The following is a 63,113-nucleotide window of genomic DNA, read 5'->3' on the forward strand; positions in this document are numbered from 1 at the left end:
TCACCCTCACCACTCACCCTCACCACTCACCTCACCACTCACTCTCACCAACACCCTCAGCACTCACCCTCCCCACTCACCCTCACACACACCCTCACCACTTAACCTCACCACTCAACCTCACCACTCACCCTCACCCACTCACCCTCACCATTCACCCTCAACACTCACCCTAACCCTTCTCCCTCACCGTCACCACTCACCTCACCACTCACCCCTCACTATCACCACACCCTCACTACTAACCCTGACCCCTCACCACTGACCACTCACCCTCACCACTCCCATCACCACTCACCCTTACTACTCACCATCAACCTCAACCACTCTTCGTCATCACTCACCCTCACCACTCACCCCTCACCACTCACCTCACCACTCACCCCTCACCATCACCACTCACCCTCACCACTCTCCCTCACCACTCACCTCACCATTCACCTCACCCACTCACCCTCACCACTCTCTCCCACTCTCCCTCACACTCACCGTCACCACTCACCACTCACCCCTCACTATCGCCACTCACCCTCACCACTAACCCTGACCCCTCACCACTGACCACTCACACTCACCCTCACCACTCACCATCACCACCCTTACTACTCACCACTCAACCTCACCACTCTTCGTCATCACTCACCCTCACCACTCACCCCTCACCATCACCTCACCACTCACCCCTCACCATCACCACTCACCCTCACCACTCTCCCTCACCATCACCCTCACATTCACCCTCACCACTCACCCTCACCACTCACCTCACCACTCACCCTCACCAACTCAACCTCACCACTCCACCTCACCCTCACTACTCCACCTCACCCTCACTACTCACCATTCATCCTGACCAATCACCACTCACCACTCTCCACTAACCCTCACCACTCACCCTCAAAACTAACGACTCTCTCACCACTCAACCTCACCACTCACCCTCAGCACTCACCCTCACCACTCACCCTCACCACTCACGCTCACCACTCACCCATCACCAATCACAACTGCCACTCACCCTCACCGCTCACCACTACCCTCACCACTCACCATGACCACTCACCCTCACCACTAACCCTCACCACTCACCCTTACCACTCACCCTCACTAACCCTCACCACTCACCCTTACTACTCACCACTCAACCTCTCCACTATTCGTCAGCACTCACCCTCACCACTCACCCCTCACCCTCACCACTCACCCTCACCACTCACCCCTCACTCACCCTCACCACTCACCCTCACCACTCTCCCTCACCACTCACTCTCACAATTCACCCTCACCATTCAGCCTCACCACTCACCCTCGCCACCACCCTCACCACTCACCGTCACAACCACCTCTCACCCTCAACACTCACCCTCACCACTCAACCTCACCACTCAACCTCACTACTCACCATTCATCCTGACCAATTACCACTGACCAATCACCACTCACCACTCTCCACTAACCCTCACCACTCAACCTTACCACTCACCCTCAAACTAACGACTCTCTCACCACTCACCCTCAGCACTCAGCACTCACCCTCACGACTCACCCTCACCACTCACGCTCACCACTCACCACTCACCCATCACCACTCACAACTGCCACTCACCCTCACAACAACCACTCACCTCACCGCTCACCACTCACCCTCACCACTCACCCTCACCACTCACCCTCACCACTCACCCTCACCACTCACCCTGACCACTCACACCACTAACCCTCACCACTCACCCTTACCACTCACCACTAACCCTCACCATCACCACACCCTTACTACTCACCACTCAACCTCACCCTCACCACTCACCCTCACCATTCACCCTCAACACTCACCCTAACCCCTCTCTCTCACCACTCTCCCTCACCACTCACCGTCACCACTCACCACTCACCCTCACCACTCACCTCATCATCACCACTCACCCTCACCACTAACCCTGACCCCTCACCACTGACCACGCACCCTCACCACTAACCCTCACCATCACCACTCACCCTTACTACTCACCACTCAACCTCACCACTCTTCATCATCACTCACCCTCACCACTCACCCCTCACCCTCACCCTCACGACTCACCCCCCACTCACCCTCACCACTCACCCTCACCACTCAACTTCACCACTCAACCTCACCCTCATACTCACCATTCATCCTGACCAATCACACTGACCAATCACCACTCACCACTCCACTAACCCTTACCACTCAACCTCACCACTCACCTCAACACTCACCCTTAAAACTAACCACTCTCTCACCTCACCACTCAGCACTCACCTCACCACTCACCCTCAGCACTCACGCTCACCACTCACCACTCACCCCTAACCGCTCACCTATCACCACTCACAACTGCCACTCACCCTCACCACTGACCCTCACCACTCACCCTCACAACAACACTCACCCTCACGCTCACCACTCACACTCACCCTCACTACTCACCACTCATCCTCACCAATCACACCCTCACCAATCACCACTCACCCTCACCACTTACCACTCACCCTCCCACTCACTACTCACCCTCACCACTCACCCTCACCATTCACCCTCACCACTCTCCCTCACCACTCTCCCTCACCACTCTCCCTCACCACTCACCCTCACCACTCACCAGTCACGCTCACCACTGATGCTCACCACTCCCTCACTACTCACCCTGCCCACTCACCCTCACCTAATCGCTCACCACTCACCCTCACCCTGACCACTCACCACTCATCCTCACCAATCACACCCTCACCAATCACCAATCAGCACTCACCCTCACCTTCACCACTCACCCTAACCACTCACCCTCACCACCACCACTCACCCTATTCCCGTTTTAAAAAAAACTTGCTTACGTGTCGCCAAGTATGCTTAACATTTCACTAATTTAGATTTTGACATTACACATACAAAACGTCAGCTTGTACTACTGTCATGATAGCAGGTACCACCACCACAGTGATGGTGAGTGGTGAGGGTGAGCGGTGAGGGTGAGTGGTGAGGGAGAGCGGTGAGTGGTGAGGGTGAGTGGTGAATGGTGAGGGTGAGTGCTGAGGGTGAGTTGTGAGAGTGGTGAGTGGTGAGGGTGAGTGGTGAAGGTGAGTGATGAGGGTGAGTGGAGAGGGTGAGTGGTTAAGGTGAGGGTGAGTGGTGAGGGAGAGTGGTGAGGGAGAGTGGTGGTGGTAAGGGTGAGGATGGTTGGTGATTGTCAGTGGTGAGCGTGAGTGGTAAAGGAAAGGGGTGAATGGTGAGGGTGAGTGCTGAGGGTGAGTTGTGAGAGTGGTGAGGGTGAGTGGTGAGGGAGAGTGGTGAGGGCGAGTAGTGGTGGTGAGGGTGAGTAGTGAGTGATGAGGGTGAGGGTGATTAGTGAGTGGTGAGGGTGAGCGTGAGTGGTGAGGAGTGAGGAAGAGGGTGAGGGTGAGTGGTGAGGGTGAGTGAGAGGTGAGGGTGAGTGGTGGTGAGTGGTGGTGGTGAGGGTGAGTGGTGAGGATGAGTGGTGGTGGTGAGGGCGAGGATGATTGGGTGAGGGTGAGCGTGAGTGTTGAGGGAGAAGGGTGAGTGGTGAGTGATGGTGAGTGTGAGTGGTGATAGTAAGTGGTGAGTGGTGAGGGTGAGTGAGGGAGAGTGGTGAGGGAGAGGTGGTGAGGGTGTATATATTTTTGCCTATGATGACAGCAGTACATGCTGACGTTTTGTATGTTAAATGTAAAAGCAAAATGTGTGAATGTGTGTGTCTGCGAGACACAGTTTGTTATAAAGGGAAACAGGGCGATTCGAAATGAATCGACAACCATCGATTCCTTTGCGCGATTCAGAGAATCGATTCTTGGCGCGTCGGGTTTAAAAGTAATTACAGAGTTTTATTTTCATTGGTATGGTATGTTATGTTTGAAAGTTTTCAGGAGTTTTTAATAATATGTTTGCCCCGGTCAACGCCGATATTTCCCATTCGTAGCAGTTTATATCGACTCTATAATCAACTTATTTAAACGGGAACAGGGCGATTCTAAATGAATCTACAACCATCGATTCATTTGCGCGATTCAGAGAATCGATTCTTGGCGCGTCGGGTTTAAAAGTAAATTACAGAGTTTTATTTTCATTGGTATGGTATGTTATGTTTGAAAGTTTTCAGGAGTTTTTAATAATATGTTTGCCCCGGTCAACGCCGGATATTTCCCATTCGTAGCAGTTATATCGACTCTATAATCAACTTATTTTAAACGGGAACAGGGTGATTCTGAATGAATCTACAAGCATCGATTCCTTTGCGAGAATCAGAGAATCGATTCTTGGCGAGTCGGGTTTAAAAGTAATTACAGAGTTTTATTTTCATTGGTATGTAATGTTTTAAAGTTTTCAGAAGATTTTAAATGTATTTTCCCCCCGGGCAACGCTGAGTATATCGAGTTTATACCACAAAGTCGTCGCCTGACACGTATGGGGTGTGGAGGCCTAGTACCGTGCAGAGCCTCCGGCCTCACCTAGATTGCCCACCCGGCCGAGGCTGGGTGCTGTGGCCGTCACCCCCCCCCCCCCCCCCCGCGCTACAATAATACTGTCTAATCGCTATATTTATTATCTACCGACCCTATGATAGTGATTGCACACATTGGGGGGTGGGTGGGGAGTGAAGAGGACGTGAAACTTTGATGAATTTACCTCAGCGTCGCGTGTTAATGCGTGCGCATATTTTAACGGGAATTAAAAATGGCGTCCACCTCGAAGCGGCGTTGCTAACCGTTGCCAGGGCCAACCGCCCGTTGCCAGGGGCAACCGCCTTCACTCATGCGCAACGGCGTGCTTCATTATGTGCTGGTCGGCAATAATAAATAAATAAGAGAAATCGCACTAAATCGATAATCGGTCCGATTTAAAGTTTAGAGACGAAAAATCGGAAATGCCTAAGTTTACCGTGGGGCCGGGGGCGTGCCCACCTGCTAAATTTAATCTCGGCGAACCCCACGGTCCGAGAGCTAAATCCCCCGGAAGGGAACGTACGCAGACGGACAGACAGACAGACGGACGGACAGACAGACAGACGGTCCTGTCCGTCTGTCTGACAGACAGACAAAAGTGACGTTTATAGGTAAGATAAGCACACTGCAGTATTAATCGGGATTACACTGGTCACGAACCGGGATTCTGTGCAACAAGCTGTGAATGCGCTACCGCTCGTCACCGTCATGCACTCACCCAATAAACACGCCAACGTCGAGCCAATGCTGGCATAAGGTTAGAAGCATTGGAGCAAAGTTGGCCCGAAGTAATACTTTCCATGTCGTATTTACTGGGCGCTCTCTCTCGTGGGGCGCTGTGCCAGCAGAGTCCGGTGTGCACAAGGGGGCACTGAACCCCCTTGACGCTGGCGTGGACGGGAGCACGCAGTGGCAGGAAGACTCCTCGATGTACGGCGAGGCCTGGTCACCGTACACAGCCCACGCAAGAGGAGATCTCCTCCTTTGCGTCGTCCCCTGCATCGTGGTGGAGCTACTCAGACGAGGCTCCGCTGCCACTTGGTATGGGGGACTCCATGCATTCGGTTTTCCTGCTGTCCTGGGAAATCTCCAAGGTTTCCTGGACGTTAAAAGTCCACGCTTTTGTCAGCTGTGTAATAACTGAACCTTGCACCCATGAGCACGGCGAAGTAGAGTCATACGACTCCCACGATTTGACACCTTTAACCTAAACCGGACCTTCCGCAGGAGGCATCGCCGAGTACCCGGGGCTCGGGCTACGTGGCGACGCTGGGCGACAGCCTCGAAGACGCCGCCGACGTCATCGCGGGGTCTCCGGCGGATTGTCATGGGTCGACTCTCGCACTGCGGTCGTCTTCGTAGAATTCTGTGTCTTCAATGCGAACCTCAACCTGTTTACCACCGTCACCATGGCTACCCGCTTTGCTTCCGATGGTAAATGGCGCTCGCAAACAACTCGGGTCGCCCAGAGATGGTCAGGCGGCTCAGTAGCCACGTCGTCAGACAATCGCTTACTTTGGTCACAGCCTCAGTCCAGTCGACAACAACCTGCACCTGCAAATTCTCAGTCCAGTCCGAGTCGATGGATTTCGTGGATTCGATCTCTCAAGTCACCTCGAGTCCAGCTGCCAAGCTTTCAGTCAGACACATCTACTGAATGTTGGTGTGAGGGGCATTCAATCCACCACCCCCCCCCCCCCCCCCAACCAATATTATCAACTTGGCGAATTGGTTAAATAATATTCTTATATACAAATATAGCCAATGCCCGTTTCTGGTCTTCCTTAATATACTGCAATCTCTGATAACGCGACTCCAGAGGTGGATAAATTCGGGTTGATTTCGACAAAGACAATCATTCTGCAAGATACTCCCTTCATTCAAGATCTTTCTCCCAAGTTATATTCCAATTAGGTTTACTCAAATAACCCGACACCACCCTCCTGGCATGATAACAAAGCCCCCAATCCAGCAGTGGACTGCCACATAACATGCATTAGGAACTGCTTGTGTTTCCTGTGGAACTGATGTGTTATTGCGCTCTTACATTCAAATTCGATAATAATCACCATCACGGGTTCCTCTTGGTGCAAATCAAGGGTGCACTTTATAAGCAGTCCACATTGTAAAATTGTACAATTGAGGAGGTCCGCTGCAGGCTTACAGTGAGAACTCTGGTCGCACGATTTGCGTCCCTCATTGCACGTGTGCAGATGACGACCTCCCCTCCCACCGAGTCCGCGTCTTCGCCATTCCCCCGGCCTTGTCGTCGTGGCTGCCAGCATGCGTGCTACTGGTGCTGTTGACGCTGGTGAAGGCGGCGCGCCAGCTCTTCCACTCGCTGAACCGCGACGGCCTGGCCGGCCTGCGCTGCCCAGTGCTGTGGCTCGAGGCGGCCGCCTGCGCCCTGCGCCTGCAGCTCGTCGCCGCGCACTTCCAGTGGGTGGACGCCGCCAATCGCGCAATCAGCACCATCGCCACTGGCACTGGTGAGCACGAGGTGGTGGCCGTGGGTGCGATGATGGTGGTGGTGGCAGTGGAGAAGGTGGTGTTGCTTTGTGGGCAGCTGGAGTGTACCGGTTAGGGCACTGTGCTGAGGTGGCCAGAGTTCGATAACCAGTCGCAGTCAACACCGGTGATGAATATTTGAATGGGTCCTGGGGTGTCCTTAAGTGAATTCAGCCTCAAATAACTACCTGGTGCATTGCGAATTAAACATCACCACGGGGGAAACAACGGAGGCCCAGGTGCGGTGCTGGGAACCCACCCCCTCGTGTACCTTGCGGGCCTCCTTAGGGCATTGCTAGCAGCACTTGCCCCAAAAGTATGTTAAGACTCTTAAGGGGATCTTTGTATTTGGTTAACTGAGCCTTAAATGAGTACCTGATGAAATGTGTAAATATCACCATTGGGGAGATAAAGGCGGCCAGGCGTGGTGTTGGCCACCCACCCCCCTTGTGTGCCGTGCCGGCCTTCATTGGCGCTCGCTAACAGCAGTTACCCTAACAGTCTGTTTAAGGCTACGAACGGAAGAAGGAAGAAAGTGTTGGCAATGGTTCCAGTGGAATTATTGGCATATACTTCTTGAAGTACACGAAAAAAACTCTGACATGCCCATATTTCCATATTAATTAAAAATGCAGCTGCAGGTGTCATTCAAGTGCACAAGAGTTACATTTCTATGAAAGGTTCTGGAGCCTAAAAAAAAAGCACAAAATTCGATAAATAATTGCATTCACTAAATACATACTGCCCCTCACCAAATCACCCAAAATGCACTCAATCTCGTCAAACCGTGTTAGCAAAATTACTCGGCGGTTATTGAGTGAAATACGTAATTTATGTTAACTACCTCACTCGTTGGTTCAATCCATATACTGACGCCTGATGTTTATTTGGAGTTTGCATATATCTCTCTCTCCCCGTGGTCACGTAGGTTTTTGTACGGGTCCTCCGGTTTTTCCCTCCACATTTAGAAATATGTGTTTAGAGTATTTGTCTGCTATAAATTTCCACGTGACAAGCCAATTTGTTGAGCTATTATTTGTGGCCAGGTCGCTTCTGAAAAAGAGCTACATAGCTCAGTGGGACTTACCTGGTAAAATACAAAGTTTATTTCATCCTGCGGGTATATTAATGAACCATAATTAGGTTCTCTCTACTGCACAGTGGACATTAAAGATCTCGTGAGGTTGGAACAGAGACAGCTGCCACTATGGGTCTCCTTGACTATACTGCAGCAGGGCACAGGACCGGTTTAGATGAGTTTCTTAGTGAGGCACTTTGAGTCGCCGAGGCATTCAAGCACCACCGTACAAGCACGTAACTTGTGCCACCCTTCAAAGCTCTATTCTCCTCTTCTGGCACCGCATTCCCCAACCAAAAACCCGCAGGAGTCTTTACAAGCTTCCAAGAGGTGGCGTTTTACGTCGAGCTGCTCCGCTTCTCTACGGCAACGCTCGTCTTCCTCGCCCTGCTGCGCGTGCTCACCATCGCCGGCGCCACCGTTACCCTCGCCTGTCTCGGCCGGGCACTAGCAGTTCGTGTGCGCCGGCTCCGGGGCTTCGGCGCCATCTGTGCCTCCGTGGCCTGCGGCTCCTCGTTCTTAATGTGGGCCCTGCTCGGACACCGCCTTTACCAATTCCGGCGGTTCATTGGTAGCGCCGGCGTCGTTGTGGCCGCACCCGCGATCCCAAGCGCGCGGGACCCTCGGCAGAATCGCCGGCGCTCCAATGGAGGCTGCGGCGCGGCTGGCGCTGGCATTCGTCTTTCGCCTCTTGATGCCGATGTGCGCGTTTGTGGTGGCGGGGGGAGGGGTGCCATGGGCGGGCGAGGCAGGCAGCTCCGAAGCTGTTGGCGCAAGTGACGTGCGGGAATACCTGGGGAGCGTCGTCACGTCTGGCAAGGCCGCCGCGGTGAAGTTTGTGACGGCATGCAAAGGGCGCATGGGCAGACGGGGCTTTTCAGATTCAGTACCGTTTCCAACCGGAGGATCCGAGCCGGATAGGTGTGGGCCATCAGGGCACGGGTGGTTTTTCCACTGGATATTTATCATGCTGAGCCTGAACCGAACCACGCTACGCTGGCCTCACGAGATATTTGAATCTGGCCCAGGGGTGCAGGTGTGGGGCCAATGAGTAGTTCATTGCATGCGATGTCAGCACACAACTCAAATATGGCGTCGCCACTTCTCAATGTATGCATTGCATGTGTAATTGTCACCAAAATTTTGTCCCTGATTGAAGTGTTTGCTGACAAGTCAGCATTCATTTGTAGGATCAATCTCCACCGATTGTGTTTATCCCCACCTCGCTGCCCTGTAGCTCCGTCTCATTGAGCAGCCTCATCCAGGCACACGCCCACCACCTGCGGTATTGGCCGACTATAGAGAGCGAGCAGTGCGGAGGCTAAATATTATTTATTTCGTATTGCAGCTTCGTATAAATAAACTGCACTGGCCATACTCTGCAACTCTGCGCAGCCAGACCATTGACGAGAAGGGAGGCAGAACTCAACACAGAGGCATTGCACATCCACGAGAGTAGTAGCAGATCGGTTACACACATGACGTCAGCCAGTAGACTGAGGACATAGCGTCATGTTATCTGTGCCCGACTCGATTTACATGATGTCGGCAGAATGATCTCGGCTTCTTCAGTGGAAAAACAACCTAGCCCCTCCTGGGCCGTGCTGGACTGGTTCAGCAGGCCAAACAACCCTGATGCTTGGACAAAGTGGGTGTCAGACCCATATTTACTTATCATTTAAATTCTTGAATAATTAAGCAAAATCAAATAATTACTTATTTCATGGAAAAACATCTCAAGGATTAAAATCCACTTACAAGAGGTGGCCGGGTTTTCTCAGAGGTCAGAGCACTTAGCTGGCGATGATACGAGTTGAGGTTAGCATTGGATTTTTAACTGAATATATAGTGAGCCAAACAAATTAACTGTGATGCTGCTGCATTTGCAGTGATACACAAGCCCAAATATCAAAACACGTGTCAATAACACTATGGCCTTAAATGAAAAAGTAAACAATACGTATGTTGTGCAATGCCCCTTCTTCATAGCACACAGAGGCCAGAGAGGTCACCTCTCCTGTGAAGAAGGGCCATTGCCCCAAACGTTGCCAATTATAAACTCTTCCGTTGAAAGCAGAGTTATTGACGAATGTTTTTGTTTAATGAATGAGTTGTCACTTTCCCAGGCCACTCTCCTGTGAGAGTGTTTGCCCATAACAATCAAACCAATATTTATGGATATGTCTTAGGTTGATGATATAGGCCCGATCACCAAAACACTCGTTTTGCACTCAATTTGTCTATCTAAGTTCCAGCTCTGAAAATAAAAAAACATAGTTTAGTTGTCATATGATTAACATTACTTTCTGTAGCAGGGCAGGTGGGGAAAGTGCTGCCCCCCAAGTGCAGATAAGAGGTAACTTCCGTGAGCCATTCTCTAACAGGGTATTTCTCTAATCTATCGTTATGTCAACAGGCCAGCCAGGAAAAAATTGGGGGGAAAGGCTAAATAATATTTTTTTGTTTATATTACCAAACGAACGAGATTGCAGTATAACATCTAAACGTGATTTACTTGGGTTAGTCATCATTAGCTAGTCTCCATTTCTAGATGGAGGCACCCCTCATGGTCCAGTACCATCTCTCTCACCCCTGCACATTAACCAATCTCATCACTCTATCTCCACGGTGGTCAAACTCTTGGATGCGTTCTTTCCTCCGGCAGTCGCCTCACAGCAAGCGCCTGATTTCAATTCCCGACCCTGGCTCCTGTCTGTGCAGAGTTCTGCATGGGTTTCCTTATAACTTCTCCAGTATCCTCCTGTAGCGAATAAAAAAACAATACGATGTAACCAGTATTGGCCAATCATCCCGATGTTGTACATATTGTGATTTAAAATTAATAATGATAAAAATGAAATGTATTTTCGGGGTATGTAAAACCAATTGTGATAATATCAATGATTCTCGCTTCAACATTTATGAATCACGCTTTAACATTATGATTCTTGCTTTAACTTTTATAAATGTAATTATATCAGGTCTCGGGATTCAGATCTCACCGCAGGATACAGCTCGTCATTACAATGATGCACGAATTTAGGAAAGGAGCTCTTGGAAACCTGTTTTAAATCTAAGCAACTTAAATCTCAAATATTCAACAACTCTTATCAGAATTCCAACAACAGTGCCCATGGAAATATACGTACTCATCAATCTGTACTGGATGATCATAAAAGCATCAATGGTCAAATCTCAACATCACTGGTTAAACCAGAACAATAGGCAACGCCTCAAAATGGCAATATTCGCACAGAATGCGTTTTCATTAAATGTGTATCAAATAAATTTCGATTTAAAGCTTTCCTGACTGCAGGGATTTATCTTCTTGGTTCTTTCGGTAAAGTCACGTAGAAGGGAAATAATAAAATTAAAACATTACATTTATTTATAATTTTAATTTTTATTATTTTATTTTTTCCCTTCTACGTGACTTTACCGAAAGAACCAAGAAGATGCGTATCAAATAGAAAACGTCAAGGCTGTCTCATGGTAACGCGACTATACACAATTCCCTCATTATGGTGTGTGAGGTATGCAAGCTGAGATTATTCTTGGCCCACAACCTATACAGGTACGGTTAAAAACTGTGCATAAATGTAAAGTTAATGTTTTTATTCTAAACATACCTCAAGTCCCACAACGATTTGCAGAACGGCAGGCTTGGCCCACAGCTATAGTGCGCTCGCAGCCCTGCTGCTCGCTACTGCTTCGCACTTGTCTGTGCATCGTGATCGATCTACACTGGAGTGATCCGAGTCAGCACGCTCGTGGTCAGCCATCAGCTGCTGCCATGATTTTGTGCATGTTATCTGCACGCCAGGCTTGAGCTGCAGTTGGAGTACTCTGTGGCCACTATGCTCCTCATTCCTATTCAGCAGCTGCCTGCTTCGGGCGAGCACCCTTGGTGCCCTGCCCTCACTCGGGAGTTCTTCTGCTCTTTTGCTCACTAACTTTTCCAACCTATAGCTTGGACAACATTTCATGCACACTCTATATTGGTGTATAACTAAAATCTCCACTTCTCACACGTCTTGGCTGATCACATAATTTTTAAAATGCATTCGCACACCTCTTAGCTTCTCACAACTTTTAGCTGAGTACAGTACAATTTCTCGAAGTCCTTGACTCTGCAAGTGAATCAAAACATAAGGGAAAACGTAGATTAAAAACTTTCAGCGATACTCAGAGTCTGTCAGCGAAGAACTCAACACTTAGCAACAAAGAGCCATTGCCTCTGCAAGACTCTTGATACTTATGGTTGATTTCGAGGACCATACCCCGGAGTTTGCCTCAGCAAGACTGACTTGTATGATTTTGGGTGCTGTTTATATAGGATTCTAGCTCATGTGGTTAATTACCGAAGGCACATTATGGTCCAACATCCCCTCATCTTTGCACACGTGGTGCATCCGGCGGGTCAGCCTGAGTTCATTCCTGGTTCTGGCTCCGCAGACCTCCTGGCACTTGATGCTATAACCCCTATAAAACTCCCCTCCCTCTGGAGGCAATCCCAAGATTGTGTGAGCGCAGATGTTCTTCATTTCCCCAGGTGTGGCTTTTTGACCACAGCCTTGTTTATTATGAATTCCTGCTGCAGCATGCAATGACAGCCACTGGGAAGACAAAGGTGGTCGGATGTGACTTGGTTGTATTCCTTGCATTATCATTAAGTTATACATGCTTCATCTTCTTGGTTCTTTCGGTAAAGTCACGTAGAAGTGAAATAATAAAATAATAAAAATAAAAACAATAAAATAATTCTCAACGTTTCGGCTGCAACGCAAGCAGCCGTCCTCAGGTGAAGAATGAAACACCACCAAGCTTGGAGCGTATATTTAAGCTGGGTTGGAGGGGGAAGAGAAGCGCCTTGACAATAATTTGCATATCAAGAGCAATTTAGCATATTTATGGGAAATGCGTAGGAGGTGGGCGGGGGGTTTCACAGTCATATTATGCCCGTGCATTATGCAGGATTAGCAGCATCAAAGGGAGGGGATGGGGGGTAGGATTAACAAAGGGAAGGAATGTTAATAGTATGTAGCTGCAGTTGCTAAACCACCACGTAAAAAACTAAAGTATAAACTATATAGTATCATCAGTATACTAAATATACTCTCCAATAAGCTGAGCTACTAACAGTAAGTAATACATTACAATTCTATGTCGCAAAAAATATAATATGCTTCCAGCTAAACTTTATTCTCTTACATCACACGGGTCTACCCTGTACTATATACTGCCATAGACAAACCCAACATTAAATTATATACTGTATTACTATACACACGCTATACCTTCGACTATAATATTACCAAGTATTATTCTACCCACCCTACTATATACCACACTGCTGTATATTCACTATACAATTACGATACTGTATATTACCTTATACATTGTATTAAACATTACAATTTTATACTATTGTAATGCGAGCGTAAATGGGAAGGCCGGATGTGACGATCCGAGAGGGAGGAGTCAGGGTCACGTGGGAGAGAGGTTATAAGAGGGAGCCCAGAAGAGATCAGGGCCAGTCGATGGAGTGAAGAGGTGGGACCACGTTGGAAACAAGTTAGCTGGAAGCATATTATATTTTTGCGACATAGTAGCTCAGCTTATTGGAGAGTATATTTAGTATACTGATGATACTATGTAGTATACACTTTAGTTTTTTTTACGTGGTGGTTTAGCAACTGCAGCTGCATACTATTAACATTCCTTCCTTTGTTAATGCTACCCCCTATCCCCTCCCTTTGATGCTGCTAATCCTGCATAATGCACGGGCATAATGACTTTGAAACCCCATGCCCACCTCCTACGCATTTCCCATAAATATTCTAAATTCCTCTTGATTTGCAAATTATTTTGTCAAGGCGCTCCTCTTCCCCCTCCAACCCAGCTTAAATATACGCTCCAAGCTTGGTGGTGTTCATTCAGACGCTGTCTTTCCGACAGACCTGTTCTTCACCTGAGGACGGCTGCTTGCGTTGTGGCCGAAACGTCGTGAGAATTATTTTATGATGTTTTATTTTTATTAATTTATTATTTCCCTTCTACGTTACTTTACCAAAAGAACCAAGAAGATGAATCCCTGCAGTCACGAAAGCTTTAAATCGAAATTTATACATGCTTGTCCCAGACCGTATGGTGTAATAGTAATTGTTAATAAAAACATGCAAAATAGTCCAATTAAACCTTTTGACCTGAGCTGCATCATCATGTAACAGTATATTCAATAATTAAGCGTTAATACCATGATATTTAAGAATATTCACATGCAGTGTGTTGTATATATTCGGTCTTGAAAAATAAACAAATAATACAAATGAAATTAAAATGAAAAAAGCGTGATTTATCGAAATTATGCTTATTTATGTAATTACTAGCGGTTAGTACCCGGCGTTGCCCGGGCGAAAAAGGCAGACACATGTAATACACACGCAAATCCATTGATACACACACATAGAGTTACACGCACAAATGGACTCACACATATATATGTAGGACTCGTACTCGGGTTGTCTTTCTCGTTCTGTTTATTTGCTCTTTAAAGTCCACACCTCATCACCGCTCCGTGTCTCCCCATTCGCTCCGTCACGCCATCTGCCATCAACGGCGCTCTATGTCTCTCCGTTCTCTCTCCTGCTCTCCCAGAGTCCGTCACTCCGCTGCTACCCTATTCTGTATCTCTCCGATGCACTTCTAACACTGCTACCACTCACTCTACGTTCTCTTACTACCGAACTCTGTCCTATCTCTCTCCACTGCTACGTTATCGTATCTTCTCCACTTACTCCTGCTCCTCGCTATCCCGGGCACCATCACTCCAACTCCTATCCAGACTCCAGACTTCCATCTCTCTCTTGCGCTGTGCCTTTTATCCTCGTATCAATTAGTCCCTATTCATTATCTCACCCCACGCTTTACCCCTCGCCCCCAGGCCCCCAGCCTCATGTGGCCTTGTTATTCCCGCCTGAGCGACGCCAGTCATTAAGCACTCACCCTCTTAGCCAATCACCGGCCTTTGTCCTCGGTTACCCCTAACACCTGTCACCCATCTTAAAGACGTCCTCCTCACGCCCGACAACAACAACCTTGTCCTCAAATACCCCCTACTGTACACTGCTCGCTTGCATAGCAACAGACCCACAGAACGCGTGGCGCGGCATATTCCAAGTCCTACATATACATAGACTGAACAACAACAACCGTCATTCGCCAACGCTTGTGCCAGGCTATGTGCACCTTGAGGCCACGTGAAGTGTCGAACACCCGCTGGCAGGAGGTCACGGGGCAAACCTAGATGGCACAGGTCGACTGACTGAGACGACTGGCTGATGCACCACCTGTGGCCCCTACTGTAGCAACTTTCTGTGCTTTAGCCACCCGGCTAAAGCACACACCCTCCGTTGTTGTTGGAGGGTGACTGCCTCCAACTAGCCAGTAGCGTCCTTCAGGAGCCTCCTCCACAGAGGCTGATCTTGACACGGCTGGTACCAGTTATCCGCAAGTGGACTCAGCTCCAAGTCCTCCTGTAGCACATCACTCCATGTCTTCTCCAGCCCGTGCCGCGCCCATTTAGCCCCCTCGATCCGACCGAACAAAAGCTGTTTAGGCATGCGGTGGCTGGCCATGTGGGCTACATGACTCAGGAAACGCAGCCTTGCCTGCCGGAGGTCACCGATGGGACTTTGTCCACATCTTTCAAGGATTTGTGAGCTCCTCACACAATGCAGCCTGGTTAAACCCAGGATGGATTGTAGGCAGGCCATCCTAAATGTTTCTAACTGGCGAAGATGTTCCATTAGGGGGGTCCAAGTTTCGTAAGCGTAGAGAAGGGAGGGAATGACCGTGGCCGAGAAGACCTGAAGCTTCGTATGGAGTGACAGACCAGGTAGCTTCCACACAGCGTTACGCAGCCAATGAAAAGATAAGCTCGACTGATTCGGAGTGAGACATTTGCTGTTAAACCGGAGCCGGTCATTAGCACACTGGCAAGGTATGGGAAACTCTCCACTGTCTCCACAACTGCCCCATCACCAATTGGGAATTGTGGGGGTGGAGTGTCCGATGGTACAAAATAGCCAGGCAGGTGCTTAGTTTTGGTGGGGCTGATGGTAAGGCCCCCACCTCTTGGTGGCAAGCTCCAGGTTCAGCAGCAGCACCTCAAACTCTTCCTCCGAGTGAGTAGCAATTAGCAGATCATCGGCATACATAACGTGGTTGAGCAATAGATGCCATCCCTTGACCGCACCCGGGCATCGATCAGCCTCCCATTGTATCTGTAGCAGATGGGAATTCTTCCGGTACAGGCATTGAAGGCTTGACGAACTAAGTGGTCCAAATATATGTAAAATAATGTGGGAGCCAGAGGACATCCCTGTTGCACCCCAAGGTGTAAAGGAAATGGCTCTGACTCACGGCCACGTAGTTAGACGCGGGGCCGCTCACCATCATGAAGGTCCTTAAGGATGGTAATCAGTGGGTCAGGGGCTCGGAAAGCACGAAGAGCAACCCAGAGGCCAGGCCTACCGATGGTATCATAGGCCTTGAGCAGGTCAAAGCACACGCATGGACTAAGATGCACACATGGACCTACAGACACGCAAATAAATGGAGTTACACTGACTAACATGGAGGCATGCACACACAGCGACTAACACACACGCACATGGACTGAAACACACACACATATGGACTCACACACACATAGACATGCACTTGAGATACACACACATGGAGTTTCACACACATATATGGATGTGTAGAGGTGTAATTGTGTATGGGCACGGATGGCTAACAAACACAAGGGGCATGGTTAGGGCCGTACACAGAGGAGGTGCTCACACCGACGTCCGCACCTGCATCCCCCACGTGCCCCTCCCGGGGGCCGAGTGCTATAAAAGGTGGTGAGCCGGAGGGCTCGAGGTCGAGTATTAGCTTTAACCAGCGAAGAGTGAAGACCAGCTAGAATAGGCCCCGGAGCTCCCCTGGCTCGCTGTCCTTGTCAGGGCCGACCAGGGCAAGCCGGTGGCGTGGCCCGAGAGCCCAGACTGACGTTCTTATAAAAGCCGGTCTGGAGACTCAGGGTGCCGGGATCCCAGCTTGACCAGGGCTGGGATAGGTAGCCTCCCCTAGCTCCGTAGTGGAGGACTCGGGCGTAGGTTAGCGGGGTTATACGTTGTGTCTCCCTGTTAGACGAGTGAAGGGGACGATACCCCTTTAAGTGCTGTGTGTACCCGTTACTGTGCACAAGTTGGTGTTAATAAATAAGTGTGCCTCCGACCCCGTCGTCCAAGCCTCTTGCAACTTACTACATCTGGGGTCAGAAGTGATCGTGCAACAATGGACACACGAAGGACGACACGTACCAGGGAGTCGGAGATGGAGGACACCTCGGCCGACTCGGCACCAGAGATGACCGAGGTCGGATCCGAGCAGCCAGGGCCAAGTACACCCGTGCCGCTGTGACAGGAAGGGTGGGATGCGTCGGCCGACGGACTTCAGCTGGCTCACTCCCGCCTGGCGGAGCTGCTCTACGCTGCGGCTGCCACGTTGGAGGAGATCACGCGACTGGGGGCTGGAGGGGCTGCGCGGGACGACGACGGCAGCCGTCGCGCGGCGCCGTTTCCCGCCACCCCGACGCGGCTCGCACTCAAATTTCCCGCCATCGCTACAGTGGGTGCAGAGGGCGGGGCCGGCCCGCGTCAGGTGACCGCCGAGGGCCAAGCAGAAGCCGTGACGTCATCGACACCGGCCAGCGCGTCAACAACGGAGCGACCGGCGATGCCATACGCTCGGCCCGCCCACACTGTACCGAGTGCCGGGAACGACGGAGCACGATCCGCAGCCACGGACATCGCGTTACAGCAGCGACTGCCGCCTCTCAAAGAATTCGTGGGCGCGGACGGGGACTGGGGCGGCTTCAAGAGACGGTTCATCGCTCATCAGGAGATGGCGAACTGGACGGACGCCGAAGCACTACGTGCGCTGCCGGCGATGCTGGACAACGACACCCTGGCTACCCTCACCTCGGTGCCTAAGGAAAGCGCGCCACGCTGCACTTGGCGCTGCAGCTGCTGTCAGCTGTCTACGGGCCGCCTTCGGACTGCAGGCAGCTGTTCCACGATCGTCATCGGGGCGCCAACGAATCGCCTCTGGCTTTCCGGACGGCTCTCCTGGCCCTGGCGAAGGCAGCTTTTCCGTGGATAGACGAGGAGGGAGTGGACGCTATGGTGGCAGAAAAGCTGTTGCTACTCGCGGACGAGCTGGACGTCGCCGTCTTGGCTCAAGACGACACAGAGATGTCTTCCTTGCTGGTCGCGCGCCACATCCACGGGAGCTTGCGGTCCCTGCGTCGCAAGGCCGCCAAGGGGGTGGCCGGCCATGCCATGGCGGCTACCACCCTCCCATCGGAGGAGGTCTGCGGGGTGGAGCGGCGGGGGGAATGGAGATCGGCGGGACCACAGGCTCGGAACGGACCAAGCCGCCAGGAGCAGCCCAGGCCATCCGGGGCGCTCACACGCTGCTACAACTGTGGCCTTCAAGGCCACGCGGCTTCAGGATGCCGGGCTCCTCATCAGCGCAGGGCGACACCTCGTCAGGACACTGCGCCGCCTCCACCCAAGCTCCAGCAGAGAAATACGGCGAGTCGTGGCACCTCACACGTTTGGCCCGTGCACACATCTGTCACACACTCACTCGCTGAAACAAACAGGGCTCGAAATTCGCCGGGCGTTGCGTCAGATTGTTCGGAAATGCGGCGAGCGCTCCAACCGGGCCAGTGGTCGGAGCTCGCCCATCGTGTCGTTGCAGCGTCGGCGGGGTCGTCGGTCGTGGTCGGTCACATAGATGGGGTTGAGGTGTGGATTTTAATTGACACGGGAGCATCGGCGACCATTATATCTGATTTGATTTATAACATCCTTCCCATTCAAAGCCGTCCTTTGCTCCCCGTTGACGTGCCATGCTATGCTGCTAACGGGGGCTCGCTGGGCATCATTGGGCAGATCCGCGCCAAATTTGCATTGGGGACATTAAATTATCCGGGCCTGTATTGGTTTACTCCTCGCTGGCGGTTCCGTGCCTATTGGGGACGGATTTCTTGGCCAAATGCCTATCCGTATATTGATCGACCAGGGGTGCATCGAACTCCCGTCGGGCCGACGTGTAACATTTTGTCTTCCCCCGCCATGGAGCGTCGGGCATTTGCGACCGTGCAGGCGCTCGTGGCGAGAACTGTACGCGTGCCCCCGGGAGCTCAGATGCTCGTCCCTCTTAGGTTACGTCGGCCGTTTGCTGAGGGGGTTGCGGATCGGGGGATCTTGTTGGGACCATCTCGAGCCGGGGTCAATGGACCCGATTTGATAGCGGCTCAGACCATGGTGAAAGGGGATGGGGACCCCTTCATTGCAGTCCTTAATGTGGGGTCGCGAACGGCCGTGGTTCCTCAAGGGACCGTGCTTGCACATGCAACGCCGGCACCCTATGAGGAACCTCTCGTGGGTCAGGTGGGCACCGATCCTCCGTCGCGACCACATTCGGACTGTGATGATGGATGGCTGGATGCGCTTTGCGCGGGATCAGTGGACCTGTCCGACTCACAGCGTGAGAGGCTGCGAGTTCTCCTGAAAGAGTTTGCCGACGTTTTTAGTCGACACAAATTTGATATTGGTTGTACTAAATTGCTGCGACACCACATTGACACGGGTGACAGCGCGCCAATCCGCCAAAATCCCTTTCGGTTGAGTCCCGCCGAAAAGGATCATGTCAAATCGGCCGTTGACGACATGCTAGCCGCCGATATCAAATCCCCTTCCAACAGCCCGTGGGGCGCACCGATCGTTTTGGTGAAAAAACACGACGGCTCACTGCGGTTTTGTGTCGACTTTCACCGGTTGAACAAAATTTCAGTAGCCGACGCGTACCCGCTTCCTCGAATGGATGAGTCACTTGATGCCTTGGCGGGGGCGCGATTCTTTTCCATCCTGGATTTACTTTCTGGATTCGGGCAGCTTCCTCTGGATGACGAATCTAAACCTAAGACGGCTTTCCGTACACCGCACGGCCTTTTCCAATTTAATCGCTTGCCGATGGGCTTACATTCTGTGCCGGCAACTTTTCAGCGGTTAATGGAACTGGTCTTGGCGGGCTTGCAATGGGATTCGTGTTTAATTTACTTGGACGATGTCATCATCTTTAGCAAAACATTCGGTGAACACCTCCAGAGGTTCCGTGCTGTTTTTCTCAAAATGCGGGATGCCAATTTGAAATTTAAACCGCAGAAGTGCCATTTGCTCCGCGAATCGGTGCGGTATTTGGGGCCATATTGTTGGTCGCTCGGGGATATCCACCGATCCCGCCAAAACGGAATGCATCAGCTCCTGGCCGACTCCCACCTCAGTGGGGGAGGTCAGGAGTTTCATTGGGTTCGCGTCGTACTACCGACAGTTTGTGGCTGACTTCGCTACGATCGCGAAACCCTTGCATGCCTTGACGTCCAAGGGAATCAGGTTTCGTTGGGGGCCGGAGGAGGAGGCTGCTTTTCGCTCCCTCCGGGATGCCCTGGTGGGTGCTCCGCCGTTGAATTATCCCGATTTCTCACAACCCTTCTTGCTTGATACAGATGCAAGTAACACGGGCATTGGGGGCGTGCTGTCCCAGCTCATTGGTGGCGTAAAGCATGTGGTGGCTTAGGGTAGTCGGGTGTTGTCTTCGGCGGAACAACGGTACTGCGTTACCCGTCGTGAACTATTGGCCATCGTTTATTTCATTCAGCAGTACCGCCCGTATCTGTACGGTCGACGTTTCACCGTCCGTACAGATCATGCGGGGCTGCAGTACACCCTGCGGATTCAACAACCATCGGGACAGTTGTCTCGATGGTTGGAGATTCTCCAAGACTACGACTTTGTCACCACATATCGTAAGGGCGTCCGCCACACGAATGCTGACGCTCTGTCGCGGTTGCCGCCCACTTCGGAGTGCGCTTGCCTCTCGGGTTCGGGGCGTTGTAGGCCCCCGAACGTGACCACAGATTCGGTCCTTGTGGCCGCCGCCGATGCGCCTTCAACTTTGGGTCCTATCGAGCAAGAAGGGAGGGATTCCTTGCTGGGGTTGTCTGTTGCGGAGTGGGGACGCCTCCAAATGGAGGACACCTCCCTCCTCGCTCTGCGCCATCGCATCGGGGGAGTTGGTCAGGGGGCAGCGAACGTTGACTCGTGGGGGTTGTTCCAGGGGCTTTTAATGCACTGGGACGGGAAATCCCGCCGCCAACGGCTGGTGGTGCCTGAAGCATTGAGGGGTAAAGTGGTGTGGGCTGCTCATGAGCGGCTCCTGCACTTGGGGATTCACAAGACCCTTGCCATGCTCCAGCTCGATTTCTTCTGGCATGGCAAGGGACGTGGGGGATCTCCTGGGGTCATGCACTCAATGTGCGCAGCGGAAGCCACCAGCGAGGGGGTCCAACCCTCCGCTGCAGTCCATAAAGGTTTCCCGAATTAACGAGCTCGTTGCTCTGGATATTCTCGGGCCATTTCCCACTACACCCAGGGGAAATAGGTACTTATTGACAGGGGTCGAATACTTCACGAGATCGTCCATGGCCTGGCCCCTGGCCAACCAGTCGGCAAGCAGCCATCGCGGAGGCCTTTGTCCAGGGCTACGTCCTCGACAAGGGTGCTCCGGAACGGCTGCTGACCAGGGTAAAAAAATTTCGGGGAAACTCCTCCGCGAGGTGTGCGACCTCTTGGGTACGGAGAAAATTCGGACCTCCCCATATCACCCACAAACTGACAGGATGGTGGAACGGCTGCATCGGACTATCACGTCCATGCTGTCCCAGCAGGTATCGGAATCACAGACAGATTGGGACCTTCGCATTGCGGGTGTGTTGCAAGCCTACAGGATGGCTCCCCATGCGGCCACCGGATTTTCACCTTTATTTTTAATGTATGGCCGCGAGGCTAACCCGCCTGTGACGACTCAGCTGAAGCTCTCGGCACCTCAGGCGATGTCTAAATTGTCCGACCACGTTAAATTTAACATCGGGAAATTAACAGAGGCGCGGGAAGCGGCCGTGCAAAATTCTGAACACCGCCAAAAGGCGAATGAGAGGCTTAGGCTGGGGCGGGCACATGTGTTCTAATGGAAACCGGGGGACAGGGCATGGTTGCACTGTCTCCAGGTGGCACTGGGGACCTCGTCGAAGCTGGTGCGGCCGTGGCGGGGGCTCGTGGAGGTCATACAGGTCTTGGGGCCGCAATGTGTACGCGTCAAGTGGGGGGAAACGTCGGTGGTACGTGCACCCCTCCAGGTTGAAACCGTTCATTGCGCCGCCCCAGGGTTCTCACACACACACGCATGGCCAAACGTGTGAGGGGTCCGCCGACTCCCCGGCTTCGCTGCTTTCACCTAACCTGACACCGACTGTTCCATCTCCAGGTGCACCAGGAGTGACGGGTCCACGACCGGGGGTCACTCAGCAGCGAAGCCGGACACTCTCGCACCCAGACTGTCGACACCCGCCACTGGGGCGAGCCAGGGCAGGCCCTTGTGATGGGCCCGCCGCGAGAACGCGCGCTAAAACGCGCAGACTTTTGTGAGGTCGGCCGTTGGGGGGCCTTTGCGGAAGGGGGGGGCGTCCGGAGTGCGTGTATATATGTTGGTTTTGCGGAATGGGGTATTTATTCAGGGGGGGTGCGTCGGGTTGTTTTTTTCTGTTTCCTGTTATTGTTGTTGTTCTTGTTAAAATTACGCGAGGCACACACGGTTTTGGGGGGGGGGATGCACCTTTGTTGTGATTTTGTTGCAGCCGGGGACGGATGCGAGCTGTACAGGGGGGGGGGTGATGTGGAGGTGTAATTGTGTATGGGCACGGATGGCTAACAAACACAAGGGGCGTGGTTAGGGCCGTACACAGAGGAGGTGCTCACACTGACGTCCGCACCTGCATCCCCCACGGGCCCCTCCCGGGGGCCGAGTGCTATAAAAGGTGGTGAGCCGGAGGCTCGAGGTCGAGTATTAGCTTTAACCAGCGAAGAGTGAGACCAGCTAGAATAGGCCCCGGAGCTCCCCTGGCTCGCTGTCCTGTCAGGGCCGACCAGGGCAAGCCGGTGGCGTGGCCCCGAGAGCCCAGACTGACGTTCTTATAAGAGCCGGTCTGGAGACTCAGGGTGCCGGGATCCCAGCTTGACCAGGGCTGGGATAGGTAGCCTCCCTAGCTCCGTAGTGGAGGACTCGGGCGTAGGTTAGCGGGGTTAGACGTTGTGTATCTCCCTGTTAGACGAGTGAAGGGACGATACCCCCTTTAAGTGCTGTGTGTACCTGTTACTGTGCACAAGTTGGTGTTAATAAATAAGTGTGCCTCCGACCCCGTCGTCCAAGCCTCTTGCAACTTACTACAGATGTACACACATACAGCGACTCACACACACACACACCGACTCACACACAGCAATACGTGGACTCACACACACATTGACGTAAACACACATATGTACTTACACACACACATGAACTTACACGCACACAAATGGACTGACACGCACACTTGGACTGACACACACACATAAAACACTTGACATACACACACACCATGGAGCGTTGTCTGTTAGAAAAAGAAGACACACACATGGAGTTAAAGACACGCATGGCTCTACACGCACACACATATGGACTCAAGACACACACATTTACGGGCACAGCAATCCCCGATGATGGCACAGCTATCAGTATGGCAGTACTACGTATGAGGAAATAGCGTGACGTGAGCAATGGAAACAAAAGAAATTTATTGAAGAAATAATCAGAAATCACAGACTGGCAGTAGACCGTGGCAGCGTCATAAAGACAGCAAAAAAAGGGAAAAATGAGCAACCTAAAAATCCAAAGGAGTTTTGTGCACTCAAACATAATTATTGTAACATGTCAACTTGTTTCATAATGGTAAACAATGAAACCTGAGTTGTTATCTGCACACAATATCTGGCAAGGGATTTGTTTAATAATAATAAGCAATGAATGTGATGTAATGATCTGCACACAAACTTATTGTAATGTTTGGTGAACTATTGTGTTTAACAATAGTAAACAATGGACTTGAGTTGTTAGCGTTAGAAGCAAGGAACTTTGTACTTACCATAGCCATGCCATGCGTAGCTCCCGTCCTGGCCTACATTGGCGAGGCGGCAGAGTTGGCACATTGCCAGGCTGGGGGCTGGGCCGCTACCCCCCCCAGCATCCCCCGCGCGTGCAAGAATAATGATATGTAAGCACTAAATATATTATCTACGGAGTCTGTACTATGAATTGGACGCATCGTGTTAAGGGGGGGCAAAGAGGACATTACACTAAATTTCGATTTAAAGCTTTCGTGACTGCAGGGATTCATCTTCTTGGTTCTTCGGTAAAGTCACGTAGAAGGGAAGTAATAAAATAATAAAAATAAAACATAATAAAATAAAATAATTCTCACGACGTTTCGGCCAGCTACGTACTATTAACCATTCCTTTCCTTTGTTAATGCTACCCCCCCTTCCCCTCCCTTTGATGCTGCTAATCCTGCATAATGCACGGGCATAATATTAATTTGAACCCCCTCGCCACCTCCTACGCATTTTCCATATGCTAAATTCCTTTTGATATGCAAATTATTTTTGTCAAGGCGCTCTTCTTCCCCTCCAACCAGCTTAAATATACGCTCCAAGCTTGGTGGTGTTTCATTCTTCACCTGAGGACGGCTGCTTGCGTTGTGGCCGAAACGTCGTGAGAATTATTTTATTTTATTATGTTTTATGTTTTATTATTTTATTACTTCCCTCCTACGTGACTTACCGAAAGAACCATGAAGAGGACATGACACTGTGAAGGAATATCTGCAGCGTTTGTGTGTCTAGTGTTGACTGTTAAAACGCGTAAAAGGAAATGTCCCCGTGAGCTCGAGCTAACGCGCATCACTTGGTAGGGTCCGCCCCCCCCCCCCACGCAATTGGCGTCACTTGGTAGGGTCGATGGCGCGCAATAAGTAAATAATTAAAATATAAACGGCACAAACGTGTTAATTAACCTACTTTAAAGTTTACGGATGGGAAAACGGTATAGCCTATTCCCACCGCGGGGCTTAGGGCGTGCCGCCTGTAATTTTTTTTTCTACGTGAAGCCCACCGTCCGAGAGCCAAATCCCCCGCAAGCGCGAGCGCTGCGGACACTTTATATATAAGAAGAAAAGAAAAGAAAGAAGAAGAACTAGCGGAAGTACCCGGTGTTGCCCGGGTGAAAAATATATTTCTTAAAAAACCTTACATATATATACACAGATACTAAGGTATTGTCAAAGCCCGGTGGGCCGTTTGTACATTTCTCCACCAACAAATATATAAGAGGCTTGCACAAATCCAACAAGTTGTAGAAAGTGTGGGGTAAATAGTTTATGTAAAAGGTTTCCGAAAATTGTGGACCCCCCCCCCCCCCGCTCAAAAAAAATCTTTACCCCTCGTAGGTATATATACTAACAACACCTTACATACAACAGAGGAAGTGGTATCTATTGACTCTGTAGAAGTATCTACTGACTGTACCGTAGTATTACTGAGCCAGTAGTAACTACTGACTGTATAGTAGTATTTAGTGACTGTAGTAACTACTGACCATAGTAGTATTACTGGGCCTGCAGTAGTATCTACCGACTATATAGTAGTAACGACTAACTGTATAGTATCTGCTGACTGTATAGTAGTGTAATAAAGGACTCTTCCACTGTGTCTGTCTCCGTTGTCCTTTATTTGGGTTCGTACAACTTCGCCCCGCACGGCGCCTCGCTCAGAGCTTTCTCCACCTCCCGCTCGGCAGCCCGTCTGCTGCCGTCGCTCACGTAGCCTTTTCCCTGGCTCCCGATGCAGCTCCGCTGCTGGCTTTCCTCTCAGCTTCTTCGCCTGGTCTGCAGCCTCTCAGCTGCTTTCTCCGCAGCCCCACTGCGGCTCTCCATCTTCCCCGTGCCCGGACACCGCTGGCCAATGGTGCCGAGTCCCGTCCTGTGGTAATCACGCCACCTTCCACACCCTGCCCTGCGTGGCCTCCTCCCGTTATTATTCTTACACTCTCCTCCCGTCTCTTCCGGTTCCCGCCCTTAAGAGCTCTCCCTTCTCCCCACGTGACCCAACTCCTCCCCATTGTTACGTCATATCCGCGAGGCCGTTTACGCCCGCATTACAGTAGTATCCACTGACTATAGTAGTAACTACTAACTCTATAGCAGTATCTACTCACTTTACAATAGTATTTACTGACTCTAGTAGCTACTCACAGTGGTAGTTTGTACTGACTGTAAAGTAGTATATTTGACTTTAGCAATATTGACTGACTGTAGTGGTATATACTGACTGTTTTAGTATCTACTAACTCTATATAGCAGTATCTACCAACTCGATAGCAGTATCTACTATCACTACAGCAGTGCAAACTGACTGGTGGTACCTGCTATTACAGCAGTGCATAGTGACTGGAGGTACCTGCTATTACAGCAGTGCATACTGCTGTGGTGGTACCTGCTATGATTACAGCAGTGCATACTGCTATGTTGGTACCTGCTATGATTACAGCAGTGCATATTGTGATGGTACCTGCTATGATTACAGCAGTGCATACTGCTGTGGTGGTAGCTTCTATGATTACAGCAGTGCATACTGACTGTGGTGGTACATGCTATGATTGCAGCAGTGCATACTGCTGTGGTGGTACCTATGATTACAGCAGTGCATACTGATGTGGTGGTACCTGCTATGATTACAGCAGTGCATATTGTGGTGGTACCTGCTATAATGAGGATACATATTGTGGTGGTGGTACCTGCTATGATGACAGCAGTACATACCGAGTGTGGTGGCACCTGCTATGACGACAGCAGTGCATACTGTGGTGGTACTTACTATGATGACAGCAGTGCATACTGTGGTGGTGGTGATACCTGCTCTGATGAGAGCAGTACATACTGTAGTGGTGGTACCTGCTATGATAACAGCAGTGCATGCCGACTCTGGTGATACCTGCTATGACTACAGCCGTGCATATTGTGGTGGTACCTGGTATGATTATAGCAGTGCATACTGCTGTGGTGGTACCTGCAATGATAACAGCAGTGCATACTGACTGATGGTACCTGCTATGATTACAGAAGTGCATACCAACTGTGGTGGTACCTGCTATCACTACAGCAATGCATACTGTGTTGGTACCTATGATGACAGCAGTACATACCGAGTGTGGTGGTACCTGCTGTGATGACAGCAGTACATACCAAGTGTGGTAGTACATATACAGTAATCCCTCGCCACTTCGCGGTTCAAGTTTCGCGGCCTCAGTACATCGCGGATTTTTCGAATTGATTTAAAGGCCTCATTATACCTGTGCAGTAACACCATCATCATCATTCATAATCACATTCATCGAACTGCACAGGTCTGTCATCATCGTCATTGTCAATGTCATCGTCGTCGTCGTCATTACTGGAGTCAAGTCTCAAGATACTACTGTCATTGGTGAGTGTAGAACACCATAATACGTATCGTATGACAGAGAGAGAGTGAATGTATAATATTAAGGTTTTATAATTAAATAGATTTAAGTAAAATATATTAAAATATAAATATAAATTTTTAAACATTCTGGTACCCACACACACAAATACGGAAATTCTTAGGGGGCCAACCCTACTTCGCGGATTTTGACCTATCGCGAGGGGTTCCGGTCCCCATTAACCGCGATAAACGAGGGATCACTGTAGTACATACACGATGAGAGCAGTACATACTGTGGTGGTGGTACCTGCTATGATTACAGCAGTGCATATTGACTGTACTCACACCTCACCCTCACCACTCCCAACTCACCCTTACCACTCACACCTCACCCTCTCACCACTCACCACTAACCCTCACCATTCAGCCTCACCACTTCCCACTCTCCCTCACCACTCACTCTCACCATTCACCCTCACTATTCAGCCTCACCACTCACCCTCACCACTCACCGTCACTACTCACCACTCATCCTCACCAATCACTACTGACCAATCACCACTCACTCTCACCACTCTCCACTAACTCTCACCACTCAACCTCACCACTCACCCTCACCACTCACCCTAACCACTAACCACTCTCTCACCACTCACCCTCTCCACTCACCCTCACCACTCAGCACTCACCCTCACCACTCATCCTCACCACTCACGCTCACCACTCACCCTCACCACTCACAACCGCCACTCACCCTCACCACTTACTCTCACCACTCACCCTCACAACAACCACTCACCCTCACCACTCACCCTCACCACTCACCCTCACCAATCACCACTCACCCTCACCACTCACCACTCACCCTCACCACTCACCACTCACCCTTACCACTCACCATCACCACTCACCCTCACCACTCACGCTCATCCTCACCACTCAGCCCTCACTAATCACCACTCACAACCACCACTCGCCCTCACCACTCACCACTCACCCTCACCACTCACCCTCACCACTCACCGTCACTACTCACCACTCATCCTCACCAATCACACCCTCACCAATCACCACTCACCCTCACCACTCACGCTCACCAGTCACTACTCACCCTCACCACTCACTAACACCACTCATGCTCACCACTCACGCTCACCACTCACCCTCAACACTCACCCTCACCACCACCACTCACCCTATTCCCGTGTCGCCAAGTATGCTTAACATTTCGAACAGACACACACATTCACTAATTTAGCTTTTGACATTTAACATACAAAACGTCATCTTGTACTACTGTCACCATAGCAGGTACCACCACCACAGTGATGGTGAGTGGTGAGGGTGAGTGGTGAGCGGTGAGGTGAGGGTGGGGGAGTGATGAGGGTGAGTGGTGAGGGAGAGGGGTGAGTGGTGAGGGTGAGTGGTGAGTGGTGAGGGTGAGTGGTGAGGGTGAGTGGTGAGGGTGAGTGGTGAGGGAGAGGGGTAAGTGGTGTGGGTGAGATGAGTGGTGTGGGTGAGTGGTGAGGGTGAGTGGTGAGGGTGAGTGGTGAGTGGTGAGGGTGAGTGGTGAGGGTGAGTGGTGAGGGAGAGGGGTGAGTGGTGAGTGGTGAGGGTGAGTGGTAAGTGTGAGTCATGAGGGTGAGTGGTGAGCGTGAGTGGTGAGTGGTGAGAGTGAGTGGTGAGGGTGAGTGGTGAGGGTGAGTGGTGAGGGTGAGTGGTGAGGGTGAGTGGTGAGTGGTGAGGTGAGTGGTGAGGGTGAGTGGTGAGGGAGAGGGTGAGTGGTGAGGTGAGTGGTGAGTGGTGAGGGTGAGTGGTGAGCGTGAGTGGTGAGGGTGATTAGTGAGTAGTGAGGGGTTAGTGGTGAGGGTGAGTGGTGAGCGTGAGTGGTTAGTGGTGAGGGTGAGGAAGAGTGATGAGGAAGAGTGCTGAGGAAGAGTGGTGGTGGTCAGGGTGAATGTTGAGGGTGAGTGGTGAGGGTGAGTGGTGAGGGTGAGTGGTGAGGGTGAGTGGTGAGGGTTGGTGAGTGATGAGGGAGTGGTGAGGGTGAGTGGTGAGGGTGAGTAGTGAGTAATGAGGATGATTGGCGAGGGTGAGTGGTGAGCGTGAGTGGTGAGCGTGAGTGGTGAGGGTGAGTGGTGAGGGTGAGTGGTGAGGGTGAGTAGTGAGTAATGAGGATGATTGGCGAGGGTGAGTGGTGAGCGTGAGTGGTGAGCGTGAGTGGTGAGTGGTGAGGGTGAGTGGTGAGGGTGAGTGGTGAGGGTGAGTGGTGAGGGTGAGTGGTGAGTGGTGAGGATGATGGTGAGGTGAGTGGTGAGGGTGAGTAGTGAATGAGGATGATTGGCGAGGGTGAGTGGTGAGCGTGAGTGGTGAGGGTGAGTGGTGAGAGTGAGTGGTAAGTGTGAGTGGTGAGGGTGAGTGATGAGGTTGAGTAGTGAGAGTGAGTCGTGAGGGTGAATGGTGAGAGGTGAGAGGTGAGTGGTGAGGGTGATTAGTGAGTAGTGAGGTGTGAGTGGTGAGGGGTGAGTGGTGAGCGTGAGTGGTGAGCATGAGTGGTTAGTGGTGAGCGTGAGTGGTGAGCGTGAGTGGTGAGCGTGAGTGGTGAGCGTGAGTGGTGAGCGTGAGTGGTGAGGGTGAGTGGGGAGCGTGAGTGGTGAGCGTGAGTGGTTAGTGGTGAGGGGTGAGGAAGAGTGATGAGGAAGAGTGGTGGTGGTGAGGGTGATTGTTGAGGGTGAGTAGTGGTGGTGAGGATGATTGGTGAGCATGAGTGGTGAGGGTGAATGGTGAGGGTGAGTGGTGAGAGTGAGTGGTGAGTGGTGAGGGTGAGTGGTGAGGTGAGTGGTGAGCGTGAGTGGTGGGGTGAGTAGTGAGTAATGAGGATGATTGGCGAGGGTGAGTGGTGAGCGTGAGTGGTGAGGGAGAGGGGTGAGTGGTGAGGGAGAGGGGTGAGTGGTGAGGGTCAGTGGTGAGGTTGAGTAGTGAGAGTTAGTGGTGAGGGTGAGTGGTGAGGGTGAGTGGTGAGCGTGAGTGGTTAGTGGTGAGGGTGAGGAAGAGTGATGAGGAAGAGTGGTGGTGGTAAGGGTGAATGTTGAGGGTGAGTGGTGAGGGTGAGATGATTGGTGAGCATGATGGTGAGGGAGAGGGGTGTGAGGTGAGTGGTGAGTGGTGAGGGTGAGTGGTGAGGGTGAGTGGTGAGGGAGGGGTAAGTGGTGGGGTGAGAGGTGAGTGTGGGTGAGTGGTGAGGGTGAGTGGTGAGGGTGAGTGGTGAGGGTGAGTGGTGAGAGGGGGGTGAGTGGTGAGTGGTGAGGGTGAGTGGTGAGTGTGAGTCGTGAGGGTGAGTGGTGAGCGTGAGTGGTGAGTGGTGAGAGTGAGTGGTGAGGGTGAGTGGTGAGGGTGAGTGGTGAGGGTGAGTGGTGAGTGGTGAGGGTGAGTGGTGAGGGTGAGTGGTGAGGGAGAGGGTGAGTGGTGAGGGTGAGTGGTGAGTGGTGAGGGTGAGTGGTGCGTGAGTGGTGAGGGTGATTAGTGTAGTGAGGGGTTAGTGGTGAGGGGTGAGTGGTGAGCGTGAGTGGTTAGTGGTGGGGTGAGGAAGAGTGATGAGGAAGAGTGCTGAGGAAGAGTGGTGGTGGTCAGGGTGAATGTTGAGGGTGAGTGGTGAGGGTGAGGATGATTGGTGAGCGTGAGTGGTGAGGGTGAGTGGTGAGGGTGAGTGGTGAGTGTTGAGGGTGAGTGGTGAGGGTGAGTGGTGAGGGTGAGTAGTGAGTAATGAGATGATTGGCGAGGTGAGTGGTGAGCGTGAGTGGTGAGCGTGAGTGGTGAGGGTGTGGTGAGGGTGAGTGGTGAGGGTGAGTAGTGAGTAATGAGGATGATTGGCGAGGGTGAGTGGAGTGAGTGGTGAGCGTGAGTGGTGAGTGGTGAGGGTGAGTGGTGAGGGTGAGTGGTGAGTGAGTGGTGAGTGGTGAGGGTGAGTGGTGAGGGTGAGTAGTGAGTAATGAGGATGATTGGCGAGGGTGAGTGGTGAGCGTGAGTGGTGAGGGTGAGTGGTGAGCGTGAGTGGTGAGGGTGAGTGGTGAGGTGATTAGTGAGTAGTGAGTGTGAGTGGTGAGGGTGAGTGGTGAGCGTGAGTGGTGAGCATGAGTGGTTAGTGGTGAGCGTGAGTGGGAGCGTGAGTGGTGCGTGAGTGGTGAGCGTGAGTGGTGAGGGTGAGTGGTTAGTGGTGAGGGGTGAGAAGAGTGATGAGGAAGAGTGGTGGTGGAGGTGAGTGTTGAGGGAGTTGGTGGTGAGGATGATTGGTGAGCGTGAGTGGTGAGGTGAGTGGTGAGGGTGAGTGGTGAGGAGGTGTGGTGAGGGTGAGGTGTGAGGGTGAGTGGTGAGCGGCTGAGTTGAGGGTGAGTATGAGAGGTGGTCGTGAGGGTGAATGGTGAGAGTGAGAGGTGAGTGGTGAGGGTGTTAGTGAGTAGTGAGGTGTGGTGAGGGGTGAGTGGTGAGCGTGAGTGGTGAGCATGAGTGGTTAGTGGTGAGCGTGAGTGGGGAGCGTGAGTGGTCGTGAGTGGTTAGTGGTGACGGTGAGGAAGAGTGATGAGGAAAGTGGTTGGTGGTGAGGGGTGTTGAGGGTGAGTGTGGTGGGATGATTGGTGAGCGTGAGTGGTGAGGTGTGGTGAGGGTGAGTGGTGAGAGTGAGTGGTGAGTGGTGAGGTGAGTGGTGAGGGTGAGTGGTGAGGGTGAGTGGTGAGCGTGAGGTGAGGGTGAGTAGTGAGTAATGAGGATGATTGGCGAGGGTGAGTGGTGAGCGTGAGTGTGAGGGAGAGGGTGAGTGGTGAGGGAGAGGGGAGTGGTGAGGGTCAGTGGTGAGGTTTAGTGTATGAGTTAGTGTGAGGTGAGTGGTGAGTGGTGAGGGTGATTAGTGAGTAGTGAGGGGTGAGTGGTGAAGGGTGAGTGGTGAGCGTGAGTGGTGAGGGTGAGTGGGGAGGCATGAGTGGTGAGCGTGAGTGGCTAGTGTGAGTGTGAGGAAGAGTGATGAGGAAGAGTGGTGGTGTGAGGGTGAGTGTTGAGGGTGAGTAGTGTGTGTTATGGTGAGGATGATTGGTGAGCGTGAGTGGTGAGGTGAGTGGTGAGGGTGAGTGGTAAGGGTGAGTGGTGAGGTGAGTGGTGAGGGAGAGGGTGAGTGGTGTGGGTGAGTGGGTGTGGGTGAGTGGTGAGGGTGATGGTGAGCATGAGTGGTGAGGGAGAGGGTGAGTGGTGAGCGTGAGTGGTGAGAGTGAGTGGTGAGGGAGTGGTGAGCGTGAGTGGTGAGGGAGAGGGTGAGTGGTGAGTGGTGAGGAGAGGGGTGAGTGGTGAGTGGTGAGGGTGAGTGGTGAGTGGTGAGGTTGAGTCGTGAGGATGAGGGGTGAGCGTGAGTGGTGAATGGTGCGAGTGAGTGGTGAGTGTGAGTGGTGTGGGTGAGTGGTGAGGTTGAGTGGTGAGCGTGAGTGGTGAGTGGTGAGCTTGAGTGATGAGAATGAGTGGTGAGTGTGAGGGAGAGGGGTGAGTGGTTGAGGTGGAGGGAGTGGTGAGGGTGAGTGGTGAGTGGAGCGTGATGGTGAGAGTGAGTGGTGAGGGTGAATGGTGAGTAGTGAGGATGCTTGGTGATGGTGAGTGGTGAGCATGAGTGGTGAGTGGTGAGGGAGAGGGGTGAATGGTGAGCGTGAGTGGTGAGTAGTGAGGGAGGTAGAGGGTGAGTGGTGAGCTTGAGTGATGAGAGTGAGTGGTGAGTGAGGTGAGTGTGAGGGTGAGTGGTGAGCGTGAGTGGTGAGGGTGAGTGGTGAGGGTGAGTGGTGATTAGTGTGTAGTGAGGGTGAGTGGTGAGCATGAGTGGTGAGCGTGAGTGTGAGTGGTGAGGGTGAGTGGTAAGTGTGAGTCGTGAGTGGTGAGTGATGAGGTTGAGTAGTGAGAGTGAGAGGTGAGGGTGAGTGTGAGTGGTGAGAGGTGAGTGGTGAGTGGTGAGGGTGATTAGTGAGTAGTGAGGGGTGAGTGGTGAAGGGTGAGTGGTGAGCGTGAGTGGTGAGGTGAGTGGGGAGCGTGAGTGGTGAGCGTGAGTGGCTAGTGGGAGGGGTGAGGAAGAGTGATGAGGAAGAGTGGTGGTGGTGAGGGTGAGTGTTGAGGGTGAGTAGTGGTGGTGATGGGAGGATGATTGTGAGCGTGAGTGGTGAGGGTGATGTGAGGTGAGTGGTAAGGGTGAGTGGTGAGGGGAGTGGTGAGGAGAGGGTGAGTGGTGTGGGTGAGTGGTGTGGGTGAGTGGTGAGGGTGAGTGGTGGCATGAGTGGTGAGGGAGGAGGGGAGTGGTGAGCGTGAGTGGTGAGAGTGAGTGGTGAGGGTGAGTGGTGAGCGTGAGTGGTTAGGGAGAGGGGTGAGTGGTGAGTGGTGAGGTTGAGTCGTGAGGATGAGGGGTGAGCGTGAGTGGTGAATGGTGAGAGTGAGTGGTGAGTGTGAGTGGTGTGGGTGAGTGGTGAGGTTGTGGTGAGCGTGAGGTGTGAGTGGTGAGCTTGAGTGATGAGAGTGAGTGGTGAGTGGTGAGGAGAGGGGTGAGTGGTGAGGGGTGAGGGTGAGGTGAGTGGTGTGAGTGGTGAGCGTGAGTGGTGAGAGTGGTGAGGTGAATGGTGAGTAGTGAGGATGCTTGGTGATGGTGAGTGGTGAGCATGAGTGGTGAGTGGTGAGGGAGAGGGGTGAATGGTGAGCGTGAGTGGTGAGTAGTGAGGGTGAGGTAGAGGGGTGAGTGTGAGCTTGAGTGATGAGAGTGAGTGGTGAGTGGTGAGGGTGAGTGGTGAGGGTGAGTGGTGAGCGTGAGTGGTGAGGGGTGAGTGGTGAGGTGAGTGGTTAGTGTTAGTGAGGGTGAGTGGTGAGCATGAGTGGTGAGCATGAGTGGTTAGTGTGAGGGGTGAGAAGAGTAGTGAGGAAGTGGTGAGGGTGAGTGGTGAGTGAGTAGTGAGTGATGATGGTGAGGGAGTGAGGGTGAGGGGGAGTGTGAGTGACAGGGTGAGTGGTGAGGTGAGTGGTGGAGGGAAGGGGTGAGTGGTGAGGGTGAATGGTGAGCGTGGTGGTGAATAGTGAGGGTGAGGGAGGGGTGAGTGGTGAGCATGAGTGGTGAGGGTGAGTGGTGAGGGTGAGTGGTGATTAGTGTGGATGGGTGAGTGGTGAGCATGAGTGGTAGCATGATGGTTAGTGGTGAGGGGTGAGGAGAGTAGTGATGATGAGTGGTGAGGGTGAGTGGTGAGGGTGAGGGGTGAGTGGTGAGGGAGAGGGGTGAGTGGTGAGGGTGAGTGGTGAGGGTGAGTGGTGAGGGTGAGTAGTGAGGGTGAGTGGTGAGCGTGAGTGATGAGGGAGTGGGGGAGTGGTGAGGGTGAGTGGTGTGGATGATGGTGAGTGGTGAAGGTGAGTGGTGAGCGTGAGTGATGAGGGAGAGGTGAGTGGTGTGAGTGATGATGGTGAGTGGTGAGGGTGAGTGAGGGAAGTCGTGAGGGTGTATATATTTTGCCTATGATGACAGCAGTACGTGCTGACGTTTGTATGTTAAATGTGAAAGCTAAATGTGTGAATGTGTGTCTGGTGGAAATGTTAAGCAAACTTGGCGACATGCAGTTTTTAAAACGGGAATAGGGCGATTCTAAAGTAATCTACAACCTTCGATGATTCCTTTGCGCGATTCAAAGAATCGATTCCTGGCGTGTTGGGGGTTTACATTTTTAATTACAGAGTTTTATTTCCATTGATATGTTATGTTTTAAAGTTTTCAGTTTTTAATTATATTTTTGCCGCAGGTCAACGCCGGATATTTCCCGTTCGTAGCAGTTTATATCAACTCTATAACCAACTTATAGTAAACAGAATCGGCCGATTCTAAAGGAGTCTACAACGTTCGATTCCTTTGCGCGATTCAGAGAATCGATTCTTGGCTCTGTCGGGTTTAAAATTTTAATTACACAGTTGTATTTTCATTGGTATGTTATGTTTTAAAGTTTTCAGAAGATTTTAAATGTGTTTCCTCCCGGGCAACGCTGGGTATATCGAGTTTATAGCACAAAGTATTCGCCTGACACGTGTGGGGTGTCGAGGCCTAGTACCATGCAGAGCCTCCGGCCTTGCCTAGATTGCCCACGCGGCCGAGGCTGGGTGCTGGGACCGCTCCCCCCCCCCCCCCCCCCCGCGCTAGAATAATACTGTCTAATCACTATAATTGCATTATCTACCGACCCTATAATAGTAATTGCACACATTGGGGTGGGGGGGGGAGTGAAGAGGACGTGAAACTTTGATGAATTTACCTCAGCGTCGCGTGTTAATGCGTGTGCATATTTTAACGGGAATTAAAATGGCATCCACCCAACAGCGATGGCGTTGGTGCCCGTTGCCAGGGGCAACCGCCCATTGCCAGGGGCCAACTGCCCGTTGCCAGGGGCAACCGCCTTCGCGCATGCGCAACGGCGTGCTTCGTCACGTGCCGGTCGGCAATAGTAAAAAAATAAATAAAGATTAATCGCACTAAATCGATAATCGGTCCGATTTAAAGTTTGAGACGAAAAATCGGAAATGCCTATGTTCACCGCGGGGCCGGGGGCGTGCCCAACGGCAAAATCGAACCCCACGGTCCGAGAGCCAAATCCCCCGCAAGCGAGCGTACGCAGACAGACGGACGGACGGACGGACACAAACATGAATTATATAGGTTAGATGATGGTTGATGAAGATGATGATGGCAAAGTTACTTATTTCACCAGCTACTGAACATTAACCCCCTGTGTGTTTGTAACAAAGCCCTAGGTCCTCTGCCACTCCATCGCAAATCGCACATTGGCACAGTTGGTGGTGGTGGTGGCGGAGCATCGCGTGACGCCGGCGCCGTGAGTCTCAGCCCCACAGGGCGCTGGCGGGCCGGGCGGAGGAGCCGCGTGAGGAAGCGTGTCATCCCCTGTACCCGGCATGGTGAGCATGCAAGCAGCAGTCCTGTGTTGGCAAGTGCTGTTAGCGAGCACCATGAAGACCGGCACGGTGCATCAGGGCTGTGGCCAGCACCACGCCAGATTTCTTTCTTGAAGGTGCGTATGTTTACACACCGCATCAGGTACTTGTTTTACTCCGAGTCAGGTTGGACCCACCAACCCGGTTGTCTGCGTGAAGAGCGGTAGTGCAGTGGTTAGGGCGCTGAGCTACAAACCTGGGAGCCCAAGTTTGATTGCTGGCCACGGCTAACGTTTAATTTTGGTGGCGATTGATATGAACTGGGCTTAGACCTCCCCTGTGTGTGTGTCACAATCAGCACTCCGGGCGTGGTGCTGTTCACCCACCCCTTCGTGTGCTGTCTCAGCCTTCATAGGTGTTGCTCACTAAAGGCACTTGCCTCAACAGTTTGTTAAAGCTATAAAGGGGATCTTTGTTTTGTAGGTGTCTGTATGTGGGGAGTGGTGGCATAGCGGTTACTGCTCTGGGCTACGAACCCGTTGACCCGATTTTGGATCCCACCCATGGCTAATCGCAGTGACGATTATTTGATTTGGTCTTGGGCCTCCCTAGGTCGACTCAACTTGAAAAAGAGTACATGCGTGCTGTGTAAACATCGCCACTAGGGATTGAAAGGTCGAACGTTGTTCTGGCCACCCGCTTCGTAGCGTGCTTGCTAACACACTTTCCATAAAGTTTCGTGAGAGCTATATAAGGGTTTTTTGTATGTGTACAGACATGCTTCTGGATAAGTGTCTATGTCAGAGACAATGATCTATAATAATGTTGTTACATCTTACAGCTGGAATTGATCAATTACATGGAGAACCACATTACAGCCAAGTGATGGTTTCGATTTAAAGCTTTCGTGACTGCAGGGATTCATCTTCTTGTTTCTTTCGGTAAAGTCACGTAGAAGGGAAGTAATAAAATAATAAAATAAAACATAATAAAACAATTCTCACGACGTTTCGGCTACAACGCAAGCAGCCGTCTTCAGGCTGCTTGCGTCGTGAGAATTGTTTTATTATGTTTATTTTTATTATTTTATTACTTCCCTTCTACGTGACTTTACCGAAAGAAACAAGAAGAAGTGATGGTTTATTTTGTGCAGTCCATGACGACCAGGCTGAGACCATTAACTCGCTAGACTTGAGAATCCGCTTTGATCACAGGCGGCTGCCTGGATTTAAACCGAGGTACTCCGTGGTGCCAGTTTAGTGCTATGACCACGAGGTCACTGGGCCGCGTCTAAACATGCCCCCCCCCCACGTTATATACATTAGCAGCAACGTGTTTAGTGAGCAGCAGCATTCTTTGAATATTTTGCCAAAGGAAATGGATTGTGGAGCAGTGGCACAGTCCTGCAATTGCTTTATCTTTAATCCACCACACATCTTGCCGCACGATTGTGGAGCACCCGTTATCACTGCTTGGTGGACAGAGGCAGGGGGATTTAAGATACTCAATTAGTTTCAACTGTTGTGCAAGATGGTAGAGCAGTGGGGCAGTGGAGCAGTGGGGCAGTGAAGCAGAGGAGCCGTGGGGCAATGGGACAGTGGAGCAGTGGCACAGTGGAACAGTGGCTTCATGGGGGAGAGGAGGGGCGGATTTGTCGTTAAGAAGGCAAATCGCCTGAATTTTTTCCCACCACCGCTTGTATGTGCTCTGAAGGAGGACCATTCCCCAAAACGTCTCATTATGTGTCCTTGTACCCGCCGCACACACAGCCGGGACACCGCACGCACAAGCCAAGGCACATTTAACCAACCCAAGAAGCACTCACAAGCAATGCAACGTTATGCTGTGTCCTCAAAGGTTGATTTCACAAAGTTTATGGTAACAACAATAGTATGTATCCTAATTCTTAACAGGGTGGCCTTGAAACTTGGCACGTGTAGGTTTTGTTCATTGTCTGCACGTGACCCCTCCAGCTCTCTCACCCTGGGTCAGCTGCCCCTTCCATGTCCTGGAAACCATGACAAGGTCATCCCATGAGGACTGCCTGGATGAAAACCAGCATGGAAGGGGCCCAGTGTGGGGCTGGCTATGCTATTGGGATAGTCCCGTGTGTGTGTGTGATGTGAGGTGTCCTGGTAGCAGTCATTCTCTCCTGTAGTCCTGGCATCTGCTGCTCAGCTTCATTCCCCAGCTGTGGTCCCAGTGGCACCCTCTCTCTGGGGAACCGTGTGAAGTGTGTCATGGGGTGGGTAGGTAGTGTGGTGATAGCGGTCATGGTTGGCACCAATCCACGACTACCCCTACTGGGCGGTGGACCTGCCGCCACAAAGCAGCACGCGGCGGAGGAGTGAGGTGATTGCTCTCGCCATGTGAACGAAGCCTCCTCGCTTCCTCTTCTTTTCGTGCATCACCACCTCCTGCACCTCCTCCATCTTCTCCTCCTCTGTCTCATCCTCCTCCATCTCCTTCTCTTCATCCTCCACCACCACCATCTTCTCCTCTACCTTCTGCTCCTCTTCCTGCTCCACCTTTGTCTTCTTCTCCATCTTCTCCCCCTTCCCGACCACCATCTCCTCCTTCATCATCTCCTCATCTTCCTGCAGCACCATCTCCTCCACCACCATCTTCTCTTCCTCCTCCACCACCATTGTTTCCCCTTTGTCCATCTCCATCATCTCCCCCACCACGACCATCTGTTCATCTTTTGTTTTGTCCTGGTCCTCCACCTCCGTATTGTCTTTATCCTCTCCCTCCGTGTTCTCCTCCATTGTCTCCATCACAATATCGTCCTCCTTTGTCTTCTCTTCCTCTGATTTCTCCTCCTCTGCCTCTTCCTTCACCTCCTCCTTCACCTCTTCCTTTGTCTCCACCATAACCTCTGTCTTTGCTTCAAAGGCCTGGATGAGTGAGGAGGAGGGCTGCGCTGGTTCAGATCTGTGAAGAGACAAAACACGGCACCGTTCCACCTTCCTGCTACGGCAGACATCCATCATCCGTGTGTGGAATGTGTGGCGGATTAATCTGAGCTTAATATATACAGCAATAACGACATGGCCAGTGAGTATGCTTGGTATTGGCGCTGTCATTCTCATAGCTCAAGGCTATCCTTGAGATAGGTGCAGCTGTGTCTCACACAGACTGCTGTAGTTTCAAAGTACTAGGTGGTGTTGCTGTGTAAATTTAGCTGAATAATTTGTCGTGAAATTATTGTTTACATGTATATTCTAATTAATCCCTTGAACATAATGGCCTACACATTTAAAATGATATCGGTGGAGATTTTGAAAGTCCGCTGTGATGGAATGGATGTGTATCTTTGTGGTTAATGCGGTGGCAGTAATAGCAAGGGCGAGAAGCAAGATCTGAACTGTAAGTGGTGAATGATGAGTACGTTACCTTTTGGCCGCGTCAACCCATCCACGATTTCGGAAAGATATCTGACAGTGATTTGTGGTAGACAGAGCCGCCTCCCTTGACGTCGAAGGCATCTCAGAGTGCATTGCACGCGATGAGCCACTCACATCTTGCATCTCTCGTCTCAATGCATTTGAAATTGGACACCCCTCCCAGTGGTAGCTGTCTCTGTGCATTACAAGGCAACTTGGAAGCTGGCCTGGAGACAGGCCTTAGTCTGCCAAAATATCACGGTGGATGGAGGGTTACATGGTGAAGATATGGCCGCATCATTATGTGATCTAACCCAGACACTAATTATGGAAAATATATCTGTCCACAGTATAGCCGAATGTACGCGTTGGGCTTGCTGTGTCTGTGTATTTTGTAAACGTGGCAGGGCTGGAGCATCTGGGCCTCACAGTAAGAGAGACGTGGGTTTGATACAGGTAGGAACAATGTTCCACACTGCCCACCAGGGATTCATTGTCTGTCTGTCTGTCGTGCATAAATAAATATATAATACACACAGCTCTTTGATTGGTGGAGACCTTACAAACAGCTCTTTGATTGGTGGAGACCTACTGCCGGGTACGGAGAGGGGAGGTGCCTAAGGGAGGAGGGTTAGGGGAGCGGCCTAAGGAAGGGGGGAGTCAGGAGAGGGGCCTGAGGGGGGGGGGAAATCAGAGGAGGAGCCTAAGGGGGGGGGGCGTCAGGGGAGGGGCCTAAGGATATGGCGGGTGGTCAGGGGACGGGCCTAAGGGAAGGGGGGTCAGGGGAGTGGCCTAAGGGAGGGGGGTAAAGGGAGGGGCCGATATTTAAGGGGGCTGGCTACCTGGCTGGCTGCCAGCGTGGTGGAGATGTAGCTCAGTGGGAGAGCGCACGCTTTGTATGTGCGAGGCCCTGGGTTCAATCCCCGGCATCTCCATGTCGGAAGCTTTTATTTAATTATTTTTTCAAACAAAGTTTGAATTACGAAATCAATTGGCTGTGTCAATGTCCCTGTAATAGGGGTGCACATGAACTCTCGTAAATATTACCCTATATGAACGATACCTTCGGATGAATTTGTGTTGATTTCAGGAACTTGCTATTTGTATAACCAGCGATGCACACAGTGATCAAATGGTTAACTTTAACATTTAGAGATGAAAGCAAGTGCTTAAAAGTATCCAGAACACGTTTATTTCCGAATTAAATATTTCCAATAATAATTAATTAGGACAGCATTATAGTATCCATCCACATGTATTCTTGTTATTTATTTTGTTTTAAAGAAATACATTTTGCTTGGACTCTGTGCAGACTCGATGTATCCAGGGCCCAAGGCCAACAGGAGAGTGAGTGGGGTGACGAGGGAGAGGAAGAAGCTGATGACGAAGTTTCACCCCGTACCGAGGTGGATCTGCGCTCCGGTAGAACCAGAATGGAGATGTCGCTCAGTGGTAGAGCGCACGCTTCGCATGTGTGAGGCCCCAGGGTCAATCCCCGGCATCTCCATGTTGGATCTGGAATCCTTGTTGGAAGTTTTTAAAAAATTTATGTTTCCAACAAAGGTTGATTTTCAAAATCAATTGGCTGTGTCCATGTCCCTGTAATCGGGGTGCACATGAACTCTCGTAAACACATTCCTGCGGAGGGAGCTGGAAGGAACGTTGGTTTTCTCGGTCAATGGCCAGGCAGCGTGGTGTATTTCGCAAATATGGCCAACTGTGAGGTTGGCCACAAGCCGGCGTGAGTCGGTTAAACGTTGAGTTTTATAAAGGTGTAAAGTAGTAACTCGGCAGGAGACGACTTCACGGGTAGCACACTCTTTATTTTCACCAACTTGTAGTTACACGGATGACTAACACCCTACTTCGTTACACGGGTGACCAACACCCACTTAGCTACACGGGTGACGGACACCCACTCAGCTCCAACTTCGTTACACGGGTGACCAACACCCACTTAGCTACACGGGTGACCAACACCCCCTCAGCTACACGGGTGACCAACACCCACTCAGCTACACTTCGTTACACGGGTGACCAACACCCACTTAGCTACACGGGTGACCAACCCTCAGCTACAACGGGTGACTCAGCTACACGGTGACCACACCCACTCAGCTACACGGGTGACCAACACCCACTCAGCTACACGGGGGACTAACACCCACTCAGCTGTACTGACACGGGCTCTTACGCCCTGTAGCCTTCCGGGACACACCCAGCCGGGGTGCCCGTCTCGGCTCTGGGTACCACCGTCCCGACCCACACGGGCGTCGGACTACGGTCCCCCCAGTCTCGGCTTCGAGCCACACAGGGCCCCTACCTCCTCCACCCCGTCTTCGGTCTTCAACTGGTTAACACTGACCACGAGTGCTCTCGCGCGTCCCCCTTTATACCCCTCCTGCGGACGTCGCTGAGAGTACTCACTTATCTGACCAATCACTGCGCACTCGCTACGATCCTCTTTTCCCAGCTTGTGTGAGCGCGCCTCACCACCGGCGCGCGCGTCCATGCCACGCCCACATCGCGTGCCCAACCCCGCGCCCCGTGATCCATCACTGCCGGCGCACGTCAATACCACCACTACATCACCCCCTACCACATAGCTCGCAGCCGACCCGGCTGCTAATAAAACATACAACACCCCTTCACCCCCACGTGTGCCCCGTAACATAACACCAACCCTAACAACACAACATGAACACCGCAATCCGCAAAACCCAGCAACCGCCACACCCGCAACAAGAACAACATGCACAATCCGGCGAATGGCAACGATACTGTGTATGCGGAAAGAGTAACAATAAAAAAATTTCTTTAATCATTTTCTCTTCTTTTCTCTCCGACTCATGCAGCGTCCCAATGTCCGAGCGTCCCTTGAACGGGACATTACCCCGGCAGAGGGGGAAGCCGGCAACGAAGTCGGGCTTTAACAAAAAAAGAAATTTTTTTTTTTTCATGAAAAGTGTTGCGTCCTTGACCGAGTCCGCCTTGCCGGACCGTCGTACGGCACAGGACGCAGTTGGCCATCCGGCGGCGCCGGCAGTTCAGGAAGGCATGGGCCAGGCATCGGGGCTCCGTGCGAGCCGCGGGGTTCCGGTTCCCGACGGTCAACAGCCGTCAGGTCCGAGACACCTGGGGGTGGGTCAGGTGGAGACACGTGAGGATCAGCCTGCGACACATCCCTCCCCGAGTCGACGGTCACATCACACGCTCGGTCGTCACGGCACAACCCGGGGTCACGCGGCGCCGCGTAGGGTTTCAGTCGGGAGGAGTGCACGTACCAACGGCGTTTTCCCCATTTAATCTGTATACTCTGGGGTCGTGCAACCCGCACAATTTCCACCGGTCCCCTCCATGGTCTCAACAGTTTGGGGGACGTAGCCAACGGTGCGTGTGGACAATGCAGCCAGGCCTTATCGCCCGGTTCCCAATTGTGCGTATGCACCTTCCGTTCATGCAATCGCTCGTTCGCGATCTGCCGAGAGCGTGAATTCAATCTCGCAGCCTCTCGCGCCTCAGCCAATTTGGCGATGTTAAACTTAATGTGGTCTGCCAATTTTGATTTCGCACGTGGCTGTGAAATCCCCAGTTGGACGTCCATGGCCGGATCAGCCTCCCGCCCATACATCAGAAAAAATGGAGAAAACCCCGTCGCCGCATGGGGTGCCATCCGATAGGCCGCTAGTACCCCCGGTACCTGTAAGTCCCAATCCACCTGGTCGTCGCATACCTGTTGGCACAGCATAGACGTAATCGTCCTGTTCAGACGTTCAACCATACCGTCAGTCTGCGGGTGGTACGGGGAGGTACGTACTTTCTTTGTACCCAACAGGTCGCACACCTCGCGCAACAAAACACTCGAAAAGTTTTTCCCTTGATCCGTCAGCAAGCGTTCGGGGGCGCCTTTGTCCAAAACGTAACCTTGGACAAAGGCGTCCGCCACTGCCGCAGCCGACTGGTTGGCGAGTGGCCACGCCATGGGCCAGCGGGTGAAGTACTCTACGCCAACCAGCAGGAACTTATTTCCCCGAGGTGTAGTGGGAAAGGGCCCCAAGATGTCTAGCGCGACCAATTCGTTCGTGCGCGAAACTTGAATGGATTGAAGCGGTGGATTAGCCGCTATTTGTGGCGGTTTTCTTTTAGCGCACCCTACACACCCCTTAAGAATGTTCGCCACGTCACTGCCCATCCCAGGCCAATAGTAGTCTCGCTGAATGAGGGCGAGCGTTTTATGAAACCCCAGATGCATGAGTCGTTCATGGGCAGCCAGGACGACCTTACCCCGTACAGCAACCGGCACCACAAGCATGTGACGCCGGGACATGGAGTCCCACTTCATCAAGAGGCCCTGTCTGCACACCCAGGAACCGACCCGCGTTTCCCCGCCCTCGGGAACGTTAACCTTCCGACGTAGCGCGAGTAGGGAGCTGTCGGCCATTTGCAGACGGCCCCACTCGATGAGAGGCAATGCTAACAGCGAGTCCCTCCCCGTGGGGGCGTCGACCCCCGTAGTATCCGTGGCGGCTAGCACCACTTCCGCGGGGACATCGACAGAAGGTTTACACCGCGCCGATCCCAACTGACATGCGCATTCCGTACGCGTCGGCAACCGTGACAATGCATCCGCATTCGAGTGGCGCAACCCCTTGCGGTAAATCGTCGTGAATTGGTAGTCCTGAAGGACCTCCAACCATCGGGACAATTGGCCGGATGGCTGCGCCACCCGCATAGCGTATTGGAGAGCCGCATGGTCCGTGCGAACCGTAAAGTGACGGCCATACAGATACGGCCTGAATTGCTGTATAAAAAACACAATCGCCAGCAATTCACGCCGTGTCACGCAGTAGCGTTGTTCCGCGGGGGACAGAACCCTGCTACCGTAGGCGACCACCCGTTCGACCCCCCCGACCACCTGTGAGAGCACTCCCCCGATACCCGTGTTACTGGCATCCGTGTCGAGCACAAACGGTTGCGTGAAATCGGGGTAACACAAGGGGGGAGCCTGCACCAAGGCGTCACGAAGGGAGCAGAACGCGGCCTCCTCCTCCGGCCCCCAGTGAAACCGCACCCCTTTAGCCGTCAAGGCGTGCAGGGGCCTGGCTATGGTGGCAAACTGTTTGACAAAACGACGGTAATAGGAGGCAAATCCTATGAAGCTGCGGACTTCAGTAACAGAGGTCGGTGTTGGCCATGAGCCGACGCATTGCGTCTTAGCAGGGTCCGTCGAGATCCCCGAACGGCTAACGATATGGCCCAAATACCTGACCGATTCCCGAAGCAGAAAACATTTAGCCGGTTTAAATTTAAGCTTCGCGGAACGCATCCTGAGAAACACTGCCCTCAGTCGCTGGAGGTGCTCCTCAAAAGTTCGGCTGAAAACGATGATATCATCGAGGTAAATCAAACAGGTGTCCCATTGAAGGCCTGACAAAACCAATTCCATGAGCCTCTGGAACGTGGCAGGCGCGGAATGTAAACCCATGGGCAATCGGTTGAACTCAAATAGGCCTCCCGGTGTCCGGAAAGCGGTTTTAGGTTTTGATTCGTCATCGAGGGGCAATTGCCAAAATCCCGAAAGCAAATCGAGCGTCGAAAAAAACTGTGCTCCTGCCAAGGCATCCAGCGACTCATCCATCCTGGGGAGCGGATACGCATCGGCCATTGATATTTTGTTTAGGCGGCGGAAATCAACACAGAACCGCAGGGATCCATCCTGTTTTTTAACCAAGACGATAGGAGCACCCCACGGACTGGAAGAGGGCGCAATGATGTCGGCCGCCAACATGTCATTTACTGCCGACTGCACATGCTCCTTCTCGGCTGGACTGAGCCGGAAGGGATTCTGTCGAATAGGGGCCGCGTCCCCAGTCTCTATGTGGTGGCGCAACAGGTCTGTGCAGCCAATGTCGTACTTGTGCCTGCTAAACACGTCAGCGAACTCGAGCAGCAAGCCCCTCAATGCACCCAACTGCACACTGGACAAGGTACTGGACCCGGCACACAACGCGTCCAACCACTCCGTCCCCTCCTCACTTTGGGGATGCGTATCGACATGTGAATCGGCGTGAGCAACGAGCTGTTCCTCGACGGGTAGCGGCGCGGCGTGAGCGAGCACCGTTCCCTGCGTAATCACGGCCGGCCGCGACCCCGTATTCAAGACCACAACGAACGGCTCACTGTCCCCCCTCACCATGGTCTGGGCCACCGCTAAGCCGAGGTCCCCTTTAGCCCTGTTAGACGGCCCCAATAGAACTCCCTGCGCCCCCGCATCCGCCCCCAGGGGTTTTCTCAACCGAAGGGGTACCAACATTTGCGATCCCGTGGGCACCCGTACAGTCCGGGTTGCCAGCGCCTGCACCGTCGCACAAGCCGTGCGTATCTTATTTGGACTCTTCAAAAACTCAACCCGCCGACCCGACGGAAGCTCAATGCAGGCCTGGTCTATGAGAATTTTTATGGGCATTTTAGACAGAAAGTCCGTGCCTAGTAAACAAGGAACGGCCAACGATGATGATACAAAAATAGGACCCGCTAATTTAATGTCGCCAATACAAATATTCGCCCGAATCTGGCCGATGATTCCCAAGGATCCCCCGTTTGCCGCGTAAAATGGTACGTCCACTGGCAGAAGTGGTCGACATTGTACGGGAAGAATATTATAAATAAGGTCCGAAATAATAGTGGCCGACGCACCCGTGTCCACGAGCACCCGGACCTCAACCCCGTCAATGTACCCCGTTACCACGGACGACCCGGCCGACGCAGCCACAATCCTGTGGGCCAATTCGGACCACTCGACTGCCTTCGGGCCGTACGCGGACCCCTCTCGCCGAACCGAACCCCCGGCGCCCATACACGGTCCCCCCACCGCTAAGCGGCGACCCGAACGTGCCGTGCGTGTGGACCGAGCGTGTGAGGTGCCGCGACTTGCCGGGTTCAGTTGGGATGTCTTGAGTCCCTGGTCGTCGTCCGGACGTGGTCCCGCGGTGCGTTGACGCGGGGCCCGGCACCCGGCCGCGACGTGGCCCCGAAGGCCGCAGTTGTAGCAGACGACGAGGGACGTCGTAGGTTTCGGTTGCTCCAGCTTGCGGGAGGAGCGTGTGGGCGAACGACCTCCCGGTCTCCACTCCCCCGGCCTCGAACCAGCGAAGGCCTCCTCCCGAGGCACAGCAGGCTGAGGTCCGATGATCGTGGCGGCCGGTGCCCCGTTCTCCACCGATGCGCAGACGACCGTCGGCTTCCGCTGTAGGACCTCGTAAGCGTGGATACTCGTGGCAATCCCCAGGGAGCAGATGTCCATCTCGTCCGCCGTATTAATGGGAACTCCCAATCCGTGAGCCAGCGCCAGCAGCTGCTCCGTCACCATGGCGTCCTTCCCCTCCTTGTCCATGCGGGGAAAAGCTGAATCCGCCAGGGCGAGCAGCGCCGTGCGATAGGCGAGCGTTGTTTCTCCAACCACCTTCCGCCGATCGTAGAACTGGTGGCGACAGGTCGAGGGCGGCCCGAACACCTTGGCCAACAGGTGCAGCGCGGCCTGGAGCGTTGAGCGGGACGACCTCGGGGCAGACGTGAAGGCCGCAAGCGCGTCGTCGTCGAGCATCGCTGGCAGCGCGCGCAGGGCCGTGGTGTCGGACCACCCCGACATTTCTTGATGCGCGATGAACCGTCGCTGGAAGGCTCCCCAGTCGCCCCCGTCCGCCTTGAACACCGACAGCGCGGGCAATCGTTGCTGGAGAACTCGATCGTCGTCGTCGTCGTTGGAACGATTTTCCCGCGCGCTGCTGTGGTTGTAGAAAATGTCGGCTCCCTCTGCAGGCGCAAAATGGAGAGCTCCGGCGCTCGCCGATGACGCGGGCTGCGCTGTGTGGAGACCTCTGGCCACGTGGTGTCCGCGTTTCCCGCCAACCGGAGGCGGACCCTCAAAAATGGCGCCAACTCCCAAACTTTTGGCGCGAAACGCCTTATGGCGGGAACCCTCCAGCCGCGCCGCCTCTTCCAACCCCGCAGGCGTTCCACCGGCCGCTAGAACGGAGATCTCCGCCAAGATCGCAGCGGCGGCGAGCAGCAACTCCGCCAGGCGGGAGTGTGCGTCCTGCAGGCTGGTGTCGGAGGCGGGCGGAGCATCGGCCATTTCCGCGAAGTGCTGCATCGGCGGCAACTCCTCGTCCTCTCCTCCCGAGGGTGGTGTCACCGGTACGTCGTCGTCTCCCCGGTCTTGCACGTGGGAACGAGAAGTCTTCCTTGTGTCCATTCTCCTTGAAGACAGGTTTACTTCTGACGCCAGTTGTAAAGTAGTAACTCGGCAGGAGACGACTTCACGGGTAGCACACTCTTTATTTTCACCAACTTGTAGTTACACGGATGACTAACACCCTACTTCGTTACACGGGTGACCAACACCCACTTAGCTACACGGGTGACGGACACCCACTCAGCTCCAACTTCGTTACACGGGTGACCAACACCCACTTAGCTACACGGGTGACCAACACCCCCTCAGCTACACGGGTGACCAACACCCACTCAGCTACACTTCGTTACACGGGTGACCAACACCCACTTAGCTACACGGGTGACCAACACCCACTCAGCTACACGGGTGACCAACACCCACTCAGCTACACGGGTGACCAACACCCACTCAGCTACACGGGTGACCAACACCCACTCAGCTACACGGGTGACTAACACCCACTCAGCTGTACTGACACGGGCTCTTACGCCCTGTAGCCTTCCGGGACACACCCAGCCGGGGTGCCCGTCTCGGCTCTGGGTACCACCGTCCCGACCCACACGGGCGTCGGACTACGGTCCCCCCAGTCTCGGCTTCGAGCCACACAGGGCCCCTACCTCCTCCACCCCGTCTTCGGTCTTCAACTGGTTAACACTGACCACGAGTGCTCTCGCGCGTCCCCCTTTATACCCCTCCTGCGGACGTCGCTGAGAGTACTCACTTATCTGACCAATCACTGCGCACTCGCTACGATCCTCTTTTCCCAGCTTGTGTGAGCGCGCCTCACCACCGGCGCGCGCGTCCATGCCACGCCCACATCGCGTGCCCAACCCCGCGCCCCGTGATCCATCACTGCCGGCGCACGTCAATACCACCACTACAAAGGCACCACGGGGTGACCAGCCCCTTCCCCACCCTCCCCCACCCAGCCCCTCCCATCCCCTCCCCACCCTCCCCTCTCCACCCAGCCCCACCCCTCCCATTTTTGGATTCACGACGGATGGATGGATGGACACAATAATCCCCTGCGGGCTGGTGGAACCAGGTGCTTCCTACCAGTACAACCCTATATGAACGATACCTGAGGGTGAATTCGGACTCTGTGCAGACTTGATGTGTACAGGGCCCAGGGCCAACAGGAGAGTGAGTGGGGTGACGAGGGAGAGGAAGAAGCTGATGACGAAGTTTCACCCCGTATCGAGGTGGAACTGAGCCCAGGTAGAACCACCATGGGGATGTAGCTCAGTCGTAGAGTGCACGCTTCGCATGTGTGAGGCCCCGGGGTCAATCCCCGGCATCTCCACGAGGTGATATTTTTCCAGTGGACAATTTTACTCGAAGGAATATGCGTGGCTTGTTTTCATTCGTTATGGTTGCTGAGCACAGATCCAGAAGACCAACATGTCAGCAATGAACATCACTACAATCAAAGTTGTAGTCGATAAGAGTTAACATATTTATGGCATTCATATTCTCACGTAGAAGGGAAATAATAAAAACATAAAAAATAAAATTATCACGACGTTTCGACTGCAACACAAGCAATCATCATCAAGTGTGAAATCAAAATATTTATGGAAATGATCAAGATAATTAGATTTGAAACCGTAGGATGGACTTCCAAATTTGAGCAGTGCGTGGAGGAAGCTGAGAGAAAAGTGTTGTGACCTGCCGAGTGGTGGTCGAACGGATTGGGTGAGAAGAAAATCAGTTTGGAGTCCTCATCGCTGAAGGATAACTCAACGAGTGGAATTATACAGGTAGGAACAACAGTTTCACACTGCCCACCAGGGATTATTTGTCTGGCGTGCATCGCCCCTCCCAAACATGTATGTTCAGGGATTGGTTGAAGTGCATCACGTGACCGCGAGCTTTCTGTCGTGCACGAATGTGCTGTCCAACCAAGTTCCTACCTGCCCACTCCGAAGGAACGTGTTTTCCATGTTTGGCCATATTCTCTCTGTGGAGTGTGTTGCCCCCTATTCTGGAAGGGTGCTGCACCTTTCTCCCTGTAACTGATCCACACAAGCAATGCAAATCGCCTAATTTGGATCAAAAACAGTAGCAACTTCATTCCCTACTGCGAGCAACCTTGGCAGGACCCTCCTGAAAAAAGTCTTGAGACTTAGGGAGGCTCGTCCTGAGTAAAACAAGCATCAATATAAATAAATAACCACACATAGGACATGCATAGTGATTTACCGTGGCTCAGTGGCTCCAGAGTTTGCATTCTCTTCTTGGAAGCCCTCTTCTCCAAAGCTCGGAGCAATTGGGCCCTGCACAAGAGTGGCGGAGGTGGTGGCAGTGGCGGAGGTGGCGGCGGCGGTGGTGGTGGTGCTGGTGGTGCTGCCGGCAGGGCTGCTGGTGGTAGTTGTCCGGAGCCACTGTTGCTTCATCTTGGCGAGGCGCTGCTCCTCCACAAGGCGCTTTTGCTCCACAAGGTGCTTTTCCTCCACGACGTGCTTTTCCACCATGAAGCGCTCCTCGTCCTCTTGAAGTTTCACCTCAACAAGGCGCGTCTTCTCCATGAGGCGCTTCTCCTCCTCGACCCGCTTCGTGTTGGCAAAGTGCTTTACCTCGGTGAGGTAATTTACCTGGTGAAACGCTTTTCCTCCTCCTCCAGATGCTTCTCCTTGAGACGCTTCACCTTACGAAGGCGTTTCTCCTCCATGAAGCTGGTCTCCTCAATGAGGCGCTTTTCCATCAGGCGTTTCACATTATTGAGGAGATTGTCTCTGAGGCACTTCTGCTGTGTGAGGTGTTTCACCCTGGCGAGGCGCTTCACTTCAATGAGGCGCTTCTCTTCAGTGATGTGCTCCACCTCCTTGAGACACTTCTCCTCCTGGAGACGCTTCACCTCTCCAAGGTACTTCACCCTGGCAAGACGCTTCTCCTCCTCCCGATGCTTCTCCTCGAGACACTTCACCTTGTGAAGACGCTTCTCATCCCTGAAGCACTTTACTTCAATGAGGTGCTTTTCAATGAGGCGGTTCTTGAGTAGATTGTCTCTGGGGCACTTCTCCTCTGTGTGCCACTTCACCCTGGCAAGGCGCTGCACCTCAATGAGGTGCTCCTTTTCCATGGTGCATTTCTCCTTCACAAGGTGCTTCTCCTGGAGACGCTTCACTCCGCTGAAGTGCTTCAACTCCCCAATGCTCCTCTGTTCGAGCAAAGATGAGCAAAGAAACATTCAGACATGCACATGCAAGCAAAAATTCATACCCACAGGCACGTAAACATGGACGTGCTCATAAACCCAAACACAAATGCACTCACAAATCTATGTACGGATGCAAAAACTACATTTACTCATGCAAACTTGCTTAGCACATACATGAATATACACAATCACCTGATGTTAACATAACTCCTTATCCATCAATACTTTTATCACATTGTAAGTGCCCTAGCCCCTAAATAACCCAAACCCTATCAAAATACATGTTACATGCTCATATACCCTCACAAACCCCATACACGTACTTAAGGCTGTGATTGACTGTGACGATTTCATGACAATTTTTTGGCAACAATCATCACAGGCAATAGTTTCCACAGAATATTCCATTGTAAAGATCTGGATGCCCATAATCTGGACAAATATCACTGCTGCACCCATAGTGGGCAACTGGAATGGCACAGACAATTCATGTTACTTCCTGATGTCATTGTGTCTTCATTGGTAATAAATGGCTACTTCAAGAGCCTTCACATGTTTGATATGGCATGACGTTATGGGGGAGAGATGGGGTGATGGTGTTGAGAGATCGTGTTGTGATATGGAGAGCGGAAGTGGTGGAATGTTCTGGAGAGACGGTGTTATGTGATGGTATAGAGGCATGATGAGGCTCTATGATCGTGTATTGAGTTGGTGGTCGTGTGGTGTGATGAGAAAGGTGACATGGAGAGATAGTGTGGTGATGTGAGGTGTAGTGATAGTTTGGTGTGATGGTGTGGTGACATGGTGCGCTAGTATGGAGATAATGTGGTGTGTTTGACCCCCACAGACCCCATACACACCTTTGGGGAGCAATTCTCATAACTTTGTCCTGGGAAAGGGTCCACTTTATCCATAATGTCTCCCCACGTGGTCGACTGGCGCCACGACTCCCGGGCTACAGAAAAAATAAAATTAATTCAAAGGACGAGTAATAAATTAAAGAACGAAGCACATGGAGTTTCACAGAACTAATTCTGAGATCCCTGTAATTACCTCTTACCACACAACAGGAGCTGCTATTGAGAAATATTCATCACGTGGCAGTATTTTGTGAGCATGGATAGACCATCAATTCCATAAACTTGAGACCCCAGTTTAAGCAATGATGGCTGAAACTCAGATCTAAACCCACGTTCTCTGCCACACTCGATCATTACATCTTCCCATCACTACCAATCCATGTCTATTAAAAGTAATTGATTAGGGAGCCTCCTCCTCTGCATGTAAGCCACGTGATGCAGGTATCTGGGACTTACCCTCATAATCCTCCAAGATCTCAGCCCACTTGAGTTGTCTGTCCATGGTGTTGGGAAGGAGAAATTTCTGTTTGATGTTGGAGGGCCTGGGGAGGTTGGAACAATGCTCAGATTTGTCAACCTTTTTAATCACTCATCCTCTCAATTATTACATATTCGACCACGCACTGTACCATCTACTCACTTTCGTGCCTGTTGCTTTACAGTCCACTCACTCGCTTGTTTACCCACTCACACGTATGCATCCGATCACTCTTTCATCCACCGACGCGAACATATTTATTCCAACTGACTATTGCATTAAACATAATCGCCAGACTCAACCATGATATTTAACTACTAATCCCGACAAGCATGTTCATGTACAGCCCATTTTTATTCATCGACTGCTTCAAGACGGCCCCCCTATGCCTTGTAGGTTCTTAGGTAATATGACCAAACTTAAATTATTTGTTATAACCAGAACATGACGTCGTAGGTCACTTGATGTCAGAGATACCACCCATGTGGCTGTGACATGCCAGATTGGAGACAACTATGGCAGCAGCTAGGGCCTGAACTTAAATGCAGACTCCTTCTCAATGTTAAACACAATTCAATTAATATCCATACTCTTTGGTTTTTTCGGTAAAGTCACGTAGTTAGAAATTAAATAAAACAAATCACAATGTTTCAATCGCAACACAAGCAATCGTCATCAGGTGGGACAACTACAGCAAGAAACAACCGCTGAAGAAGGCGAGAGAGCTGCCGTGGCACGAGGTTATATAGACTATATAAGTAGGGTACATTGGCGGGGCTTGAGATGGGAGGGGGGGCAGAGTAAGATCTGCGGGGTGATGGGAGAGCTAGGGGGAGAGAGAGGTGGGGGGTTGCCAATGCAGCAACAATGCCAATGAAGCAACAATGCCAATGCAGCAGCAATGCCAAACGCTGGGGATGCAGGGGGATCTGCCTTGTGTTCGCGAACACAGTCCAAGACATGTCGTTTTGTTTCCCCAATGTAACAGCTACAAAATCTTAAACAAACACAAGATCCAGGTCCGATTCAATACAGTACACACAATCCGTGATCTATTCCCATCGGTGAAGGAGGTAATTCCTAACATGCAATATCCTGGAGTCTACAAACTGAGTTGTACCTGTGGTAGCAGTTCCATTGGGGAAACGAAACATGTCTCGGACCGTGTTCGCGAACACAAGGCAGATCTGAAACACGGCAGAACCAATACCTTTGCCGTGGCTGACCATTGTTATAATGCTGTGGGCTCGCATGATATTATATTTTCTGAGACCAAGGTACTCTGGAAACCTTCGGGCAACTATCAAAGGTTTGTTGATGAAGCCATCTAGATATATAAACATAGACATAACTTCAACCGAGAAGATGTATACAAATTGAGCAATCATTGGAAGGATGTTATTAACCAGGTAAAACCTTAACTGTTTATGGTGGTTCCATCATATTTGCCGGGTGCTGGTCTGTTTTTCTGAGTTAATTTCCCCTCGCATCCCCAGCGTTTGGCATTGTTGCTGCAATGGCATTGTTGCTGCAATGGCATTGTTGCTGCAATGGCATTGTTGCTGCATTGGCAACCCCCCACACCTCTCTCCCCCTAGCTTTCCCGTCACCTCCGCAGATCTTACTCTGCCCCTCACCCATCTCTAGCCCTGCCCATGTACCCTACATATATAGTCTATATAACCTCGTGCCACGGCAGCTCTCTCGCCTTCATCAGCAGTTGTTTATTGCTGTAGTTGTCCCACCTGATGACGATTGCTTGTGTTGCGATCGAAACATCGTGATTTGTTTTATTTTATTTCTAACTACGTTACTTCACTGAAAGAACCAAAGAGTCTGGATTCCTGCAGTCACGAAAGCTTCCAATCAGGATTCAATTCATGTCATCTCGAGCACAATTGTGCCAGCAATCAGAACACAATGACTGTAGACGTGTTATTCATATTCTGTTAAATTTAAACAGGCTAGTTATGAACATTTTAAATGCTGACTGGATTGGGCTCTAAACAATGACAGAAAAAGGGATTTCGATTTAAAACTTTCGTGACTGCAGGGATTCATCTTCTTGGTTCTTTCGGTAAAGTCACGTAGAAGGAAATTAATAAAATAATAAAAATAAAACATAATAAAATAATTCTCACGACGTTTCGGCCACAACGCAAGCATCCGTCTTCAGGTGGAGAACAGGTCTGTCAAGTAGACAGAGTCTGAATGGCACGCCCCAGGCTTGGAGCGACTATTTATGCTGGGATGGTGGGGCGAAGAGCGCTTTGACAAAATAATTTGCATATCAAGAGGAATTTAGCATATTCATGGGAAATGCAGATATGCAATTAGTACTACTTGTGAAATGCGTAGGAGGTTTGGCGAGGGGTGTAAAGTCATTATGCCCATGCATTATGCAGGATTAGCAGTATCAAAGGGAGGGAGTAAGGTTAGAATTAATAAAGGGAAGGAATGTTAATAATATGGCGCCGCAGCAACTAATATGCTTATTGACTATACATTGTCATATTACATTATATTTTATTCTACCCACTCAACTGTATACCACACTGCTATATATTCACTATAAAATTACGATACTATATATTACCTTATACATTGTATTAAACATTACACTTTAATACTATTTATTATATAATATGCTATACCATCATGGCTTGGCTTCGCGAACGAAGATCTAGGAAGGACATCCACGTCTTCTGCAGGCACGCTGGTGGCTGAAGAGGCCTATGCGGGACAAGCAGGTTCTGCCACAACAGCTGCAAGTATAGGTCTCATCTGGGATGGGTGCTGAGGGATCATGGTTCTTCCTCCTTCTCCTTTTGTCCTCCATACGGGCCCTGCGGGTATCTTCGAAGAAGGAGGTGGCCTGGTGGACTGTGTGCCGCCAGGAGTTGTGATCAGCTGCTTGTGTTGCCCACTGACGGTGATCGATGCAGCAAGCAGTGAGGGACTTCTTCAGGGAGTCTTTGTATCGCTTTCGTGGTGCCCCTATGTCGCGATGGCCAGAGGACAGTTCCCCATACAGCACGATCTTAGGCAAGCGGTGGTTCTCCATCCTGGCGATGTGCCCTGCCCAACGAAGCTGTGTCTTGAGGACCATGGCCAATATGCTATACACTATACCATTAACCGTCGCGTGAAAGGTACTAAGAGGAAGCAACGAACTATGTCAATGGGAGAGTGGTGATTGGAAGCTTGCAGCAGAGCAAAGAATCCATTCCCTGCGGAGAATACAAGATATATAGTCAATGTCAGTGAGTGGACTGCGGTCTGAAAGTCACCGTAAACGTGAACACAATCAGTTAAGATCCGAAATGGTTTATTACGTCCTTCCAATGATTGCTGAGCCAGAATCTATCTTCTCGGTTGAAATTGTCTCTGTGTTTGTATATGTGGATCGCCTCATGGACGAATCTCTCATGGTAGCCGGATGGCTTGCAGAGAACCTCTGTCTTGGAGAAGTCAATATCATGTGAGACCACTGAATTGTAACAGTGATCTGCCACGGCTGAGGTGTTTGTCCTACCGTGTTTCAAGTCTGCTTTATGTTCACGGATGCGGTCCGAGACATGTCGTTTGGTTTCTCCAATGTAACTGCTACCACAGAGGCAACTTAGTTTGTAAACGCCAGGGTACTGTATGTCTGGAACCACGTCTTTTACAGACGGGACCAGATCACGGATTTTATGTACTGTGTTGAATCGGACCTGGATCTTGTGTTTTACCAGGATTTTGGAGATCTTTTTTGTGACCCCAGCAATGTAGGGTAAGGTGATGGTTTTGAAAGGCTCCTCAACAGGATCCTTCTTGGTGGTTGGAGTGATGGCTTTACGGATTGTGTAGTGAGAGCCACATCTACTCAATCATATCATTGCCCGAGTAGATGTGGCTCTCAAGGGCCTGAGTCACATCGCTGCAGACGTAACAAGATCTGAAATCGCTGCAACCCTAAAAAACGCTAAGATGCCAGCTAGCAACATCAGCAAAGATGAGCGTTTTGAATTAGCTCAATTCAAAAAGAGGGATGACATTGTCATCCTCTCAGCCGACAAAGGCAATGCCACTGTCATCATGGACAAAATAGAATACAACAACAAAATTCAAGAACTACTCAACGATGGTAGCTATACAAAAATAAAGAGAGACCCCTCCAACAGCCTCGTCACTAAAACCAACAAAATCATTTCTGATTAAACCGCATTATTTGATCAAACCAAACAGTTCTCGTTGAAACCTTCTGCTGCCAGGCCACCAAGATTCTATGGCTTACAAAATATACATGAAGAAGATACACCTCTTCATCCCATTGTCTCTACTATCAACTCCCCCACTTACAAACTGGCTCGCTTTTTGTCTGAAATCCTGCGGCCTTTCACTGGAAAAACCACCTCTGCGGTACTAAACTCTACTGATCTGGTATCGACAATCAAGGGAATTTCCCTGTCCCCAGATGACCTGCTTGTCAGTTTTGATGTGGCTTCCTTATTCACCAAAGTTCCTGTACCTGACACCATCGCAATCATTGAAGACTTGGTTCAAGGACTGGATACTGGGGTACCCCCCCCTGGTGAGACACTGCTTAACCAACACATACTTCACCTGGAATGGAACTTTCTACAAACAAACTGAGGGCACCCCAATGGGCTCCCCCCTATCTCCGGTTGTAGCCAACGTTTTCATGGAGAAATTTGAGACTGATGCCATCCAGACTGCCACTCTACGCCCGACCTTATTAGGCCGTAAGGTGAACAAGGAAAAGTGGCTAGAAAATGATTTTCGTTCCCACACCTGGGAACTACTTTTTAAATGAATTTTTTTTATAGACAAAACCATTTTCGACTTTATGTTAAAAGTTCTCCACAAAATACCCTGCAGTTTTTTTTTCAAAATCCATAAATGTATATAATTGTGAATTGGAAAAAACTAAAATCTTATGCTGCTGGTTTTGTTTGTAACTTTATTTATATACATTTTAGCAACACCAAATATCTCTCAAACTGACACTTATACATGTACCTAAACACTTGAGACAGGTTTTGGTGCATTATATACTCAAGTGTGAATGTAGACCATGAAATATGGCAAATTTGTAGAAAATATGCTTCAACTTCACAGATTGGCACTAAGCAAAATTAAACATAAACATTTTAAATTTAGCAAAACTGTGATGTTTTGTACATCAAAATTTTCAGTAGGTACTGTGTAATCACAGAAAGATACAAATATAAGCACACTTTGGCCCAAGTTGGCTGAAATGACTCGAAATGCTACACTGTCCCCTTGTTTTGGAATGCTGCCAAAAAAAATTACAATTCTACCACAGATTCTTTACAGCTCAAAATCACCTTAAATTATAACACAGCGCATATTTACTCATCGGTATCATCCCTATCACTATCAGAGCCATCATCCCATGTAGGTCTTCTGTTTCCTATGAAACATTTGCACAATTTTGGCACCGATATAAATCAGTACAAGACAGTATTGCAGACATACAGGAACATCTTCCAGTCTCACATTTGCTATGCTTGCAACTGCAGTGGACTGCCTGCAACACACTTTCAGGGGCAGGATTTCTAGTCATCCAAGTCACTGTTAACTCACCATCCTCGAGGTGCCATCCATTGCCGACGGGTGAAGGGGCACACATTATACCTTTCAGAGAATGTCTCATTATGGCTGCTTGGTAGTTTGCCCTTTTGCAGTGTTGGTACAGGGCGTCACTTGTAAGGGGCATGGATAGTTCTGGAAAAGCTGACGATGCCATACAGAATGCTTTGTATCTGGCATCGTTCACATTTTCGGCAGATGACTGGCCATACAGGTGGCACACATATGTGCAAAGTAGCTCAAAGGTAGACTGGTCTAGGTTAAAACTGCTACCCAGATTTGTAAAAGCAGTCAGATATTCCTCTTTCTCACAAGCAACAGAACATGCCTTTCTTTTGCCTTTGCCATAAAAGGCACTTGTAGAGTCACAACCTGAGAAGGTATGGATCCCAATAAGTGCCAAACAGACACTTGTGCCAAGAGCTGACGACACCTTAGCTAAGTCAATGAGCCTTGTTTTGTTGCCAACCCCCGTGAAAAAATACAACCTACATGGTAAATCTGGCTGCAGACTTAAAGCAATCACTGCCACATCAGTATCAGGGCTCTTGATGACTACAGTTTGATGTTCCTGTGCAGCATGTTGTGCTTGTAAAAACACTCTGGTGTCACATTCCTCATGATCACATGTCAGATCTTCAACAGCACTGAGAGAATGTAAGTCCTCCATTACAGTCACGCAGTGACACAGGTCTCCATGTGCTATGTACAAGCTTAAGTCCTTTCCCACAGTGGTACGATCAGCATGTCGCCACACAACATAGAGGAATTCTGCCAGTGCTTCTTTGTTTGTTCCATCTGATATAAACTTTTTCCTGATGTCTTATGATCCCGTCCATAAATTTTCACCAGTTGTGTACCACCACCAGCTCTACGTGACCGTTCTAGGTTTTTTATACTCATTTTTGGATACTGGTCAATCACAAAGTCTATCCGTGTACAGTTTGTTTCAGAGAAAGTTTGACTATGTACTGCAGTATGGTCTCTGCAAGCTCTCCAAAGGTACTTGGTATTGACCGAATGGCTTGAATGACTGCCATGCCATCAAAGAAAATAGCTCCACTGATCACTCCATTGATGGATCCTGGGGCAATAACTTTGGACTCAATGAGTATGTCTTGCAGTCCTGCATCTCCAAACCTTTTTCCTAGAATACTCAGGTAGGACATGCATGTGTGAAATTCACCTAGTCTAATCACTTTACGCTGAGTAAAGTCATCATCTTTCCAGCAGATTTGCTGAGCTTTGGCATATATAGCTTTGTCAAAAACTAACACTATATGGTCCAGTTCTAGCTGATTATGAATTTGGACACTTCGCTTCAGAATTGTGTTTACTGTTGACATCTCTGTCGGTGAAGCCTCAATGACTGGAAGATAATACAGTGCTGACTTTTGCAGAGTGCCATCACCTTGAAGTAATGTATGTAAACCTGTCCAGCTTGGTATTGTGCATCTTTCAGCATCTATGGACTTTACAAAAACATATGCCAGTTCAGTTTGTACAGCAGACACCGTGTTCAATTTGTATGTGTCCGCCTGTAATGGAACACTTTCCTGATGAAACTAGTTATGTGGTCCTTGTCTATTAGACTGATGGTACTGTTCGACAGGGATGCTAGGGGGTACTTTCAATGAGGTTTTTCCCTTCTGTAGTGGTTGTCTGTTTGTTGTTGACACAGGTTCAACTACAGAACTTTGCAGCATAATCCCATTTGTGTGGTGGGTAGTTCTACGACCTGACAGTGTCTCCTCCCCAAAGTCAATATTGTCCCACACAAGCACTGTAGGAACCTTCTTTGAGAATCCCTTTGGTATTTTGTCTCTGCCCTCTACTAGTTGAAGTTGGGCAAGGCTAGTGTCTAGACTGACAACTGTGTCCCATGCTGCACAATGTCCTAGTCTATTTAGAAGTGACACAATTTGTGATGAACCTGTTAAATGGCGAACCGTTAGACCAAGAGACAATGATTTAGGGGTCTGCCTCCGACCCTTAGATGCAAGATACACAATGTCTTGACAGATACATATCACTTTTAGGTTCAAATCATCTGGAATATCAACATAATGGGCCAGTGTTGGTTCTTCAGTTGCACCAATAATCCAGGAAATCAGATTGTACAGTTCAATTGGAATGACAGATTTTGCCTCGCTCACATTTAGATCATCTGATGTGGGTGGCCACGGGCATTTCATACCGGGAGAGTCACACAGAAGCATCTTTAATATTAATGCCGCACTGTAAAGTGTCCTCGTGTCCTCTGCAGTATTGTTGGAGGCCATTGAACTTGGTCTTTGTGGACCAGCTTTTGCACTAGCCCTGTTTTCACAGTCACTTTCGCTAGTTACCTCAGTTGACTGTTGTTTCTGTACCTGATGGATGAGGTAGCCTGTCTATCAGCTTATCTGCAGACAATGTCTCAACGAAAACCATCTCACTTATGTTGCGCTTCTTGGGGTAGTGAAACACCAGCTGGGGGAAATCACGGGCCAACCTCCTACTTTTGAAATGTGAAAATGTGAGGGAATTATTAATTAATATTTATTAATATAAAATATTGCTAACTCACTGTTCTTCTGAGGTCACAGTAACTGATGCACTAGACTTTGTCAAGAACCTGGTGTACTGTCTATAACAGGCCTTGTGGTATCGCACCTCCAGAGACACACAGTCTTTGTCTCGAATATGCACAAGAATGCTAGTGTCTTCCTTCATCTCAGCAGCTTTCAGCAAATTGCCTGTAAATAAATAAATACTAATTAAACTAATAAAAAACTGCGTTAAGAGTTAAACATTATTGAGTGTTCTGGCTGTAGCTGTATGCAAAACAATGCAAATCTGTCTCTGACTGTAAAATAAACATTACATAAATTATGTAATTGTAATTGAAAGTTAGCCATGGTATCCAGCATAAGGGAATAAAAGTTCAAACGTGTGTGTTTGTGTGTGTTTTGTTTTTACCTACGTGCTGAAGTTTCTGCCTGTGAAAGATGGTCCTTCTGGCGTTTGCCTCCCACAGTAATGTACTTGTCCGTTTTCTTACAAATTATGCACAAGGCAGAAAGCACAGGACCAGCACAAGCTACTGGCAGGCCGGTCCTGAACCTAAGTTTTTTTGCGGGACAATCAACTGCAGCGATACTAACGTTACTACCCAATGGCACAGACTGGCCTTGATCTTGAGCTTCAGGACGCTGTGGCCCGTTTCTCGGCCGCATCCAAGCGCTTTTTGTCAATGAAACGCCTGTAGCAAGTGGAGTGAAACCCAGCGTCTTTGGGAACATTGTCAAACTCGATTTCTAGACAATGTTTGTATGTTTCTGCTATTCTCCGATTCTCACCTTGCAAAAAAGCCACCGTTTGACGCAGTTTCTGAATGTATCCCACCGTGTGCGTGTAAATCCTTTGTTTCTTCTTTCTTTATGGACGTGAGATGTATGTAGCATTGTTTAAAATACTTTTTACAGACTTTTGAAGGAGGTCTGGCCGTAATTTTCTCCTCTTCACTACTCGATATTGACAACAAGGGCGCAGACATCTTGGACTAATGTTTACCTCTCGTCCCAAAAAAGCGGCCACCTTATTGGTCTAGCGGGAAGCACGTGACGCAAAGCCTAATCACTGACGATTAAAATATGATTACGCGAGGAAAGAAATATTGCCGACTTTAAACAGTAATACAAAATAAACTGCAGGATTAGACATGGAGAACTTTTATTTTCACGGCCAAAAGCAATAGATCTTTTTTATTAGAATGAAAAGAATTTAGTGCCCCATATATGGGAACGGGATTAAACGTAAAACGTCTTCACCTTACGGCCTATATGGAAGAGGTACGTAGATGACACTTTTGTCATCTGGCCACACGGCCGGCCTGCTCTAGAACAATTCCTTGACCACATCAATTCCATACACCCAGCCATCAGATTCACCATGGAAGTCGAAAAAGATGGCAAGCTACCCTTTTTGGATGTCCTAATTAAAAGGAGACCTGATGGTTCAATGAGCCACTCTGTCTACAGGAAAGCCACCCATAAGGATGCTTACCTAAAATCGGATACCCACCACCATCCATCCCAGAAGAATTCCCTCATCAAGACTCTATACCATAGAGCCCAATGCATATCCAACCAGGAACAAATTGCCAGTTAACTCAAACACGCATGCCAAGCTCTTAAGGCTAATGGTTACTCCGACTACACAATCCGTAAAGCCATCACTCCAACCACCAAGAAGGATCCTGTTGAGGAGCCTTTCAAAACCATCACCTTACCCTACATTGCTGGGGTCACAAAAAAGATCTCCAAAATCCTGGTAAAACACAAGATCCAGGTCCGATTCAACACAGTACATAAAATCCGTGATCTGGTCCCGTCTGTAAAAGACGTGGTTCCAGACATACAGTACCCTGGCGTTTACAAACTAAGTTACCTCTGTGGTAGCAGTTACATTGGAGAAACCAAACGACATGTCTCGGACCGCATCCGTGAACATAAAGCAGACATCAAACACGGTAGGACAAACACCTCAGCCGTGGCAGATCACTGTTACAATTCAGTGGGCTCACATGATATTTACTTCTCCAAGACAGAGGTTCTCTGCAAGCCATCCAGCTACCATGAAAGATTCGTCCATGAGGCGATCCACATATACAAACATAGAGACAATTTCAACCGAGAAGATGGATTCTGGCTCAGCAATCATTGGAAGGACGTAATAAACCATTTCGGATCTTAACTGATTGTGTTCACGTTTACGGTGACTTTCACACCGCAGTCCACTCACTGACATTGACTATATATCTTGTATTCTCCGCAGGGAATGGATTCTTTGTTCCGCTGCAAGCTTCCGACCACCACTCTCCCATTGA

At 50.8% G+C, this 63,113-nt stretch overlaps 2 protein-coding genes and 3 non-coding genes across 5 annotated transcripts; 3 read left to right on the plus strand and 2 right to left on the minus strand.

Moving 5' to 3' along the window:
- Nucleotides 1–38,282: 38,282 nt before the first annotated feature.
- On the minus strand, nucleotides 38,283–50,654 carry LOC133360093 (golgin subfamily A member 6-like protein 24). Its single transcript, XM_061578682.1, has 2 exons — nucleotides 50,329–50,654; nucleotides 38,283–39,438 (listed from the first exon to the last, which is right to left on the minus strand). The coding sequence occupies exons 1-2, from the start codon at nucleotides 50,652–50,654 to the stop codon at nucleotides 38,805–38,807; spliced, it is 960 nt and encodes a 319-aa protein (XP_061434666.1). The 3' UTR covers nucleotides 38,283–38,804.
- Nucleotides 40,754–40,825, plus strand: TRNAT-UGU (transfer RNA threonine (anticodon UGU)). The gene has a single exon. It is a non-coding gene; the product is annotated as a tRNA-Thr (tRNA).
- Nucleotides 41,326–41,397, plus strand: TRNAA-CGC (transfer RNA alanine (anticodon CGC)). The gene has a single exon. It is a non-coding gene; the product is annotated as a tRNA-Ala (tRNA).
- Nucleotides 49,358–49,429, plus strand: TRNAA-CGC (transfer RNA alanine (anticodon CGC)). The gene has a single exon. It is a non-coding gene; the product is annotated as a tRNA-Ala (tRNA).
- Nucleotides 50,583–52,974, minus strand: LOC133360231 (S phase cyclin A-associated protein in the endoplasmic reticulum-like). Its single transcript, XM_061578869.1, has 3 exons — nucleotides 52,603–52,974; nucleotides 52,147–52,241; nucleotides 50,583–51,286 (listed from the first exon to the last, which is right to left on the minus strand). The coding sequence occupies exons 1-3, from the start codon at nucleotides 52,646–52,648 to the stop codon at nucleotides 50,717–50,719; spliced, it is 711 nt and encodes a 236-aa protein (XP_061434853.1). The 5' UTR covers nucleotides 52,649–52,974; the 3' UTR covers nucleotides 50,583–50,716.
- Nucleotides 52,975–63,113: the final 10,139 nt, after the last annotated feature.

Source organism: Lethenteron reissneri, chromosome 67 (assembly GCF_015708825.2).
Source record: "Lethenteron reissneri isolate LAM-NWPU_2019-01 chromosome 67, ASM1570882v1, whole genome shotgun sequence".
Taxonomy (NCBI): Eukaryota; Metazoa; Chordata; class Hyperoartia; order Petromyzontiformes; family Petromyzontidae; genus Lethenteron; species Lethenteron reissneri.

Bases quoted from the DNA above. Each gene is read 5' to 3' on its own strand.
- LOC133360093 (XM_061578682.1), bottom strand. From the start codon at position 50,654: ATGGAGAAGACGCGCCTTGTTGAGGTGAAACTTCAAGAGGACGAGGAG. The intron at 39,439-50,328 runs GTAAATCACTAT...GTCTCTTCACAG, and splicing joins TCTGGAGCCACTGAGCCACG to ATCTGAACCAGCGCAGCCCT.
- LOC133360231 (XM_061578869.1), bottom strand. From the start codon at position 52,648: ATGGACAGACAACTCAAGTGGGCTGAGATCTTGGAGGATTATGAGG. The intron at 52,242-52,602 runs GTAAGTCCCAGA...TTTTTTCTGTAG, and splicing joins GATCTTGGAGGATTATGAGG to CCCGGGAGTCGTGGCGCCAG. The intron at 51,287-52,146 runs GTGTGTATGGGG...TTGCTCGAACAG, and splicing joins ATGAGAATTGCTCCCCAAAG to AGGAGCATTGGGGAGTTGAA.